The 54,007-nt window shown below is 45.9% G+C and overlaps 1 protein-coding gene and 1 non-coding gene across 3 annotated transcripts; one reads left to right on the plus strand and one right to left on the minus strand.

Moving 5' to 3' along the window:
- Positions 1–2,137: 2,137 nt before the first annotated feature.
- On the plus strand, positions 2,138–24,366 carry C1QTNF2 (C1q and TNF related 2). 2 transcript variants are annotated; one of them, XM_060006820.1, is made up of 4 exons: positions 2,138–2,194; positions 2,520–2,617; positions 19,518–19,770; positions 23,584–24,366. In XM_060006820.1, exons 3-4 carry the CDS (start codon positions 19,527–19,529, stop codon positions 24,195–24,197), a joined length of 858 nt encoding a protein of 285 aa, XP_059862803.1. In that variant the 5' UTR covers positions 2,138–2,194; positions 2,520–2,617; positions 19,518–19,526; the 3' UTR covers positions 24,198–24,366. The 2 variants fall into 2 exon arrangements, with proteins under 2 accessions (XP_059862803.1, XP_059862804.1); XM_060006821.1 differs by lacking the exon at positions 2,520–2,617 and having other exon boundaries at positions 2,166–2,194.
- A 5,629-nt stretch (positions 24,367–29,995) lies between these two features.
- On the minus strand, positions 29,996–30,102 carry LOC132423805 (U6 spliceosomal RNA). The gene has a single exon (XR_009519108.1). It is a non-coding gene; the product is annotated as a U6 spliceosomal RNA (small nuclear RNA).
- Between the last annotated feature and the right edge of the window lie 23,905 nt (positions 30,103–54,007).

The following is a 54,007-nucleotide window of genomic DNA, read 5'->3' on the forward strand; positions in this document are numbered from 1 at the left end:
ACATAAACAGGCTACTGGGGAGAAGTCCTGAGCCCCGTTCCAGCTTGAAGCAGCTCCTGAAATAGCCATTTCATGAGTACTTTGGATTTCCTGCTCTGTGATGCCATCACCACTGCAAGGATCCACAGGACAAGGCCCCAAGGGGGAGCTTCAGGGGACCTGGGTTCCAGGACTCCTCCAAACGCTGGAAAAACATCTGTTCCCATTCAGCAAGCCAGTAAACATTTATTTACTGGGTGCTGAGTGTGGCACCACTGCCTTTCCCTATACTGTTCATTAACCATCTTCTTGCCAATAAGGGCATGCCAGTGATTTCAACTTGTGTCGCAGTGGAGTCCCATGGGTAACACATGGAGATTCTTACTCTACCCTAGGAGAGGGGCTTTCCTGAGCCCTTTAGATTCTGAATGGCCTCCTGGCATCCTAAGCCGGGATCCCTCACCTTTTCCATTCCTGACACATCTGGAAACAGACCAAGGTACCCAGAGGGGGTGGTGGACAGAGGTCCCCTTTCCAGCCACCTGTGAATTGACACACTAAACCCCACTGCACGTGTCATCTTTCAGTCATGTTTAGAGCTCTCACCCTCTCCCTCAGGCTCAACTGGACATCACTTCCCCAGGCCTTCCCCTGGCCTCCCAGTTTCATATTCAGTGTCTTCCTCTTCTGCAACACTTATTTCACATGAAACCACTTGTATCATCCTCACTAGACTCTAAGTTCCACGAGGCCAGGCACCAAGCCTATTTGGTTTACCTCTAGATCCCCAGCACCTAGCCAGGGACTGACACGTAATAGATGCTTATTAAATGTTTGCTAAGCCCACTAACTTTCATCCTCAAATAATATTTATGTAATATTAATAATAATTCTCTACATAGTTTGATTGTTTACCAAACATCTCTATGAGTGAGTGTCCCAACTCTAGGGGGAAAGACAGTGCAGGTAATATAATTATTATTCTTCCTCCTTTTCAGAAATGAAATACCACCTATGAGATAACTAACTTGGCTAAGGTGGTGGAACCAGCTTGAGAATTCTAATGCATATCTGCATTAGACTATAAACCTTGGGTCATACACCATCTGTTCACCTGATGCTCTGGCAGCCAAGTGAAATACTGGTAGCTAGTGGAAGAGAGCAGTGGAAGGAATAGAGAGAAGCAAAACCCAGGCCTCTGATGACTTTTCTTTCCTCTAGTGTCTGCTTGCTACCTAAACATGGTCACTCTGCCCATCTGGGAGCTGGGGTCCTCGAGCAGGGGCATGTCTCTAAATGACCTGAGGTTGGGCAGACAGTTAGTGAGGCCAGCGAAGCCTCATCTTCTGGGGAGGAGGGAGATGAGGGCTGGGACACAGGGGTGCCTGTCCATTATTATGTATGTGCACACTCACATTATGGACCAAATCCACACCAAGGCACATATACATATAAACACATACAGAATGAGCCACCGCACAAACAGGTGCCACACAGCATTATGCACATACACACTGATATGAAGTTACTGCTGACTCATACACACATTTAAACGTGCACCCAACACATATATCCAGCAACTATTGTGTACACACTGAAACTGAAGTACACTTCTGTTGCACACCAAGCTGCAAGCTTGGATATGTGCGTATATATGTGCAGACACAGCCCTGATGTATGTTTGGGCACATGCACTTATGCATGCACACACACACACAAAACTAAACATGTACACACGATTCCTAATCACTCTCAAGTACACACATATTCAGTACACAGGAAGAGGTACTCTGTTATAAGCTGTCATGCCCACAGCACAACCCCTAGATCCACAGCGAGATGAATGCTCACGTACAAGCAACACACATTCCTCTTCAAACACATGCACACATACCCACGCACTTGCAAACGCCTGGGTAACAATCACTCTCGTGCACAGAAAATTTCAAATGCACTGACAAGTTCTACGCACAGAGCGATGCATCGACACACTCAAGTTGTTGCCGGAGCTAAAAGGTTTTTCCCAACCGATGCCCAAGAGAGCGCGCCTCGCTGCGGGCCGGCCCACGTGACCCGGCGGAGAGCTCTCCCGCCCATGACGGGATGGGAAAAGTATGCCCGGGGCGGGAGCCGGCTGGGCTGCAGCTACGGAAGGCGGGACGGCCCAGAGCTTCGTGGCTGCAGACCCGTCTGGACGTGGCCGGCGGCGCTGAGGGTAAGTGTCTGCGCGGTCTGCCCAGTCCGCACCCCCGCCACCCTCCGGCAGGGATGGAAAGTGCGGGCGGGGAGGGGGGATACGCGATGCTGGCGCGGGTAGGAGGAGATGGGAGGGAGGGTACTGCCAACACATCCTCTTTGCAGGCCGGGCAGCCTTATGAATTACAACATGAATTGACATTTATTGAGCGCTTACCATGTGCCAGGCTCTGTGCTCAGAGGTTTTATCGTTGATAGTAATAGCTCGACCATTTGTCCTGCACCTATTTTGTGCCAGGCCCTGCCAGCCCTCCACTTAAGCTCTTTCGTTTCCATGACAACAGGTTATCACCACCTGCAGAAGGGGCACCGGGCTCAGAGACGTTAATGACTTGCTCAGGTTGCACAGCTAGTAGTTGGTGGTAAAGGGATTTGAAGCCTGGTAAGTCCGAGCCCAATATCCGAGCTAACAATCATAGTTACTTATCAAGTGCATTATCTAATTGACTCTTGACAACATTTCTTTCATCAAATATATCATACAGACAGGCAAGCTGAGATTTGCACCCAGCTCTTCACAACTCTCTTCACTCTCCCTCCCCACTACTTGTCTCCAAGCCTTGTCTTATTTACTTTGTTCTTATTTCTCCATCCCCACTGCCACTGCCCCATTCCAGGGCTGTTCCTCTCAACTAAACTGTTGCACTGGCTCCCTGCAGCCTCCCAGCCCAGGCCTCTCGCCCAAAGCCTGAATCCTTTGTACAACCTCAGTGCAATTGTCCTCTACCCTTTGACTGCAAAACTCTCCTGCGTGGAACCCTTCAAGGGTCACCTCCTTAGACTGGCCATCTCCCAGAGACCCCACTGAACCAGCAGCAATAGCAACGACAGTGTCCTATATGTGCCAATCCAAGGCTGATGCTCAGTTAGTGTTCCAAGTCCTCTCTGCTCCTCCATTTCTGCCCTCCCATCTGCACAGCTTTTCTCTGATTCATTCCGTTATCTGGTAATCATATCCAGTATGCTCACTTTCAACTGCTGCTCGGCAAACCTTCCACACTTTTCAGAACCTCACTACTGCCCTTCATTCTAATACATCCAGAGCAGCACAGGCTTCCTTTCTTCCCAGATGTCTTACTTCTCCCCATCCCCTAGCAGGGACACAGCCTTGACTGTCTTCCAATCCTTAAGCCTTCAGGTTACCTTTTGTTTTAAATGATACAAAACTGACAATGCTTACCTTAAAAAATTCACACAGTACAAAAAGGTGGAAAGTGAAAAGTAAAAGGTCACACACTCCTTCCCAATTCTGGGAGGTAACCCCTTTAACAAGATGTGTGTCCTTTCAGGAATTTCCCCCACAAACATACATACACATCTCTATTTATCTGTGTCTATCTTGTTTAAACTCAAGGATAAATCATACTTGACATTCCCTGCTGCAACTTGCTTTTTCACTTAACAGTGTACACTGGCCATCTTTCCATATGTGCGTATACTTTGTTCCCGTGTACAGTGTGTCATTACACAAATGAATTGAGATTTCTTTCACAAGTCTGGGGCATCTCAAACCTACTCCACCTCCATCAAATATTCAGCAAATTCCCCCAAGAAGTTACTTCTTTCTCTGCAAATCCCTCCATTCTTCCCTATCTTGCTACTCCTCCTCTCATCTTCACCTGCAGATTGGACACAGACGACTGGACCTTCTTTCCTACAGTCCCAGTGTCTGGTGCTTTCTACTCCTGAATGTTCATCATGGGGCAACACAGACCTTTATATACTCACAGCTTCCCCCACTCCTTCCTCCAGGTCAGAGGACTGCCAAGCTGGCTTTACCTCCATGAGGCGAACTCCTGCATAAGTCAGATTTCTGTTAATCAAATTCTAATCTAGGTTTACTTTTGAAGGGAATTCTATGCCAAATCTTTTTTCAAGGAAATAATCTTCCTTTGGATTTGTGCATTGCTGTAACTGGCTTACTTCTATAACACACACACGCAGCTGCCCTGTTAGTTAAGGCTTTATGTGCATGGGTCCTGTGCCCAAGCAGAGGGGCCGTGATAGAGGGGCACGAGCCCTGGGCCCTGAATCAACAGGCTTGGGTTACATCCCAGCTTTGACCTGGAAAAAATGACTTCACTTTTCTGAGTTCTGTATTCTCTCCTGCCAAATAGGGATGATAGCATCAGCCTCTTAGAACTGTGGGGAGAATTAAAGGAGAAAACGAACATCAGAGCTTTGAACAAACACATGGAGAATACCCGCTTCCTCTAGATCATACGCCAACAAAGGCCATGCACGATACATAAGTGAACAGGATGCATGACATTTAGGAGTGGTGAAGACTTGACACTGAAGAATATAGGTCCTGTGTATTACTTTGCTAGGGCTGCCATAACAAAGTCACAAAGACTGGGTGGCTTCAACAACAAAAATGTATTTTCTCACAGCTGGAAGCTAGAAGTCCATGATTAAGGGGATGGCAGATTTGGTTTCTTCTGAGGGCTCTCTCCTTGGCTTTCAGATGGCCACCTTCTGACTGTGACCTCACATGGTTATCCCTTGGTCTGGGTGTCATGTCCTAATCTCCTCTTCTTATAAAGATACTAGTCATATTGGACTAGGGCCCATCCATATGACTTTGTCTGACCTTAATTACCTCTTTAAAGATCTCATATCTAAATGCAGTCCCACTCTGGGCTTCTGGGGGTTAGGACTTCAACATATGAATTCTGGGGAAACACAATTCAGCCCATAACACCTTGTCCAAGAGGTAGCCAATTGGTGCCCTGCCAGAATGCTGCAGATCCTCCTGATTCTCAAGAAAAGCTGGAAATCTTTTTTTTTTATTTGAAGTATAATTGAGTTATGATATTAGTTTCAAATGTACAACATAGAGATTCAATATTTTTACACACTACAAAATAATCACCACAATAAGTCTAGTTACCATCTGTCACCATATAAAGTTATTACAATATTATTGACTGTACTCCCTATGCTGTACATTACATTCCTGTGACTTATTTATTGTATAACTAGAAGTTTGTACCTCTCACTCTCCATCTGTTTCACCCATCTTCTCCTTTACCTCCCCTCTGGCAACCATCTGTTTGTCCTCTGTATCTCTGAGTCTGTTCTGTTTTATGTTTGTTCATTTGTTTTGTTTTTAAGATTCCACATGTAAGCGAAATCATATGGTATTTGTCTTTCTCTGTCTGACTTATTTCACTTGGCATAATACTCTCTAGGTCCATTCTAGGTCCATCCATGTTGTCACAAATGTCAAGATTTCATTCTTTTTTATGGCTGAGTGATATTCCATTATATATATCTTCTTTATCCATTCATCTATAGATGGACACTTAGGTTGCTTCCATATCTTGGCTATTGTAAATAGTGCTGCAATGAACATAAGGGTGCATGTACCTTTTCAAATTAGTGTTCTTGTTTTCTTCAGATGTGCATTTTCTCAGAAGTGCAATTTCTGGACCATATGGAATTTCTATTTTTAATTTTTTTAGGAACTTCCTTACTGTTTTCCATAGTGGCTGCACCAATTTACATTCCCGCCAACAGCGCACAAGGGTTCCCTTTTCTCCACATTTTGGCCAACACTTATTTGTTGTCTTTTTGATAACTGCCATTCTGACAAGTGTGAGATGATATCGTGGTTTTGATTTGCATTTCTTTGATGATTAGTGATGCTGAGCATCTTTTCACGTGTCTGTTGGCCATCTTTAGAAAAATGTCTATTCAGGTCTTCTGTCCAATTTTTATCAGGTTGTCTTTTTGCTGCTGAGTCGTATGAGTTCTTTGTATATTGTGCACATTAACTGTTTATCAGATATATTGTTTGCAAATATCTTCTCCCATTCAGTAGGTTGTCTTTTCATTTTGTGGATAGTTTCCTTTGCTGTGCAGAAACTTTTTAGTTTGATGTAGTCCCATTTGTTTATTTTTACTTTTGCCCTTGGCTGAGGAGGCATATTAAAAAAAAATATTGCTAAGACCAATATCAAAGAGCATACTGCCTATCTTTTCTTCTAGGAGTTTTATGATTCCAAGTCTTTAATCCATTTTGAGTTTATTTTTGTACATGGTATAAGAAAGTGGTCCAGTTTCCCAACATCATCTATTGAAGAGGCTGTCTTTGACCCATTGTATATTCTTGCCTCCTTTGTCATAGATTAATTGACCATACAACTGTGGGTTTATTGCTGGGCTGTCTATTCTGTTTCCATTGATCTAAGTGTATCTTTTTGTGCCAGAACCATACTGTTTTGATTACTGCAGCTTTGTAGTATTGTTTGAAATCAGGGAGTGTGATACCTTCAGCTTTGTCCCCCTTTTTCAAGATTGTTTTGGCTATTGTTTTGGGGTCTTTTGCGTTTACACACAAATTTTAGGATTATTTGTTCTAGTTCTGTGAAAAATGTCATTGGTATTTTGATAGAGATTGCAATGACTCTGTAGATTGCCTTGGGTAGTATGGTCATTTTAACAATATTAATTCTTTCATCCGTGAGCATGGTATATCTTTCCATCTGTTTTCTTTCATCAGTGCCTTACAGTTTTCCAAGTACAAGCCTTTTACGTCCTTGGTTAGATTTATTCTAGGTATTTTATTTTGAAATCTTGATTTTAACATAAAATCTCCCAAATTTTACATTGGCAACAATTTCAAACGTTAAAAAAAAAAAAAAGACAACAACAAAAAAAAACCAGAAGCATGGTGCAGTCTATGGTTTGCATAATGTCATTGATAAGCCAGCTGGTCACCCCTTGTCTAGATTATAACTTCCTCGGTGGCAGGACCATCTTCCATAGTTCTCAGCCAGAAGTCCTTGCACATTGCAATCTTAACAAAAATCTGATCACTGAATGACAAAATTCCAATTTTACATCCTTGTTTAAAGTAGGGCACACCCGTAGAAATCCTGCACCTTTGCATTCATGCCATGCTGTAAAATCACCTCAGCTTCAGTGCCTTCAGTGCCATTTATCCCAAAGCTCACAACTGTTCAACTCCTCACAAGCTCACTGTTCTCACCATTTTACAGATGAGGAAACAGCAGACCCAGGCCTGCTCATTATTCCTTCTCCCATTATATCTCTCACTGTTTCCATATAGTGCAATTATACCAGAATAACACTACTACTACTGAGTGCTTACTGTGGGCTGTTACTGAATGATCCTATTTAATATTCACAGTTACTCTATAATGGAAGTATGAGCAATCAAATTACTCATGGAGACATTCCTAAAGACCTCAAATAATTCAAACTGGTGTAATTCAATACAGCTGAAGGATGGCAGGTATTTCTGTTTACCCATGAGAATTTCTGTTTACCTATTAGAATAGCCTTGCAAGGTTCTTGACAAACGTTCACTCATAAAGTGAAACAATAGATTTTTTTATACCATGCTATTTCAAATTCAAATGATTCAAATAAGACGATACACATTGCTTTTCCCATTTCACAGACAAGAAAACTGAGAGATTAAATAACTTAACAGAGGTCAAACAGCTAGAAAATGACTCTTAACCATTACTTAACCACCAGCTCAGCTCTGTGCTCTCGAAGGCTAGCATTGTGTCAGATCTTTAGAGTTACCCTGAATGCCCATCACAGCCTGACTGGAAGTGACTCCATGGAAACCAGCAAGCCCAGGGAAGTCAAGGAAAACTTAGTGGGCTTCCCTGGTGGTGCGGTGGTTGAGAGTCCGTCTGCCGATACAGGGGACGCGGGTTCGTGCCCTGGTCCGGGAGGATCCCACATGCTGCGGTGTGGCTGGGCCCGTGCACCATGGCCACTGAGCCTGCACATCCGGAGCCTGTGCTCCGCAACGGGAGAGGCCACAACAATGAGAGGCCCGCGTACCACAAAAAAAAAAACCAAAACTTAGCTTTTTCTCCCCAGCCCTTCAGAGTTCAGACTTTGTTCCTCTCCCTCAGTTCCTGGATCTTCAAGCACAGTCCTTTCTACACCTTTCCAAGGAATCATCTAACCCCCAAATTTCCTTCCCCTGCCTTCTGTATGGTCCTGGATGCTCCTCAGGGGAGCCTGTATCAAAGAGAAAAGAGGAGCAAGGCTTGCTTTCTCTCCTGGTATAGGTAGGCCAGGTGGGACCCTCAGTATAACCAGATGGTGTGCCCTTTAAAAGCAGCAACCCCATCTTTTCATCTTCAGATCCCCAGTATCTGGCCTCCAAGGCAATAAGAATAAGTCACACCATTTATTAGGCAGTCTTTCCAAGCCATGGTACCAAGTACCTGCATACGTGATAGCCCATTTGGCCTCCTGTCACTTGATGAGATAAACATTCTCCCATTGATTCACCTATCTCTGTACTGTGGAGCCTGAACAAACCAGGTGGATCAGGGGTACAGGGCCAAGCCAGACACCCTCATCCTTCCCTCAGGACGGAACGGCAGGAGTGAAGGCCAAGCCTCCCTAGGAATCTCCTTTGGTAGCAACAGACAGAAATAAAACTCAAACTATCTTACCTGAAAATGGAGAATTTATTAGGAGCCTACAGGGGCCTCCACCTGAAATGCCACAGGACTCATGGAGGAGGTCAGGGTGATTTTCCGTTGGCTGAACTGCTGTTGGTGACAATTTTAAACAAGGTCTGAATTTTTGTATCATGTTTTGCTTTCAACATCCATCATCTTGTTTGCTTTTCAGAAGGACAAATAATAGCTAATGCTTTTATATCTCTTCCATAGGGCAGGCCTTACTCTAGGAAAATTAAATCCTCATAAAAACCTTCTAAGGTAGGTACTATTATTATCGTCCCCATTTTGGAGAGGATGAGGATGAGGGAGAGAAGATAAGTAACTTGTAGAAGGTCCCACAGCTAGTTGGTGGGATTTCAACTCCAGCAACTCTGCTTCCATCTAATACAATACCCACCGTGTGGCTATCAAGCACCTGAAACGTGGCCAGTGCTGCAAGTGTGAGATACACACTGGGCTTCGAAGACTTAGTGGCACTTAAAGAATGTAAAATGCCTCAACAATTTTTACATTGATTACATGTTGAAATGATGATATTTGAGATATACCGGGCGAAATAACATATGAAAATTAATTTCACCTGCTTCTTTTTACCTTTTTCACGTGGCAGTGAGACCGCTTAAAATGACACATGCGTCTCACATCCTCCTCCTATGGGGCACCGCTCTGGTCGGCCACTTGGAGGCCGGCCCTCAGGAGAAGCTGGATACAGGGCTCTGAACACCCTCGGGCCTCCTCGCCCGTCTTCACACCCCACACGTCAGCTGCCTGCTTCTCTCACTGCGGTCCTTGGTCTCCAGGGCGGAAAACAGCTGTGGGCAGGTCCAAAGCCTGACGGCTTTGGCTTCAGCCGCCCGGGAGCCTGACTCTGGCCCTCACTTCGAGGACTTAAGTCCCACGTGAAGCAGCCAGGGACCCAGAGGGTGGGCTCCACTCCCACCACATCACACGCCACGCGTGTTGGTGTGTAAGAGTTTGGGCGTATCTGTCAGAAAGTAGACCTTGGTGGCGGTAACGCAGGGCCCGCCACGCTGACTTCCGCGGTGCCGTTCGAGTTCCCGCTGAGACAAACCTCGCGAGATCCTGGCTCCTGCTCCGTCATTAAGTCTTGCTTTGGTATTGAACCTCTTTCTCTAGACTGAGCCAAAAACAGGGGCACGGGGGTGAGGGGAGGAGAAAACAGCAGATCAAATATTTTCTTAGGCCTCTTGGCAAGTGGGCCCCATGACTTTTTTTTTTTTTTCCAATAAAAGTTTATTATGAACACAGGAATTGGAATTTTATATAATTAACCTTCCATTTTTTTAACAACTTAAAAATATGAAAACCATTCTCAGCTCACAAGTGCTGTGTCGGATTGGGTCCCAAAGGCTGGTGTTTGCTGACTCCTGCTTTTGGGAAATCCTTTTGTGAGACCCAGAAGGACACTTCCTAAGAGAGGGGCACTGCACGTTTTTTATACTGCTTTATATATATATATATTTTTTTTTCAAACCATAGAAATCTATTTTCTCACAGTTCTGGAGTCTAGAAGTCCAAGATCGAGTTGTCAGCAGGGGTGGTTTCTTCAAAGACCTCTCTCCTTGGCTTGCAGATGACCACCTTCTTGCTCCGTCCGCATATGGACTTTCTTCTGTGTGCGTATATCTCTGGTTCTTTTTGTGTTCAAATCTCCTGCTCTTGTGTGGACACCTTTCTGTTGGATTATGGCCCACCCTAACGGCTTCCTTTTTTTTTTTTTTTTTTTTAACATCTTTATTGGAGTATAATTGCTTTACAATGGTATGTTAGTTTCAGCTTCACAACAAAATGAATCAGTTATATATATACATATATTCCCATATCTCTTCCCGCTTGCGTCTCCCTCCCTCCCACCCTCCCTATCCCACCCCTCCAGGCGGTCACAAAGCACCGAGCTGATCTCCCTGTGCTATGCGGCTGCTTCCCACTAGCTAACTACCTTACTTTTGGTAGTGTATATATGTCCATGCCTCTTTATCGCTTTGTCACCGTTTACCCTTCCCCCTCCCCATAGCCTCAAGTCCATTCTCTAGTAAGTCTGTGTCTTTATTCCTGTTTCACCCCTAGGTTTTTCATGACATTTTTTTTTAAATTCCATATATATGTGTTAGCATACGGTATTTGTCTCTCTCTTTCTGACTTACTTCACTCTGTATGACAGACTCTAGGTCTATCCACCTCATTACAAATAGCTCAATTTCGTCTCTTTTTATGGCTGAGTAATATTCCATTGTATATATGTGCCACATCTTCTTTATCCATTCATCTGATGATGGACACTTAGGTTGTTTCCATCTCTGGGCTATTGTAAATAGAGCTGCAATGAACATTTTGGTACATGACTCTTTTTGAATTATGGTTTTCTCAGGGTATATGCCCAGTAGTGGGATTGCTGGGTCATATGGTAGTTCTATTTGTAGCTTTTTAAGGAACCTCCATACTGTTCTCCACGGCCCCATGACTTTTAATCCTCTGTATGTAGACTCAGTGCTGGAGTGTTTCCAAATGGGCATCGGTCTCCAGATCCCAGGAAAGGGGGCTGGTTCCGTGAGCACTGCGGGAGGAGCGGCAGCCAGACCCTTTCTCCTCCCATCGGCCTCTGTCAGCTTCTCAGAGAAGCTGTTTCCAATTTGCTTCTTGGAATTCAGGGAGGGCATGGGGTGTTTTCATCATGGAAATTTCACTCCCATCAAAGCGAATTTTCAGTAAGCTTCATCTGCGAGCAAGCGTCACCCCAATCCCATCACCAGCCCTTTCCTTTTAACTGCAAACGCAGGGAGAATTGCCCGGCTGCATCAGGCTCAGGTGTCCTCCACCTGAAACACTCCAGGGGCTCCTAGTGGGAGGTCAGGACTGCACGCTGTTAGTTCCACTGCAGTTGGTGGCAGTTACGGTTTTAAACAAGGCTCTAACTTTTGTATCATGTTCTGCTTTCAACATTGGTTATCTAGTTTGATTCTCAGGAGAACTCTGTAAGGCAGATGGGGTGAGGGTTATGATCTCCATCTTACGGGTGAGAAAATGAGGCCTGGCTAGGAGGAAATGACTTTTTCCACGTGGCCAGTGAGTTATAAAACCAGGCCTGGGACCCACATGTTCTGAATCCAAGACCAGTGTTCTCCTTGGGTTTCCCTCAGTAGCCAAGTGTGGTTTTGTCATCCTTTTGCTCCCTTTGCTCTTTTGTTACACGAGTGACCATTTCATTCAAGGCCGTTGAACAGCTGTGAGTTGAGCCCTTACTGTGGGCAGGGCAGACCCCGTGCTAAGCTGTGGTCATAACAGAGAGCAAGACAGGCAGGGCCTCTGCATTCCTGGACCTTCCACTCCAGGGGGAAGACAGACAACAGAAAGTTAATGAGCCAAGGAACAAAAAATGTATAATCACAACTCGGGCCAAGTGCTTTGGAAGGAGGACCAGGGTGGTCTGAGCAAACAAGCAGGGGTGGGCCTCTCTGAGGAGGTATTAGCCCTGAGACTTGAAACATGGGGCAGGCAGCTATCTGACGGCTTCTGAGGGAGAGGATTACTGTGTCACACTCGGGGCTAGAAGCTTTGAATACATTATCTCATTATTCCTGGATGAACTCCGTGAGGTAGGTATACTATTATTCCATTGGATATAGTTGAGGAAACTAAGTGGCTGTGTTTCCCACAGCTCTTAGTCACTGAGTGAAACACCATCCCTACCTGTCAGTGTGTCCAACCTCATAACCAACAGGTCAAATTTATTTGAGCACAATTTATATCTTCCGGTCTCCAAGGGAGATTGTGCAGAACTCAGGCTCAGCCACGTTGCTCAAGGCCCAGACAAGTGTCCCTGGAGTTTCCACATTCCGGTAGAGGCACTGAGAGACCCATATCCGCACTGCTGGCCCTTCTCACATCACAGTCTGAATAGAGGGCCCTTGGGAGGGAACCAGGGGTTCATGTCCTGAGAGCTAAGGGCAAGAGCAAGGAGGAGGAAGGCTCCGCCTCTGACAGGGGACCTCAGGCTGGGGCCCTTTAAGCGTCTAGTGTTTTCCTAGAACACTTGTCTTTACGAATCATGAGCTACTTAACTCAGAGATGAGGAACCCAGGGACTGGGTAAATTAAAACCAGACTAAAGAACTTCATCCCAGCTTAGCACCTCATGATTCCATTTTGGGGGTTGAGCCAAGTAACATTATTTTCCCCTCAGCAGGAAGACTACCAGGCAGCCTTCCCTGGTCAACTTACACCAGCAAGGACAATTTAGGAACTAAGATAGTTTTTTTAAAGGTGAAGAAGGACTAATGCTTATTTTTTCTTATCAATTGAACAGACATTTATGGAGTACCTGCTGTATGTAAAATATTCTGCAAGCCCCCTCCCTGGAATGGGGGTAGGGGCCCTGTGCTCTAGGAGGTCAAAGGAAGGAGGGATTAGAATTGGATCGGGTTTGGGTTAGAAAAACTGGGGAAAGGAGAAAACTTCTTTGAATCCAGGGGTATCAGGGCCCTTTTGGATTTAGGCCACAGCCTTGTTTTCTCTTCACCGTGAATTTTCTTCAGGGCGGAGTCTGGGTCTCAAACACGCATTAACCAAGCAAATATTTCTTGAATACCCGCTATGAGCAAAGAAGTTGGAAGCCCTGGGGATATAGCTGGTGTCCCTGCTCCCATGGGGCTTCCATTTTAACGGGAGAGGCCCAGTAAATGGGCAAGCAGACAAATGCAGTGAATATGGGTGAGATATAAGGGCTGGAAAGACAGGACAAGGAGCTGGGCTCCAAAGGGAGAGCTGTCTGAGAGGAAGGCCTTGGAGGAAGTGACATTTAAGCTGAAACACAATAGATAAAGAGCCAGCATGCCAAGAGGGTGGGCCCCCGGGTTGCAGGCAAAAGGGTGAAATGGAGCTTCGCCTGAAATGGGGGGGAGTGCAGGAAGAGAGGGGAAGAACCAGGGTTAGGATGGAGGCAGGGGGCCATCCTTTAGGGCCACATCAAGGGTTTGCTATTTGCAGCCAGCAGCCACTGGAGTAAGACCGTCCAGGAAGTGATGTGGCTGAGTTATGTTTATAAAGGGTCTCTCTGGCTTGGGCTTGGAGAGTGCCAGTGGAGGCAGCAAGAGACAAGGCTGGAGGCTCTTGACGGCTCTAAGCAAGGAATGAGGTGATGGGGCTGAAGGGGAGGTGCTTTGTGCACCCTGGTCTTTTGGTTCAGCCGCTGGGGACACTCCGTTAATACTCCAAAGGGGCATCCCAATGGTGGGATGTCAGGGCTCAGAGGCTGCCCCCTATCACCTTGGCTAAACCACGTGTGGGCCTCTCAAAGGACAGGAGGTTTCCTCAAGCATCAATCTCAAGTACCCTGAAGGAGAAAAAGCATCACTTTTACATTCTCTTAACCATGTATTTTATATGATATAATAAAAGATGAGACATCAAAGAAATTTCTCTGTTGCTGTGTGTGGCTTTGGCCTATGCTTCAAGGTATCTTCTGTAATTTCAGATATTTAGGAAGAAAAATCCAAAAAACACTGACATAATGGAAAGCATTTGGGTGTTAAGGTCTGCCAAACCCAAGTTCAAATGTAACTTCTGCCATGAACAAGTTGCATAAACATGAGCAAATTAACCTCTCCGAGCTTCAGTTTACTCTTCTATAAGACAGGGAAAAAAAAAATAGCAGGGAAGGGAACAAGGCATAGTACATTACATATAGTCTTCAGAGCCCCTCAGACACACGTTCGAATGTTCTCCCCAGTACTCGAATAGTGTGATTTGGGGTAGAATCATTTCACTTCTCAGACCCTCTGTTTCTTTTTTTTTTTTAATATTTTTTTAATTTATTTTGGCTGCATTGGGTCTTAGTTGTGGCACGCGGGATCTTCGTTGAGGCATGCGAGATCTTTCGTTGCAGCATGCAGGCTTCTCTCTAGTCGTGGCACGCGGGCTCCAGGGTGTGTGGGCTCGTGGTTGAGGTTCGCGGGCTCAGTAGTTGTGGCGCGCAAGCTTAGCTGCCCCGCGGCATGTGGGAACCTAGTCCCCCGACCAGGGATCGAACCCACGTCCCCTGCATTGGAAGGCAGATTCTTTACCACTGGACCACCAGGGAAGTCCCCAAGCCTCTGTTTCTTCCTCTGAAAAATGGGACTATAAGTTTACTGCCTTCATAGGGTTTATTGTAAACTTCAAATAAAATAATTCCAATAAAGAGCTTTGCACAGTGCCTGGAAGTTTGTAGGTGTCCAGTTAAGTCAGTTTGCTTCTGCCTCAGTTTCCCTGTCAGTAACCAATGAGGTTGGCTTAAATGGCCCGTTGGGGCTCTCTTCAAGTTTGTCATTCTAAGTTTATTTTTAAGACCCAGCAAGAGTTCACCTGTCTGGATGCCTTGCAGCCTTGGCCCCCCTCCAAGCCCTCATCCCCAGGTTTTTCCACCACTGTGGTATGGAGAGTAGGCTGGGAGCAGGGCTATTTGGAGCTGGTTTTTTCAGAGGTGCCCCTCTGAAACAGAGACACTCTGCTCCCTCCCTCTTGGTTTGGAACCAGAACCTAGTCTCCCCGTCTTTATTTCCAAAACAGTTCCTGGCTCGAGCTGCTTCAGGAACCTCCAGGCTCCAGCTCTGAGAAATCCCTTCCTCCCTGCGTGTTCCAGAGCCTCCGCCCCGCCACTGGGGCCCACCCTGGGCCAGCATCACTAAGCGGGATCACTCAGTAAGCCCCCCTCTCAGCTCACTTCCTCCGCCCTCCCTCCCTCCCTTGTCCCAAAGATTCGCAGGTTGCAACTTTCCAAACTATTTCAAACCTGCTTTGAGAAGTCGGTTTCTCTTCTGGGGCCCCAGATGTGTCCCAGCTCACAAGTAACACTAAGACCAGTTTTGTAAGATTCTCATCAAGGAGACAAGGGAAGGAGATGGAGATTCCTGGGGCCTGGGGAGTGCCTAGGACAGTTTTCCAAAGTCCATCATGCATGTAACTTCCACCGAGTTTGCCTCCCACCTCCCACTATCACTTATGCAGCCCATGTGGAGCCCAGGTGGCACCAAAGGTGAGACTTCTTCCTGTCCCCCAGTGCAGGTGTAAGACTGGCTGGACCACCTGCCCCCCTTCTCAGCTCACCTCTTTCCAGGCTGAAGGAACGAGGGGAAGGAGAAGTAAAGGGACAGACAGCAGGGGGATTCTTGTTTCTTGGCAGGAACAGGGCTAAGCTCCTCGGCCCGTCTGGGCCTGGCAGACAGGGATGTCTCTTTTGTTGGGGGCCTTCTGCGGGCTCCTTGGCGGTTCCCAGGTTGAGCCCTCTGACTGTAACAGCCATGAAGCGGGCCACCACACTTTCTTTCGCCAGCAAGTCCAGGCCTCACCCTCAGCTTCTGGTTTTCGGGCATCCACCCTGCATGGTTATCACTGCTGGGCCCTTCGCTTTCTGTCCTGGTGCCTCCAGCTCAGGCCGGCTGGGGCTGTGGAATGCCTGGCACCTTCTGTCTACCAGAGAAGGCAGGCGAGAAGGCAGTCAGCCCAGTTTCTGTGCAACTGAGAGCTCTCTCTTCCCCCTTTCATGCAGCAACCAGCCACTTTCCCACCCACCAGCTTCCAGAGGCAGGCCTCAGATTCATTTCCATGCCTCCTCCCCTTCCCCACCACACGGGTTGTATTTTATTCAGTAAAATCCAAGAGTGCCCAGAGTTATGGAATGAGCTCTCAAACTATTCCTTTGTCATTTCTTCACTTTGGCCTGACCTCTCAATTGAGCATGCAGCCTCTCGTGTGTCCTGGTGCTCAGGTGAGAATTTTGATTTTAACACCCACCTTCCCTGACCCACTAAGTCTTTCTTTGCACCCTCTCCCAAGGACTAGATACCCAGACCTAACCTGTGCCCCTGTCAAGTCCCTTTCTTTACGTTGTGCCACAGGCCTTCCTTGCGTCCTAGCAGATGCTCTGTCCCAGGGTCCCTGGCGCTGTGGCCCTGTCTGGGGGTTTCCAAGGTTTCCATGCTTATTTGTGGAGCCTTGCTCAAGATTCTTTAATAATGGGTGTGCACTGCCACAGAAGACAGTGTTCTTTGTGCAAAAGTGATATTAGAAAGGGGTATAGAGGCATGAAAAATGTACTATCACCAAACTGAAACTTTTTTCTTCAATTCATCAGGATTACAGAAACTGAAAAGACAATAACTTTGTTACTGTATGATGTCATGTTATTTAAGGCAGTATCTGGTACTAGATCATCTCTACCTAGCCAGGGACACCTCTGTGACATTTATTCTCTGAGGTCCAGAGAAAGAAAGTAACTTATCCAAAGTCACCAGGTTGGTGAGCCTTGGAGCTGGAACTAGACCAGGCCCCCGAGTGGCAGTGCAGTGCAGTGCTGCGGTCTCCCCTCCTCTCCCTGGCAGGGGAGGCCTGGTCTTCTCTCCCCTTCATCTGTTCCCAGGGTTAAAGATTTGGAGGGGTCAGGAGGAAAGGTAGAATCGGCCTGTTTCCAGAGGTGGCACAGTGGTCTGGACAGGCTCCCAGGCCTCAGGCAAAGCAGCATGTGAAGGGAAGGGAGGTTGAGGGCCCAGGAGGGAACTGTGAGCTCCAAGGGTGAGATCTGAGCAGTGGTCCTCCCTTACTGCCAGTGCCACGGCTGCGGGGAGCCCCCTCATGCTTGAAGGCTGTGATGAGGCAGCTGAAGGCTGTGCGGGAACGGAGAAGCCAGCAAGACTTCATATCTAGTAAGAGAGGGCCAAGTGGACTCTGAAAGTCTCAGTCAGCATCAGAGGTGAAGGGGCTTAGAAATCATCTAGTCCAGTGGTCCTCAAAATGCGTCCGTGAACCGACAGCATCAGTGTCCCTCACATACCACATAATAATGCGAATCTTCCAGCCACAACACAGACCTACCAAATCACAAACTCTGGAGGTGGGACCCAGCAGTCTGGGTTTGGACAAGCCCTCCAGGTGGATCTGATGCATGTTCGAGTGTAGAAACCAACCCCTTATTTTTCAGGGGGGGAACTGAGGCCCAGAGAGGGAAAGGGGCTTGCCTAAAGTCACAAAGCCAGTTACCACTTCAGAGCTCACCCTAGAGGCAAGAAGTCATACCTGGAATGTTCTCTCTCCTGGTTTCATTCCAGGGAGAGAGGCTGTTGGTCACAAAGTGACTGAGCCAGTTTGTTGAGAGATCTTGAACAAGTGGCTTATTTCTGCTCTGGACCTTGGCTTCTGCATCTTCCCGGTGAGGGGCTGGAGGTAGATAATGTCTGGGCACATAACACTCTGGTCTCTGGTGTGATCATGCCCCAGCCTTAAGGACGCGGTGTGAAATTAAGACATATTGAGACTTGCAAATTGTCCCAAAAAAATTATATCCCACACGTCTTTTCCAGGAAGCTATTACACCAAATGTGCCACCAAAATGAGAGAGTGAAAAAATAAAATAAAATAAGAGAAAGACACGGGATTCGTAAAGCAGGAGATACAACGCAGGAGAGAGGCAAAGACAATTGCCATGATGGTTATAAAGGAAAATCCTGGGATGACAGCTTAGCATGTACAAAGGTTGGAAAAAGAGAATGGAGGGCTCCAGGACTTATGTCTTTAGGAAAATACATGGAAGAGGTAAATTATCTGATACATTCGATAATGTAGAAAATAGTGGCGTAGAGAACTAAGCAAATAAAATTATTAATATCTCCAGTAAGAAAAGTGTGTGTAAGAAAGGAAGTATAATTATAGTACAGTGCTTAGCTTAGCAGTAAACAAGACACAATAATTCAGAGTGAATTTTGATTCAGTCAAAGATTATATCTGAACTGCATGAGGGAGAGAAAACAGGGTCCTAGAGTGACGGAGGAGGGCTGAATCCTCATCTGTCACATACAGGAGTTCAAAAGGAAATGTCCAAAATTGTTAAAAAGAAACCATGTAAGCATATTGTCTTTTAATGTCAGTAAATGCCAGAAGAAATACCCAAAAGAGTTTGGAGTGAGCGAGGGTTGAGGGGTGGGTATGAAGATCACACACAATTTTTCATTATAAGCTTTATGGTATTATTTGACTTTATAACAATGTGAGTGTATCATTTTTATTATTTTTTAACTGGGAAAAAAGAAAAAGAAAAGCAGTGTAGCCTGAAGCAAAGCACACAAGCTCTGGATTTGCCCAGCCTCGTTCAAATCCCAGCCCTGCCAACTGCTAATTGCCTGACTTAGTCATGCTGTGAACTTCTCTGAGCCCCCATTTCCTCTCCGTATCTATTCGGTAAGGATGCCGTGAGATTAAGTAATGTGTGGAAAGCTCTTAGCCCAGGCCTAGTGCACAGGGAGCCCACCACAGAGGAGCTGTGCCCACGGCCCGCCAGTGCTGTTGAGGCTTGGGGCACCTTCGCTCAGAGCTGACACCTCACTTCTCACCCACCAATGTGCTGCCCCAAATCCTCTGGGAGAGGCAGCCTAGTTGCAAATCACCGCCTGCAGTTGGAAGTATTGATATTTCTGCCCTTGTAACTTTCCATTCATGCCACATATTTGAATGAAACCATGGAATTTTTCTCTCCATCCACAGCTCCTCCCCAGCAGCTGTCACTGGGCTGTCAGTTCTGCCACTCTGGAGCGTGACAGTGTGAGGACGTGTGCCTCCCCCGCAGGAGCCCTCCCATGGGTATTCTGAGTCCATGACTCAGCTCATCCAAATATGTCCTCAAGATGTGATGACACTGTCCAACTACTTGTATGTGATGTGGGAGATAGGAAGGATCAGAAATGCAACTGTGTCTCTCCCAGATGCCCTCTCCTCCTCTTGATGCCTTTCTGACTGACCCCCAGTTAGCTCACAGCTCTCTTGCCTCCCACAGGTGACCACCATGATCCCCTGGGTGCTCTTGGCCTGTGCCCTTCCATGTGCGGCCGACCCGCTGCTTGGTGCCTTCGCCCGCAGGGACTTCCAGAAGAGCTCCCCTCAACTCATCTGCAGCCTGCCTGGCCCCCAGGGCCCACCGGGCCCCCCAGGATCCCCAGGGACCTCAGGAATGGTCGGAAGGATGGGCTTTCCAGGCAAAGATGGCCGGGATGGCCAGGACGGGGACCGGGGGGACAGCGGAGAGGAAGGTAAGAAGCCCAGTGCCTGTCTCTCCTGTCCCCACCTGGGGTTGACAACATCTGACACGAAAGGGGTTTGCAAAGTTATGAAAACTAATGTGAATTCCATTTCATTGTAAACCAAATTAATGTGTTTTTAAAAAACAGAGCAGTATATTCTCTGGAAAGGAACAGTGAGCATCAGATCTGTTCCTGCCCCAGCTTCACCGTTGATTTGCTGAGTGACTTTAAGCAAGTCTCCTGAAATATTATTCAGAACTCTTTCGGGCGCAAGCGACAGAAACCCGATTTATAGCCCCAAATGGAATTTATTGGCTCATACAACTAGTAAGTCCAAGAGCTGAGCTTCAGGAATAGCTGGGTCTAGGAGCTCAAATATTGTTGTCAAGGCTTTGCTTCTCTCGGTGTGTTGGTTTTGTTCTCACAAATGTTGGAAGTTATGAAATGCCCACTGGTGGGCTCAAGCCTACCTCCTCATGGCTTGATCCACAGAGCAATTCTCAGGATGACTGAGTCTCCTTGATCACATGTGCATCCTGGACCAATCCCTTTGACTATGGAGGTGAAGTACCACCATTTGCTAGGACTGGGTCAAGTGCCCACCCCTTGGTGTGTGTGAGTGTGTGGTGACGGCAGTTGGCCACTGTGACTGACAGCCTCCCTAGGACCACATGAAGTAGTGAAGGGCAGGGTGCCAGGGGTGAAGGGGTGCCAGGCAGGTAGCAGACAAGTTGGATACTGTCTACAGCCCTTCTCATCCTTGACATTCCTTATATCCTGAACGCTTACCCCAGTAACCAAGCACTTTTCAGTGTCAGCAGCATCCCAAAGTGTACATTTCGAGCATTAGTGAAATCATAATTTTTATTTGTATGGCATTTTAACATTGACAAAGCACTTTTGAGTATGCCGCTCATTTGCTGGTATAGCAATACCATCCTATGGGTGAGGTATTCTTATTATCCCCATGTTACAGATGAGGACACAAAATCAGAATGATTAAGTTGAGAACAGCACGTCATAGCTGCAAGAACTTAAACTTTGTAACAAACCTGGATACCAATTTTGACAAATTACCTCGCCCGTCTCCAAACCTCAGTGTCCTCTTCTCTAAAATTGGGATTATAACAGGACCTACCTCACACGGGTGCAGTGAAGATGAAATAAAATAACATGTGAAGCACCTGTCTCAGAGTAGACATACAATAAATGGTAGTTGCCCCTTAATAGACTTGCTGAGCTCACACCACAGGCTGGTAGCAGACTCCAAATCCAGGCCCTTTCCTACCAGATCAAATTAATTCCTCCAAAAGCACCTCCTTTCCAGAAGAATAACTATAAAAATAATGATAATGGCTTTGACTTAAGGGGGGTCAGAGTATGTCTGACACTGGACAACATAGTTCCCATTTCCTGACCACAGTGATCAGTTGGGATCTGAGTGTGTGCTCCAAGCAGAGCCAGCCAGAGTTTGCATGACATTTTATGACATGATCCATCATCCTTATGAACCCTAAGAGAAACAGGATATCTCTGCTCTTGACTTTCCCCACCTTGATTAAGAACTCTGAGGATGTAGGTTTGGGGCTGTTTTGGCTGTCTCTTCTGCCATGTATTGAGTCTCTGCTGAGAATTAAGCCAACACACCAAGGAAGGCAGTGTTGAGAGATGCAGAGTCCTGACACACATAACCCAGATAAAGCTGGGTCATCCTGGGACCAGTCAGGATAATCTCCAGGCCAGGATAATCTCCAACCACCCTCCCCCTGACATACACATACAAACCCACCTCCAGAGAGGTCTTGACAAGTAAAAGTCAGCTTTTCCAGAAGTTTCTCAAAAAAGGAAATCAAAAAGGAAACACACACCATAACACGTCATAAAACTTCCTTATCTATTTGTCTTCCCAAAAAACTCCAATCCAAAATGACCCTGTCTTTATTCCTCCTCTTCTCATGGTCCTTTCTCCCACCTTTCATTTATTTTCATTTTTTCAAAGAACAGCTTTTTGACCTTTCTTAGTTTTATTTTTTCCCCCATTCCTTTTATTTATTTTTAATTACACGTATAATACACAAATACATTTTCATTGTAATATATTCAAACAGTATAAATAAAGCAAGATTTCTTCTTAATTCTTACCCCTCGTCATCCTCCTTTCATCCTCCAAAGGTAACCACTATTAATTGGTTAAATGTATAACCTCCCTGGCCTCTTTCATATATTTACATGTATGTATAATAATACCAAACACTTCCAGGCACTCAGCATAAGCAATCCGTTCCTGGAAACTAGATGTTCAGTGAGAAAATGCTATTTGGAAATCTATTTCCCTGTTTCTTAAAATAGGAAAAATTTAAATGCATTACACGTGAACACAAAACTCTAAAGCACAGAAAAATCCCTGTATGTGTACAAGTAAGGAGCCAAGTACCTTGTTAGGATGTGAAATATCTGCAACATTACCTGCTGATCACCCAGTTTGTAGGATGGTTAACGAACACTTGCTTTGTGTGCTGTGATGCTAAGACACTGCTTAGCACCTGGCAACCCCTCCAGCAGCAGGCTCCCTGACTGACATCTGGCATGCTTTCCAAAGCATCTACCCACAGCTCTGCCAGTCTGCCGGTTGTATCAACCATACCGCCATTGTGTTTGGATGTGACTCCAGTCGTTACCCAGATACAGTTTGTATAAAATGTTGTATTGAGTTTGGGGGACATAAATATAAATGTTTCCCACATAATCATCAGCCAAAAAATGTTGTATTGAGAGAAATGCACATTATTAGAGTATGGGTATTAAAAACCCAGAGGTGTTCTACAGACACATATTACTGTGAAAATGTAATACTGTGAAAACGTTCTGCAGGCTATACCAAGTGTATTTAGCAAGTGTTTACTATGTGCCAGGCACTTAAATGGGTGTAGAAATAGCGTTGTGGTTTCCTCTGAACAAAAAGAAGTTTCTGCCACCTGCTTGTTCCTCTTCACAATGTAGTTTAGAGAAGTTTTCAAACAGTGCATGCAAATCTGCCTCATTTTTTAAACTCCTGCAGAGAATAGCACATAATGGATGGACCATCATTTTTCTCATTATCTCCCTTTGGTTGGGCATTTAGTTGTTCCTAGTGTTTTGCTATTGTAAGCAATGCTGCTGTAAAAACCCTTGCCCTTGGGGCTTCCCTGGTGGCGCAGTGGTTCAGGGTCCGCCTGCCGATGCAGGGGACACGGGTTCGTGCTCTAGTCCGGGAAGATCCCACGTGCCGTGGAGTGGCTGCGCCCATGAGCCATGGCCGCTGGACCTGCGCGTCCGGAGCCTGTGCTCCGCAACAGGAGAGGCCACAGCAGTGAGAGGCCCGCGTACCGCAAAAAAAAGAAAAAAACCTTGCCCACGTGGGCAGGGATCTTGGGCACTGGGCAGGGAGTTCACTAAGGTCAATGGTTTGAAGTCAAGAGGCTTCTTGCAATTCTTGTCTCAACCCATTACCAGCACAGCCGGGGGAAGGATTGACCTGGCAGACAAATCAGACTCTTCCTTATAAGGCAGGACAAGGGGAGGGCGTGAATTGTTACAAGTTATTTTTGCCCTGATCCACATGATTCTGGAAGGTATGTGTCACATTCGCATTTTCCAGATAAGAAGGGAGAAGTGCCCCTGGTTGTACCATCAGGATTTGCACCCATTTCTATGTGACTCCACAGCCTTCATGTTCTTTCCCTTATCCAAAGGCTTGTGCTCTAAGGATGGAAAGCCCAGGCCAACGGCCTCCGCCTAGTTCTCTGAGGTCCCCTCCGTAACACCAGCTGCTCTGTCTTCCAGGTTCACCTGGCCGGACAGGTAACCGGGGAAAGCCAGGACCAAAGGGCAAAGCAGGGGCCATTGGGCGGGCCGGCCCTCGCGGCCCCAAGGGGGTCAGTGGTGCCCCAGGAAAGCATGGCACACCGGGCAAGAAGGGGCCCAAGGGCAAGAAGGGGGAGCCCGGACTCCCGGGCCCCTGCAGCTGCAGCAGTGGCCACGCCAAGTCGGCCTTCTCCGTGGCAGTGACCAAGAGCTACCCAAGGGAACGGCTGCCCATCAAGTTCGACAAGATCCTGATGAACGAGGGCGGCCACTACAACACGTCCAGTGGCAAGTTCGTCTGCGGCGTGCCAGGGATCTACTACTTCACCTACGATATCACGCTGGCCAACAAGCACCTGGCCATCGGCCTGGTGCACAATGGCCAGTACCGCATCCGGACCTTCGACGCCAACACGGGCAACCACGATGTGGCCTCAGGCTCCACCATCCTGGCTCTCAAGCAGGGTGACGAGGTCTGGCTGCAGATCTTCTACTCAGAGCAGAATGGGCTCTTCTATGACCCATACTGGACCGACAGCCTCTTCACGGGCTTCCTCATCTATGCCGACCAGGACAACCCCAATGAGTTGTAGACAGGCCAGTGCTGGGTCACCGAGGAGGGCACCAGCTTCTGAGCTTGGGCTTCCAGAGCAAGACCCCTAAACTGTCTGTTGGGAACTGGAAGTTGGGAGCTTCTAACCTCTGGCCGACCTCCTCTGCCCCTCTGTTCCTCCATCATTAAATCCAAGCTTTTTTATTCATCCTTCCATCTATCCATTTGCTAATTTTCTTAATATGTACTATGTGGTGGGCACTGTGCTACACTCCAGAAGGTACCTCATTGAACAAGACAGACTGTGGTTCTCTCCTCGTGGGGCTTACATTCTAATGGGAGAAAAAATTTACAAACAAACCAACAAATAGTATAATTATTGTGGCAAGATGGAGATGCACATGCCATGGTTGAGAGTAATAGAAAGAACAGGAGACAGGGAAAAGGGTGAAATTGTTTTTTTAGATATCATCTTTTTGCGTTTACTTACATAAAGTCTACAAATCTTAAATGGACAGCTCAATGAATTTTCACATATGTACACACCTTGTCACCTTCATGTAGATCAAGAACAGAATATCTCCAGCCCCCCCAGCTCCTCAAGGCTCTCTGAAGCCCCCTCCAAGTCAGTACCAAGAAGAAGTTAATTTTTAAGCTGGGCCCTAAAACAGGAGATATAGCAAGGCAAAGGGGGAGGGGTGTCCTGGCAGAAAGAGCGGCAGGTGTGGAGGAAAGAGCTTGGCACACCTGCGGAACTGGCTGAAGGCCAGAGGGATGGGTGAGTGAGAAAGGAGATAGGGACCTGAGGTGCGAGGCTGGAAGGTTACACGGAACCTCACAGGTCGTGGCAAAGAGTTCATTCAGCTCAAGAAAGCAGGCGTGAGCGTGACAGTCATACAGGGATGACCTTGAATCTGCTCCACGCGTGAGGCAAGTCAACGTCACACTTAAGCCCTTCATTATTAGTAACAAATCACCTGCGGGCCCGCTTCTCAATCAGTGAGGTACTTGGGTTACCCCAGCATGCCTGAGAACCACTGGGCAGACGTGAGTAGCGTACAGATGAATCTCTTCCCCCGCCCCAGGGTTTCCAGCGTGCAGGGATCTGAGCAGCTGGTGCTGAGAAGCCTCCCAGGTTGATTGCTGGAGAGAACTTTCTGATGGAACCGCAGGTCCCTGGCAGATTGGGTTGACCATCTCCTAGCTGGAAAAGTGGGGCTGGGGGGCAAAGGAAAGGAAAGGAGACGCTGCCTGAGGTGGTCCTGGAAGGGGTGAACCCCTCCGTAAATGAAATGGAGCTTACTTAAAATAATTCCATTCTCTTTAGGCCACAAAACATATCAGTTTGGGATGGGTCTGAGAAACCTAAGAAGGAGTTTGGGGCCCAAGCAGATTAGTGTGTGGTTGGGGTCCTGCCCAGCACCCCTGTAGGAAAGGGCCAGCTTCTGAGCTCGAGGCATTTTTGTCTATGAACAATTCTTTTGTCTTTTCCTTTCTTCTTCTTTATTTTACATTCTTAAAAAGAGCACCTTTAGCCGCTTCCTCTTCCTGCCCCCAGGGATTCAAGCATTTGAAGGCAGTTGACTCAACTCTGTGAAACCTCAGTAATAAATGCAGCCTGAGCAAGATGGGCAGGACCCTGAAGCTCTGTGGTTGCCACTTCTGGGCCTGACCTAAACCCATGTCCCCTTGGCAGCCTGCCAGGGAATCCTGGGGTGGGGGGATAATGGGGTGGGGGGAGCCTTAGCACTCTTTGTAGGGGATCGGGCAGGTGGAGGCAGAGGCCTTGCAGGACCAAGTTTTGGGGTCTCGTCTTCCTTGGATGTGGCCCAGGACTGCTGGAAGTGGGGAGGTGGGAGCGCTGGGTTGGTGGCAGGTGGGCAGAAGTAGGTGACACAGTTGAGGGGGGTCTCTGGTAGCCAGTTGATGGCAAGGAGGAGGGCTGGTGTGTCCCCTAACACTCCTGAGGGTGGCTGACGCCTTGGTGCCTTGAGTACTTGGAGTCCTCCAGCAGGTGATGCAGGATGTAGGCCCAGTTGAGGAAGGTGTTCCAACGAGGTGGCCTTCCCAGACATGCTGGGGCACCAGACCCTCCTCCTAGTCTAGCTACTTACTGTGGGCCCCTGCAAATAGGGCCTATCTTTAAGCCTTCATGCTTTTTTGTCTTTTGTTAAGTTTTATTTATTTATTTATTTTTATTTGTTTATTTTTGGCTGCACCACGTGGCTTGCAGGATCTTAGTTCCCTGTCCAGGGATTGAACCTGGGCCCTGGCAGTGAAAGCACTGAGTCCGGCCAGGGAATTCCCTAGGGCTTCATGCTTTAGGCATTGAGGAAGACCCAGAATTCAGCGCATCTTTGTGCAATAAAATTGCCCTTGGCCCCAGGGTCTTTTCTCATAAGGGACACTCTTCAAAAGTCAGCCGTTATCAAAGAGAAACAAAGCTGAACACTGGGGGCTTCCCTGAACACTGGGGGCTTCCCTGGTGGCGCAGTGGTTAAGAATCCGCCTGCCAACGCAGGGGACAAGTGTTCAAGCCCTGGCCAAGGAAGATCCTACATGCCGCGGAGCAACTAAGCCCGAGTGCCACAACTACTGAGCCTGCACTCTAGAGCCCGTGAGCCACAACTACTGAAGCCCGCACGCCTAGAGCCCGTACTCTGCAACAAGAGAAGCCACTGCAATGAGAAACCTGCACACCGCAACGAAGAGTAACCCCCGCTCGCTGCAACTAGAGAAAGCCCGTGCACAGCAAGGAAGACCCAAAGCAGCCAAAAATAAATTAAATAAATTTCAAAGAAAAGCTGAACACTAGTTAAAGTGGTAAGGACTGATTTTAATCAGTAATATACTATTGTAGTATATTACTGCATTGGAAGAGTCCAATGTGAATTGGGCTCACTTTGCTTTGTTCAGCGGTGACTGGGTGTTTTAAAGGGAGGATGAGGGAGTGGGGATGGGGCTGACTGGGGGCTCTGTAGACTCAGGGAAAAGGGGGAGGGGACTGGTCCAGGTGAAACCCTTATGGACTTGCTAACTGGCCTCTATCAAAATGGGGTTACTACGTTCCCACAGAGACTGGGAAACAGGGACGCTATCTTCAGATGTTGGCTGGAACAAACAGTACATGATTTTGGCTGCCTTGAGTGTTTTCAGGCAGCCACTTTAAGGGGGGCATGGGTCACAGGGCCTTGAGCTGTTGGAAACGATGTTAGTGTTTGTTCAAGTCCTTATAGGCCCAGGTTGACAGGCCTAGTAAAGAAGAGGGCTCAGAGGAGCCTGGCTAGGGTTTGGGCAAGGAGAGGTTCTTTGTCACCGTTCGCTTCTGGAGAAAGCCTGGGAAATATGCAGTTCTGATTATTTCAGTGCAAAAGCAGCAGACCACACTGCCCTAACAGGCTGGCCCAGCCCAGCCCTTGCCGGGCCTCAGGGCACCTCCGACAAGTGAGGGGGTCAGCACATCAGGTATCTGCGGGTTCTTCCAGGGCCGCCTTCTGGATTAAGACTATGGTCGAGAATAAATAAAGAAACAAACAAATAAATAAATAAATATTTTAAAAAGACTACGATCGGGGGAGGCAAATGGGGCACTCACCTCACGTGCAAAATTTAAAGGAGTTGCCCCCAAAATAATCAATATAAATAATATTTTAATTCAATGTCTTAATAAATCAAAATTAATACCAAAAAGTGTCTTGATGAACAGAATATCATAATTTTAAGTAAAGATGGGATCTGACGGTGCTGGCATTAGGGTGAGGTAAGGGAGGCCCGGCTGTGCAAGCTGCATCGGACCCCTGGGAAGCCAGGTCCTGGAGGCAGAAGCTTCTTCACTCCCTGCCTGTCATCTTCACTCATTCCACTAGGGGGCAAACGTCTACCACACAAACCTCCAGTCCTGAGGCTTAGAGGCTGGAAGATCTGCCCTGGTTTCTTCTCCAGGCTGTTTTCTAGATTCTGAGCCAAAGGAAAAAAGAGAGAGAGAGAAAGAGAGATTCTGATCCGTGATATTATTCGACCATGACCCTCAGCTGGAGAAAAGAAAAAGAATAAGAACACAAGAACCACACATCTTTCTAGCATTATCAGTTAAAGGGATTTCACACACATTCTAAATTACAGAGGCAGCTGGTAGAGTGCAGGAATACTGCAGTTGTCCAGGAAAACAAGAAATCTGGGTTCCAGTCCCAGCTCTGTCTTCTTCTGATTCCTTGTGCGGCTTTGGCCAAGACATTTCACGTCAGGTGGCCTCAGTTTCCCTATCTGTGAAATGAAGGATTGAATCAGATGGTCTCAGAATCCATTTTGGCACTAAACATTTATGCTTGTGTCTCCAAAGCAGAGCTAAGAGCCTGAAATTCCTGAAACATAAATTAAAACAGCTGGATGAATCAGGCCAGCATGTTCTGAAGCATTGAACGTTCACATCTGGCCCTCTGCTTCCACCGAAGACAATCAGTGGTTGCTGTTATTAGGTTTCCTGAGCTGGAAGATAATAACATTATTATCTAACTGAACATTAGTCACATGCTGGGTGTTATGTGTATTGTCTCTTCTCAGCTTCTCCACACCGCTGTGAGCCGCTACTACGATCAACATCCCCTCTTTACAGATGGGGAAAGTTGAGTCCTAGAGAGCTTGGGTCAATGCCAAAGGTCAATGCAATGGGACTGGAACTAAGCGGGTGCATCTAGAGGCTGCACTTTCAGCTACATTGGCCATGAGCAGGCCCCTCTGTGGGCAGTAGGCCCTCCCCACCACCCTGTGTGCCCCCTGTGGAGGGGAGCCAGAGAAATGTGGGCAAGTGCTCTGACTTGGAAGCACTCCTATGTGGTGGGGTTTGGGTCCCAAGTATTTCCCTCCCACAAAGCAGGATCCTGTCTAGTCAATTACAGATTTCATCTCAACTCAGCAGACATCTCTGAAGGCCTCACTGTGGTCAGGGATGACGCCTGTGGTCCCCAGGACAGGTGGGGAGTCAGTAGCTCGCAGGGTAGAGAAGGGTGTGGACACAGCTGCACCTCCTCCAGCCCTTTAGTTCCCTTGATGGGACCTGGGAGTCTGGCCCTTTACAAGCTCCGCAGCCAACTGTGAAGTACAGCCAGCTTTGCCAATCCCCGGGCCAGGCTGAGGGGAAAACTAGAATGGAAAAGACTCAGCTTCTACTCTTTGATGGGGCTGGAGCCTATGTGTGTTTCTTTTTCTTCATTTTCCCCTTTCCTGGTGTCCCTTCCACAGCTGTCCTCAGGCCCAGGTGGGCGCTGGCTGTGGAGCTCTGCGGGTAAGATGGAAGTTACCCTCACAGGCCTAGCCCCTCATGCAGCGGCTGAGGCCAGGACGAGGGTAGGTGCTTACTTATTGGCTCCTAATAACCTCTGCAAAATTCCAGGCCTCTCCCTGCTCTGGAGACAAAAGCCTAAACAGAATTTCTCAGAAAGGGCCCAAAGATGGCTCTGGGCAAGTTGCTTTTTAATTTTTATTTATTTTTCCTCTGAGGCATTTTATCTGCACGTATGTATTACATCCCTAGAAAAAGAATCCAAGGATTCTCCCTCCTGTGTGTTTTCATCTTGCTTCTTCATGGTCCATGATGCCAGCTGAGGTTGACAGTACAATGATACCAAACGGATGGGATGGGAGCAGGTTATTCTGCCATTTTTCTAGATCTTTGAGTTGCACATCAAACCTGCGGCTGATCACTCCACACTTATTTAGCCTGCCTGTGAGGTTCACAACACTTTTCCCAGCCCTGTGATCATCGATGATTTCAAATTCACCAACGTAAACATGCTTCATCATCACAGTTAGAAACCTGACGACGGCTTTGGAGCTCTGCCTAAAAATATGGAACGCTTCACGAATTTGCATGTCATCCTTGTGCAGGGGCCATGCTGATCTTCTCTGTATCGTTCCAATTTTAGTATATGTGCTGCCGAAGTGAGCACAAGTCGCTTTTTTTGAAAAGATATTCTTCATCTACTTTATCATTTTGCCTCAGATTGACCCTGATTAAAAACAAGAAGGAAGGGACTTCCCTTGGCGGTCCAGTGGTTAAGACTCAGTGCTCTCATTGCCGTGGGCCTGGATTCATTCCCTGGTCGAGGAACTAAGATCCTGCAAGCCTCATGACGTGGCCAAGAAAAAAAAAAAAAACAAGAAGGAAGAGTTTAGCTTCATCTCTGGTATTTATTTTCACTGATGCCCTTGTAAACTCACAACCTCAATTCATCCCCACCCCAAGCAATTTTTCAAGCTGAGGCTGACAATAACCTAAAATGGCCTCCTGGTGTGAAAAGTCCATGTTCCACGTGGGGCTTTCTCATCCCATAAAGCGCATTTAATGTATGAGCTTAATTACATGGAGATCAAGGGCCTCAGAGGTGAAAGGCTAAGGAGGGCATTAAATCCTGAAACACTTCTCAGCTGCCCCACCACTTGGCAGAACTCTGTGGGCAAATCACTCTTGAAAAGCACCCCATCGGCTACTTTGAATCCCACTCCAAGCGTGGTACAACCAGAACCTGTCTAAGGAGGACCTGGACGTCTGGAAGAGCCACCTTCTATAAGGAGGGAGAGGAGAGAAGAGTGGGGGTCCCGAAGCTGCCGGCCCACCCCTGCAGGGCAGTCCTCTAGTCCAGGGCACCGACTGCTGCAAGGAGCCGCATTTGAACAGGTGGACTTTATCAAGAGGCCAATTTGGGCCATTTATTCCATAGATATTTATCAAACCTCAACTCAGTGAGTTAGGCATCGGGGATGCTGGGGTGAGCAAAATGCAGATATGGTCTCTGTCTTCTTGGAGCTTAGAGTCTAACACAGGTGACGAGCATTGGACAAATGCCCAGAGAAATAAATGTAAAATGTCAGCTGTGAGATGGTGCCATGAGAATGACAAGGCGAGGATTTGTCCTGGTCAGAGTGTAAAGAACTTTACTGGTAGAGTGATATGACCAAGCTGAGATCTGCAGGGTAAGTTAGCAGGAAGAAGAGTGGGGAAGGCATTCCAGGGGCGCAGTGATGGGAGTTTCATATGTAAAGGTCCGGTGGTGGGACCAGCAGGGCAGGTCCGGGAAATCAAAGGAGTCCCCTCCCCCAGGTCATGGTGTGAAGGGAGCAAAGACTGCAAAATAAGAACGTGAGGGCTTCCCTGGTGGCGCAGTGGTTGAGCGTCTGCCTGCCGATGCAGGGGACGCGGGTTCGCGCCCTGGTCCAGGAAAATCCCACATGCCGCGGAGCGGCTGGGCCCGTGAGCCATGGCCGCTGAGCCTGCGCGTCCGTAGCCTGTGTTCCGCAACGGGAGAGGCCACAACAGTGAGAGGCCCGCGTACCGCAAAAAAAAAAAAAAAGAACGTGAGGGGGGGGCTTCCCTGGTGGCACAGTGGTTAAGAATCCGCCTGCCAATGCAGGGGACACGGGTTTGAGCCCTGGTCCGGGAAGATCCCACATGCCGTGGAGCAACTAAGCCCGCGTGCCACAACTACTGAGCCTGCGCTTTAGAGCCCGCGAGGGGGAACCCCGTGCCACAACTACTGAAGCCCGTGCGCCTAGAGCCCGTGCTCCGCAACAAGAGAAGCCACCACAATGAGAAGCCTGCACACAACAACAAAGAGTAGCCCTGGCTCCCAGCAACTAGAGAAAACCCGCGTGCAGCAGCAAAGACCCAATGCAGCCAAAAATTAAATAAATGAATAAATAAATAAATAAAAAAGAAGGTGAGGGGGCAGAGCCTTGAAGGCTGCTAAGTCAAATTCAAAACTTCTGTTGACTCTGAGAATAAAGGAAAACCACAGAATGATTGTAAGTGGGTGGGTGATGCAAGGAAATTTGGGTTTTGAGAAGATGATTCTTGCAGCCATAAGAACATTTCAACTTAACCTAAAGAGGAGCTTTCTAATGGCATGCTTGACCTTGGGAACGTAATAACAATAAACACATTTATTGGGCTCTTACTAGGAATGAACCCTTTGTGCCATGTGTTTATCATGGATTAATACCTTTGGCCTTGAGGACAACGCATAAGGTAGGTGTATTACTACGATGCACTTTTTACAGAGGAGGGAATAGAGGCTCAGGGAGGCTCAGAATGTTGGTTGAGGTCACTTGGTGAAGTCGGAGAGCTGGAGTTCAAATCCAATTCTGTCTGAACTCAGAGGCCCCAGAGAGCTGCAAGGAACCACAGCCCTGGTCCTCAGCCTGGGTTGCACAGTGGAATCTCCTGCGTGGGCTGTAAATATTCAAATCCTCCCCCCTTAGAGATTCTGATGTAAGTAGCCCAGAGTGCAGCCTGGACTTTGGGAATTTTGTAAACAGGTGAGTCTGTTATGAGTTCCTGTGCCTCTCAGATAGGCTGTGATATTAGGACTCACCAGTCCTGCTGCCAGAAGCCTCCCCCTGCCCTACCCCTGCCCCCAGGGGACTGGGTTTCTGGAACTGGCAGATGGAGGCTGAGGGGCCTTGGTAACATCGCGTTGGCTCTAATGGCTGGGCAGGGAGAGGCAAGCCCTCAAGGCTACATCTCTGAGCCCTGCCAGCCCCCCTCACCTCTGGCTCAGACCCAGCCTGCAAACAAGTTGACAGGAGGAAGAGAAAAGGTCAGGTGATCTCGGTGGGCACAGCCAGAGCTGCTGTTGGCTGTCGGCCCGTTACCAGAGACCAATCCACACATTCGAGAGCACCCGGAGCATTTGCAAGTAGTGGGAACATCCCTTACCTGCCCCCTTGGGGCTCCTTGGCTTCTTGGGGGTTCGGCTGCTTGGAGCAGGTTACGGATGTTTGACCTCCTCCCCTTTCCCTCTCCAGCCAGGCTGGTCTGCTGCCACTTAAACCTGCCAAGTTTATTCCCCCTTCTAGGCCTTTGTACTTGGCGGTCCCTGGGCTTAGAATGCCTTCCTCCAGCCAGTCACTCGGCAACTCTAAGCCTGGAACTCAGGTGGGGTGCAGACGGAGCTCTGAACAGACTCTGAGCTGAGAGGCTCAGAGGCAGGCGATATCCAAGGCTCCTGCGCCTCTCAGACACCTCCTGCCTGGCACGTGGGGGGAGTCTCTATCTGCCCCCAGGGAGAGCAGCCCTGCCTGAACCACCATCACTCCTGCAGTCCAAAGACTCAGGTCACAAATGCTTACCTGACCCTCTCTGAGCCCGATGGCTGCACAACCACAGGAAATTAGAAAGAGATGGGGCAGCAGAGAGTGAAAAACAATACCTCATGTCTGGGGGTTGTTTTCTGCCTTTTCCAGAGCCTTCTGGAGCTATTATCTCACTTATAGACTCAGAATCTGACAGTCTCATGGTGACCGCATGTGCCCCGCCCCCATAATACACATAAGAAACTTTAAGGTGGGGGGGCTGTTGCAGAGATTTTATAGCTGGTACAAAGTCATGCAACCTAAACTACAACCCCAGACCATTTTGATGCACCTTTGATTTTCCAGATAACTCTGCAAGACTGGCAGAACAGTACCATCAGAACATCCATCATTGGACAGATGAGGAAATAGAGGTGCAGAGATGAATAATCTGCCCAAGGTCACACTGGAACTCACTGGCAAGCAGAGACCAGAAATCTATGCCCTTGGCCCTTGCCAGCATGACACCACAAAGCCCTGCTCCTGAGAGGCACAGAGAGAAGGCAGGTGGGGTCTCAATAATGCCAGTCGACGTGAGTGGAAAAGTTGCTTTTAAGACTGTGAGTTCAGACTTCCCTGGCAGCACAGTGGTTGAGAATCCACCTTCCAGTGCAGGGGACACGGGTTCGATCCCTGGTCCGGGAAGATCCCACATGCCAAGGAGCAACTAAGCCCATGTGCCACAACTACTGAGCCCATGTGCCACAACTACTGAAGCCCATGTGCCTAGAGCCCCAGCTCTGCAACAAGAGAAGCCACCACAATGAGAAGCCCGTAAACCGCAGCAGAGTAGCCCCTGCTCGCCACAATTAGAGAAAGACCGCGTGCAGCAACAAAGAGCCAACGCGGCCAGAAACAATAAATAAATAAAATAAAATAATAAAATAAATAAATTTATTAAAAGAAAAAAAAAAAGACTGTGAGTTCTCAACTCCTCAGAGCTAGAGTTTGCTGGACAAGCTCAATCCCAGCCCAGCTTTTTTCTTTGACCTCTAGGAGTCTTGGTTTTCTCATTTATTAAATGAGGATAGTAATAATCTCCTTACTTCGTAGGTAATTTCGAGGATTAAATGAGATAAAAAGCCCCCAAAATGCATGACCTGTACTTGACAGGCAACAAAGAGTAGTTGCTATTTTTACTTTAATAACTATTATTAGAATTTCCATTATAATAATAACCATTCTGGAAAACAAACCATTAAAACAGCTTCCTCCATGGATGGGGCTTCCCGGGCTCCCAGCTGGTGAAATCAATCCAGAGAGAATCTCTCCCTTAGTCTTTCCTTTTTTTTTTTGCCTCGAAATACATTGGTGTACTGGAGCCAATGTACTGGCTTCTGAGGGCCTATTGTTCCATTTTCAGGAACTTTGTGGGCTGGTTGTTAAACACAGCCATTATTAAAAAATAAATTATATAGGCTGTTTGGAGTCAATTCTTCATGAGTCTCTCTCATTTCAGCTGGTCCCGTGAGTGGAAGCACTTGAATATCTTTGTTCAGGACTATCTTTTCAAACTTGTTTGTATAGTGTTTCCTTCAAGATAAAAAGGGCAGTTTTCTTATTGTCCAGAGTAATAAAGATAATGTCTGCCTTTGAACATTATAAAAGATGATAACTTAGCATTCGGATCCCTAAACGCAGAATTTCTCTCCTATATACAACCCACTGCATGGATAAGTGCCATTTTGCATCACCCTTTGGGAATTGGGGCTCAGGGAACTAGTACAAGGTAATGCTGACACTCTAGTTACTGCAGTTGCTGTAAGTAATAAAGTCCTTTGTCTCTAATCCAGGAGTCTCATGTCTTCTGCCAGCATCCATGAAACTGACAATGTAGCTTGAAAGTAGGGTAAACTCTTAGAACCTCCAAAGTTCTTGAAATAAATTTAAAATTAAATAAGTTATATTTAAAACAAAGTTGATAAATACTCAAAACGCATCATTTCCTTCCACATTTTATTATTATCTATACTTCTGAGGTCATATGCATCTCCTGTAAGTGTGGGCATATTACATAATGGTGTGCTTCTGTGAATCTCTTCCCAACTCTGTGCTCAGGGGCATCATATCAGTTGCTTGCAATCAGCTATAAAGGTTGTATTTATACCGTGGAAATTACCCCTCCCTCACCAAGAACTGGTTGTGAAACATTTACCATCACATCACCAAGTAAATCCCACAAATCCCTCCCCAGAAGTTCTCAGACCTTGATGTTTCTAAAGATTTGTTAAAATGCAGGCTCCAAATTGGACATCCATAGGTTTAAAAAAAACCTCAATCTAATCTCACACTTCATTTTTTATTTTTTTTATTTTTAAATTTATTTATTTACTTATTTGGTTGCACTGGGTCTTAGTTCTGGCAGACGGGCTCCTTAGCTGTAGCTTGAGGGCTCCTTAGTTGAGGCATGCAGGTTCTTTAGTTGTGGCATGCGTGTGGGATCTAGTTCCCTGCCCAGGGAATGAACCCAGGCCCCCTGCACTGGGAGCACAGTCTTAACCACTGCGCCACCAGGGAAATCCCTAATCTCGCACTTTATACAAAAACTAACTCAAAATTGATCATAGATTTAAACTCAAACTATAAAACTTTTAGAAAAAACATAGAAGAACATCTTTAGGATCTGACTAGGGAAAGAGTTCTTAGACTTGACACAAAACCATGACCTCAAAAGGAAAAATGTTTAAGTTGGACTTCATCAAAACTAAAAACTGTTAGTCTGTTAAGAGGATGAGAAGACAACCTACAGAGTGGGAGAAAATATTTGCAAACCACATATCTGACAAAGACTATATCTAGAATATATTTTTAGAACTTTTTAAAACTCAATATTAAAAAAGCAAGCAATCCAATCAGACCGTAGGCAAAAGACCTAAAGAGACGTTTTCCTGAAGAAGACATACAGATGGCAAATAAGCAGGGAAAAAAGATGTTCAAGATCATTAACTATCAGAGAAATACAAATTAAATGCATGGCATCACTGCACACATAACAAAATGGCTAAAATAAAAAAGGGTGACAATACCAAATGCTGGCAAGGACGTGGAGAAAGTGGATCACTCTTACATTGTTGGTGGAGATGTAAAATGGTGCAGCAACTCTGGAAAATGGTTTGGCAGTTTCTTTTAAAAAGAAAACATACAACTACCACTCAGTGCAACTCAGCAATTGCACTCCTAGACATTTAGCCCAGAGAAAGGAAGGCTTAAGATCTCGTGAAAACCCGTACACAATGGTTTATAACAGTTTTATTCATAGCAGCCCCAAACTGGAAATAGCCAAGATGTTCTTCAATGGGTAAATGGTTAAACAAAGGACAGTACATCCACACTATGAAATACTACTCAGCAGTTAAAAGGGGCAAACCACTGGTACAAGCAAAAACTAAAGTGAAGAACTATAGAAAATAGTCATCCCTTTGGCCCAATAGTTCTGAAACCACACAACTCAGATTGGGACTTGAACCCAGCTAAAACCCAGACTGTGGCTTGAACCCACTGTCTTTTAATTGAGATCACACACCTGGTCTCAGTACTTAATGAAGCTCAGGTTCTTTACATCTAGTCACAGAAAGAATTCAGGGAGACACAAAGCGATAGGTAAGAAGTGGATTTATTTAGAGAGATACACATTCCATAGACAGAATGCAGTCTGTCTCAAAAGGCAAGAATGGTCCTGGGAGAAACGCATGCCACAGACAGAGTGTGGGCCATTGCAGAAGGTGGGAAGCCCCCGAAATATGGTCTGGGTAATTTCATAGGCTGACAAGTGCGAGGATTATTCCAACTATTTTGGAGAAGGGGCGGAGATTTCCAGAAATTGGGCCACTGCCCACTTTTTGACCTTTTTTGGTTAGCTTTGGAACTGTCATGGTGCCTGTGAGTATGTCATTTAGCATGCTAATGTATTCCAAGAAGCATATAATGAGGCTCAAGGTCTACTGGAAGTCCAATCTTCCGCCATCTTGATTCCAGTTGGTTCTAACCAGGTTATATTGTAGCCTCAAGGGCTATGTCATTCTTTCAGAGGTTGTGCCCTGCCCCCTTCCCTCCTGTTTCAGTTCCAACTTAAAGAAGGGATATGCTAAATACATAAAGACTAGATCTTACTGAGTACCTATATGTGCTAGCTCTGCTCTGGACAGTGGCGATAAAGCAGCAAACAAAATAGAGAAAGATTCCTGCCTTCATGGAACTTATACTCTAATAGAGAGAGGCAATAAACCAGGTAAAAAGGTAAAATAGTATGTTGCATGGTCTCAACTACTATGGAGAGAAAATAAAGTAGGAGAGAGCGTAGGGGGCTTGTTAGGGGTGGGTTACGACTTCAGCAAGGTGTTCAAAAAAGGTGTCACTGGGGCTTCCCTGGTGGCGCAGTGGTTGAGAGTTCGCCTGCCGATGCAGGGGACACGGGTTCATGCCCCGGTCCGGGAGGATCCCACATGCCGCGGAGCGGCTGGGCCCGTGAGCCATGGCCGCTGAGCCTCCGTGTCCGGAGCCTGTGCTCCGCAACGGGAGAGGCCACAACAGTGAGAGGCCCGCGTACCGAATAAAAAAAAAAAAGGTGTCACTGCAAAGGTGGCACTTGAGTAAAGACCCTCAGATAGTGAGATGCGACTGTCTGAGGGTGCTGAGGGGGAGGGGGAGTATTTCAGGCGGAGGGAACAATAAACGCAAAGGCCTGAGATAGCCGCTCGCAGGGTGCGTGCGTACAGCCAAGGGGCCCCCGTGGCTAGAGAAACAATGGCGGGGTGATCAGGGATGGCATTAAGGGCCATTGACCCGACGTGGGCTTAACATGCAGATGGAGAGCCCCTGGAGTGTTTTGAACAATGGTTTTACATAAATGATGTGCATGTAAACAGGAAATAAATGCAGGCTGCAGGTCCCCCTGCAGAGGTGTTGAACGGGTGAGCCAAATCTGACAGTGTTCTGAAATCGGATTCATAGTGATTAACAAAATAAAGGGAGGGGGGCAGGAAACAGCATCAGAGAAATCCAAGTCCTTGAACCTAGTTAGAACAAATTATAGATAAGAAGTAACCCTGCAGAGCAGGGGAGGGATGTTTTCCCTCTTCTTTTTCTGTCTTGCTCTGCCAGGTCTTTGCGCAGATAAGGTGACATGGAAATCTTAGCAGAATTCTGGGCTGGGAAGGGGGACATCGGAGGGCTGCAGCTGCCCCTCCTCCGCACCCCCCTCCACCCCAGGTCCAGACGCTCCCCTAAATGCTTTACTCACAGCATCTCATTTCCGCTGACTTAATCCTCACAGCAGCCTTATGAGCTGGGGCCTCTCTGCTTCATTACATTTTAAATCAACACCCAGAAAAAGAATTGCCTTCCGCGTTATTCTTTATCCACTTAAAGACAAACACTACCCCTTCACATGGGTTAATTTTGAGACACATTCTCAATACTAGAAATGTCAAAACGTGAACGATAGAATTGAGGCATTTTGGAGTTACCACATCCATTTCAGATAATGAAACTGAGGCTCCCGCAGTTAGAAGTGTAAAACCAGAGACTTGAACATCCAACCCTTGGTTCCAACCCCAGGTCCCTCGTTTAGTAGCGGGCAACCCCATCCACCTAGGTGCTTAGCACAGAAATGTCCTCTACCACAGTGCCGACACAGAGGGTTCGTCTTAATCCTAAATTAGCAGGACCTTGGCAGACGGAGCCTCCTATCACAGTACCCATCTGCTGAGTTTTTGCTCCATGGCCCAGCTCCTGAATTCTGCTGATATGTTTTAATCTTTAAAATATATGTGACTTTGACATTCTACTCATTAACATCTCTATTTGTGTGAACACAGAAATAGTATGTTTTTCTTAGCCAAATCTTTGAATAATATTTAAGTTTGACGGGAAATGGGCCATGGCCTTGGGTACCCAGAACACATTGATGAAGTTGATGCATTTGATTGTGTGCTTCCAATTAGTCAACCACAGCTTTCCTCTCGGCAGATATGGGTAACAGATGAAAAGGTACTATCTGTGTCAGCATTAATGTATCACTGAAAGCAAGTCAGTGACAATTCGTAAGATGAAGCGTACCCCTAAGAGAAAACCACCATATCATCAGGCTGAAATCTTCGGAGGGGTAACAAATCTTTATGTATTTAAATCGAAGGATATGTTTGGATGTTGCCCATTATAAATTCTTAGAGTTAGAAAGCAATTATGACTTTTCACTCTGGTGGTAGTGAAGTCCAAAATATACTTTTTATTTATTTATACTCAAGACACATACATATTTGTTAAGTATCATCTTTATCTTGAATTTTATCGCTCTATCTTAAAAGCCATCTCTTGTTTATGGGGATTGAGAGTTAATCACAAGTGCTGGGATAGAGTGTGGTACCGCTATTAATTTTGCCAGGTCTTTTTAGGTTTAAGAGTTCTTTTAGTGTACTTACGATGAATGCTTCTGATAGTAAGAGCTCATGCTTCTTGAGACTTAACAATGTGCCAAGCCCTGTAGTAAGTGCTTTATATGCATTGCCTGACTTAATTCCTTCTTATCCAGCTTAGATTTCATGGTCCAATATTATAATCACTTCCTCATACAAATGGCCATAATGTCCTCCCTCTTCTCTCTCCATCATTCTTCCCTAGCAAAACCTTAATCTGGCCAAACCCAACCCTCTTCCGTCTCCATCCACTCATCCGCAACTGAATGTTAAATAGAACAAACCACTCTGTCAATTGATCTCACTTTAAATTCATGTCCACAGTCTCAAATGGCACAAAATGTAGCCTGGTCATCCTATCAGCTCCCCTCCCAAACCCCCAGCATTCTCAATGAAAAGTTCCTTGGGTGGGAACCAACATGGTTGGTCAAGGAGCCAAGTGATGGAGGGGAAGAGTAGTAGGAGGTGACATCAGGGAGATGCAGGTTCCCAGATCATAAGGGCCTTTGTAGGGCATTCTAAGGACTTGGCTTTTGTGTTGAGTGAGGTGGGAAACCATTGGAAGGTTTTGAACAAAGGAGTAACAAAGTCTGACTTAGATTCTAACAGCATCACTCTGGCTAGTATTTTGAGAAGAGTTTAAAGGGCAAGGACAAAATCAGGGAGACAGGAGATGATTGTCATAACCCAAGAAAGAGATGCTGGTGGCTTGGACCCAGGTGGTTGCAAGGAAGGAGGTTATAAGTGATCTGACTTTTTGATCTATCTTTGAAGGTACAGCCAACAGGGTCTGCCAATGATCTGGATGTGATAGAAAGCGTAGGCTCAATAGGGGCACCAAGGTTTTTGCCTGAGTGATTTTAAGGCTGAAATTGTCCTTTACTGAGATGGGAAATACTGTGGGAGGAGCAGGTTCATGGGTGGGAGTGGGAGGTGAATAAAAGAAGAGTTTGTTTTTGGACACGTTAGTTGGAGATGTCTACTAGACAACTCTATTAGTTTCCTAGGGCTGCTGTAACAGATTACCACATACCTGGTGGCTTAAAACAACAGAAATTGATTCTCTCACGGTTTTGGAAGCCAGACGTCTGAGCTCTAAGTGTCAGCAGGGCCATGTTTCCTCTGAAGGCTCTAGGGAAGAATCTATTCTTTGCATCTTTTAGCTTCTGGGGGCTGATGGCAATTCCTTGACCTGTGGCTGCATTGCTCCAACCTCTGCCTCTTTGGTCTCTTTCGCTCTCTCCTACAGAGGTAGGAGAGAATCAAGGGACCGTGGGGCTGGAAGCCAAGTGTCTTAGTCCATTTGGGCTGCTATAACAAAGTGTCATACATGGTCCAGCAGTTAGGACTCTGCTCTTCCACTGCAGGGGGCGTGAGTTCATCTCTGGTCTGGGAGCTAAGATCCCTCATGTCACGTGGGCAAAAAAAAAAAGTGCCATAGAACGGGTATCTTATAAACAAAAGAAATTTATACTTCATAGTTCTGGAGGCAGGAAACTTTAGGATCAAGATGCTGGCAGATTTGGTGTCTGGTAAGAGCCCACTTCCTGGTTCATAGATAACCGTCTTCTTGCTGTGTCCTCACATGGTGGAGGGGCAACGATGCTCTCTGGGGTCTCTTCTTTATGGACACTAATCCCATTCATGAGCCTCACCTCCAAATCCCATACTATCAGGGATCAGGTTTCAACATATGAATTTGGGGGTGGGAGACACAACTTCAGTCTGTAGCACCAAGTGAAGATACTGTTACAGAAAGGAAGAAACGATCAATCATATCAGATGATGCAGTAGGAAAAATTAAATTAGGATCGAGTGTTGACCATTGCTTTAGTGAGATGGAGCTCAGAGGAGATTTGGAAAGAGAAGTTTGGGAGGAGAAATAGAGGAAAAACATGGTTGGGGATCATTCGAGAGACAATACGCAGCTGTCACCTTAATGAGCTTGGCTATTAGCTCTAGTAGCTTTCTTCTGGATTCTTTGGCATTTCCTATATATAGGAACAAATTTGAAAACAGTGGTGATGGTTGCACAACAGGGTGAAAGTAATTAATGCCACTGAATTACACACTTTAAAATGGTTGAAAGGATGGTTGAAAGGGCACATTTTACGTTATGTATTTTATCACAAAATTTTCTTAGAAAATAAAAAGAGACACCAGGTGAATAATTGGAGACAGTGAGTAGAGACCACTGTTTTGAGAAGCTCAGTTGTAAAGCAGAGAGAGGTAGCTAAGCGTGGGATTTAAAGTACTTTTTTTTTTTAGCTGGGAGAAGTTATAGCATGTTTGTATACTGATGGGAATGATCCAATAGAGACATTTCATCTGTAATAACAGGAGGGGGGGCAGCAGGAAGGTGAGGAAATATGCTGGGGCAGCTTGTGGAAGTTCCCTTCTGACAGCTTCTGTTTTCTCCGTGAGGTAGAAGGAAGGTCATCAGTCAAGAGTGAGGATGGGGACAAAGTGTTGGAGGCTGAGAAAAGGTATGAAGTGGTGGCTTATGAAAGAGAGAGGGGAATGGACTTGGGACTGATGGATCCCCAGACCAGCACAGTAGCATCACCTGGGCATTGTTGGGAATGCAAACGATCGGGCCCACCCCTTCTTATCAGGGATTCAGAAACCCAGGGAGTGGGGCCAGCCATCTGCTTAACAAGCCCTCCAGGTGCATCCACTGCCTGGTCTGATCTGAGAAGGTCCAGTCTACTTCAATATGATATAATGGCTGGGTATTAGCATCCGTAGGAGGTTAGTGCCCCCGAGAGGCTGGTGTAGTGGTTCTGAATGTAGATTCTGGAGCCAAGCTGCCTGGGTTCTGTTCTAATTCTTCCACTTAATTTTGTGATCTTGACCTTGCTGTTCCTCCATGCTCTCATCTTGAAAATGGGGATGATGATGATAGTACCTTATAGGATTGTTATGAGGAAAAAATGACTTATTACATGTAAAGCACTTAAAATTTGTTGTACACCTGAAACTAACACAACATTGTAAATCAATTATACCCCAATAAAATTTTTTTTTTTTAAAGTATGTTTGGGCTTCCGTGGTGGCGCAGTGGTTGAGAGTCCGCCTGCCGATGCAGGGGACACAGGTTCGTGCCCCGGTCCGGGAGGATCCCACATGCCGCAGAGCGGCTGGGCCCGTTAGCCATGGCCGCTGAGCCTGCGCATCCAGAGCCTGTGCTCTGCAATGGGAGAGGCCACAACAGTGAGAGGCCCGCGTACCGCAGGAAAAAAAAAAGTATGTTTTTAGGATTTTATTTATAATGCACAGATAAAACACAATGTGTTACCAATAACTCTCAGTCGTATTTTAAAATATCCAACAATAAAAGACTGGTTAAATAAATGATTTAGCAACATGAGAGAATATTATGCAGCCACTGAAAATATTACCTTTTTTTGTTTTTTTTTTTTTACCTCACTGTGTGGCTTGCAGGATCTCAGTTCCCTGACCAGGGATTGAACCCGGGCCACTGCAGCGAAAGCCCAGAATCCTAACCACTAGGCCACCAGAGAACTCCCTGAAAATATTTTTGAAAGATATTTTTGAGCTATCTCCTGAAAAATGCTCATGAGATAATTTGGGGCTTAGAAGCAGCAGAATACAAAGCTGCATTCAGGTGATTACAACTCCATGATTATATAGTCATTAGGGCTCACAGTGCCCTCTGCATACCACGCATGATATGATTTGGTCTTCATATAACTCTATAAAGGAGCTACCCCTGATTATCCCCATTCTACAAATGGGGTTCAGTAAGTTGCCTGAGATCATCGACTAGAAGGAAGCAAGGTCAAGACTGCAGTCTGGGCGGTCTCTCTCAGAGCCCTGATTTAAGCACTGAGCTGGCGGGAGGTAGAGAGGCCAGGGTCGGGGGAGGGCAAGACATCAAAAATGTCCTGGGTCATGGGATTAAGGTCTCAGGAAATGAGAACTACCACCTTCAGGTGCTCAGACCTAAAACCTTGGGGTCATCTTGATTCCCCTCTTTCACACTCCACATCTGTTCCATCAACAGATCCTGTCGGCTCTGACTTCCAAATATGCTCAGTCTGGCCCCTTCTCACCTCCTCCACCGCCTCCACCTGGAGCCTCCGACCTGGTCTCTCTCTTTTTTTTTTTTTTACATCTTTATTGGAGTATAATTGCTTTACAATGGTATGTTAGTTTCTGCTTTATAACAAAGTGAATCAGTTATACATATGCATATGTTCCCATATTTCTTCCCTCTTGCATCTCCCTCCCTCCCACCCTCCGTATCCCACCCCTCTAGGTGGTCACAAACCACCGAGCTGATCTCCCTGTGCTATGCGGCTGCTTCCCACTAGCTATCTATTTTACGTTCGGTAGTGTGTATATGTCCATGCCACTCTCTCACTTTGTCCCAGCTTACCCTTCCCCCTCCCCACATCCTCAAGTCCATTCTCTAGTAGGTCTGTGTCTTTATTCCTGTCTTTCCCCTAGGTTCTTCTTGACATTTTTTTTTCTTAAATTCCATATAAAGCATACAGTATTTGTCTTTCTCTTTCTGACTTACTTCACTCTGTATGACAGACTCTAGGTCTGTCCACCTCATTACAAATAGCTCAATTTCGTTTCTTTTTATGGCTGAGTAATATTCCATTGTATATATGTGCCACATCTTCTTTATCCATTCATCCGATGATGGACACTTAGGTTGTTTCCATCTCCTGGCTATTGTAAATAGAGCTGCAATGAACATTTTGGTACATGACTCTTTTTGAATTATGGTTTTCTCAGGGTATATGCCCCCCACCTTCCATGTGCCCAGCCCCAGATACCATCACATTGATATCACACAGTTGCCTAATGGTGGTAGGAGAGTGGGGTTGTTCAGGATCTTCAACATATTTTAATCAAGTTTTAATAGTGTTACAAGGAGAATGATACCCGTGTAATCCAAACATGTCAAAATAGAAGATTACCCAGCGCCCTCCCCTAACCCCCAGCCTCAGGCCCCCCAAGCTGAGCAGCTGCTGCCCTAATTCTTGGCTCTTCAAGCCTGGGTCTCTGCACACCTGCAAGCTGTGGAAGCCCCTCATAGAAGGTGACCTCTTGGCATCCCGTGGCCTGAGGAAATCAGCAGCCGGCTGCTGGCGGTGAGGACCTCCTCAGCTTGAGGGTCCTACCGGCAGGCCCCAGCAGGCTTGTCTGGTTGCTTTTTACTGTCCAGTCTCAGTTTCCTTCCTGTTCATTGTCTGTCAGGGGAGGGGCGTCTGGCAGGCTCAGGGGCTTTTAAGTTAATGGCTGCTTTTATTTCCTCCTGGAGTCTGGGGAGCTCTTAGGCTCTTGTTCCATTGTTCCCCACAGACTCCTAGTCAGGCTGGAATGCTCCTTATCACACACCTAGTCCAGCGTTCACAAAATGGGTCTGATGCTGGGGGTGGCCATAAGCATTAAAAAAAAAAAAAGAAAGAAAAGGAAAGGAAAAAAAGCCAGTATCTTAAAAATCAGGAGATATCTTGGTTCCCTCTTTCTCTGAGAAATCTAACAAACTGGGAATAATGGACCCAAACTCTGGAGCTGGAACAATCAGAGCAGAACAGCGGGTGCCTCACTTGGGATGCGCCATGAGCTGTCTGGTTCACCGCAATCCTCACCACTCCCTGTTGTCCCCCGGCGCCTCGGCTGCATGGCCCTTGAACATGCTATTAGGAGGTGCTGTTGTCTTCCTCACAGAGAAGAGTACTTCTCTATCCCTGTGTCTCCTTCAGAGTGGGGAGTGGGGGTAGGGAAGTTACACAGGAGGGCTGTGAGAGCTTTCTTCCACCCAGCAAGATTCTCTCACGTTGTCTTCCTGACCCCTTGGTCCCCCTGGGTTTGTTTCCCACCCTGGGGATCTAATCCCATCCCCTCCTTTGACAGAGGAGAAACTGAGCCCTGTGGAAGGAGAGCTGCTTGCCAACTCCCCACAGTGAGTTTACACAGCACTTGTTTTACGCTCTAAAGAGCAATGTCCTGGGACTTCCCGGGTGGTCCAGCGGTTAAGACTCCACCCTTCCACTGCAGGGGGCCCGGGTTTGATCCCTGGTCGGGGAACTAGATCCTGTGTGACGCAATGAAGAACCGGCACATGGCAACTAAGACCTGGCACAGCCAAATAAATTAATTAATATTAAAAAAAAAAAAAAGCAATGTCCTAGAAAGGTTCTGGCATGTTTTGAGTGACACATATTAGAGAGTAGTTTGTACTTCCATGTACCTTTCTCCTTTTCATAGTCACAACAGTCTTTTAAGGAAACAGTAGTTCCTCCTTTTTACTACCAGAGAGCATAAGTGTCCAGGGTCTTACAACTTTCTGAGTCTCATTTGAAAACTGGGATAATGCCTTACCAAGCTGAAGTCTGAGCCAGCTGATTCCTTCAGACTCCATTACCTCTGCGGCCCATATGTCCCTCATTTATCTATTAATGCAGGAAAACTGTATGGACCACCTCCTTTACATAAGGCACTGTCCTTGTCTTCAAGGAGCCTAAATTGTAATGGTGGGGAGAAGGGGAAATTTTTGCCCCAAGGATTGCCCATGGAGGGGGATAGGTGAGTTCAGATTAAGAATCATAAGGTATAGAATATCTTTGGGAGGAAACATAAAGGGGTGTCTTAGTCTATTCAGGCTACTATAACAAAATACCACAGACTGGGTCATTTATAAACAAGAGGAATTTATTTCTCAGAAGTTCTGGAGGCTGGGAACACAAAGAACAAGGTGCCAGCATGGTCACATTCTAGTGACCTCCTGGTTCATAGCCAGCACCTTCCCGCTGTGTCCTCAACATGGCGGAAGGGGCCAGGGGTCCCTCCAGGGTCTCTTTTATAAGGCACCACCCTCATGACCTAATCGTCTCCCAAAGCCTCCACCTCCTAATAGCATCACCTTGGGGTGTTAGGATTTCAACATATGAATTTAGGAGATGGTGGGGACACAAACATTCAGACCATGGCAATGGGCTTCCTCTGGGGTAGAGTTCAGAGGGACCAGAGGTGGGAGCTGGGCTAGCTCCATTTGCAGGGCCCAGTGCTCAATGAAAACATGGCGCTCCTTGTTCAAAAAGCAGGGAAAAGTGCTGTTAAAGTTATTAAAATATAAAGTTTTTTTCCTTTCTTCTGCCATCTCTCAACTTGTCATTGTTTTATTTGCTATTTAAGGTTCTAAGTAAAGAAAAACTGGGAATTCCCTGGCAGCCCAGTGATTAGGACTCTGTGCTTTCACTGCCAAAGCCCAAGGCGTGGGTTCAGTTCCCGGCCGGGGAACTGAGATCCCACAAACCACATGGCATGACCAAAAATTTAAAAAAAGAAAAGAAAAGAAAAACTTAAATATTACTGTGAGTTTTATCATTCATCTTTATATTGTGCATTGCCACTTTTCAATGCAAAAGTATTTAACTCATATGCAGGATCCCTGAAATCACACAATTCATATTTCACAGTTTTTATGTTCATATGTATTTAGTTTATATAATAGCAGTGGAAATGCTGCACACAACTAATGCAACTTTTAATTTCACTCCTTTTTGCTTTTGTTTTGGCTTTTTTGTTTCTGTTTTCTAATAAAAATTGTATACATTTAAGGTGTACAACATGTGTTTTGACATACATATACATAGAGAAATGATTACTACAGTTGAGCTAATTAACATATCCATCACCCCATCATTGTACATAGTTACCTGTTTTTTGTTTTTGTTGTTGTTGTGTTTTTTTTTTTTTGGCCCCCCCACTTGTGGAATCCTAGTTCCCTGGCCAGGGATGGAACCCGTGTCCCCTGCCTTGGAAGCATGGAGTCTTATCCACTGGGCCACCAGGGAAGTCCCTAAAATGCAGTTTTACTATCTACAGACACTATGCTGTGCATTAGATCCCCAGAACCTACCCATCTTAGAGGACTGCAACTTTGTACCCTTTGACCAACAACTCCCCGTTTTCCCCAGCTCCCCACCCCTGATAACCACTGTTCTACTATCTGCTTCTATGAATTCGAGTCTTTTAGCTTCCACGTGTAAGTGATACCATGCAGTACTTGTCTTTTTGTGTTCGGCTTATTTCACTTAGCTTAATGCCTTGCAGGTTCATCCATGTTGTTATGCATGACAGGATTCCCTTCTTTTTTAAGGCTGAATAATATTCCATTTTGTATATATACTACAATTTCTTTATTCATTCATCCATCAATGGGCACTTAGCCATGTCTTGGTTATTGTGAATACTGTTGCAATGAACTTCTTGAGATGTGCACATCTTATCAATACTCTCTACCTCTGGCTCACTCATGAGTCGGGAAGAGAGGAAAGGAAAAGGAATGACAGGTTGCCCCACCTTTTCCTTTCCTTCTGTGTCATGATACATGGTAGCTTAATACAAGGAAGCAACACCAGTAAGAAAGGCTGTGATAGGCTTCCTGGGTCATTCATATTTCTCAGAATGTTATTGCCTTCTGTTATGGGTTAAATTGTGTCCTCCCCCCCAAATATGTTGAAGTCCTAATATTTTATTTGGACACAGGGTCATTCCAGATATAGTTAGTTAAGATGAGATCCTACTGGAGTGGGGTGAGCCCTTAATCCTAGATGGCTGACTACTGTCCTTATAAGAATGTTGTGAAGATAGGGGCAGACAGTGGAGTGATGCAGCCGCAAGCAACGGATTGACGGCCACCACCAGAAGCTCAAAGAGGCAAGGAAGGGTTCTACCCAGAGTCTCAGAGGGAGCATAGCCCCACTGACACCTTGATTTCAGGGTTCTAGCCTCCAGAATTGTGAGAGAATAAATTTCTGTTGTTTTAAACCACCCAGTTTGTGGTATTTTGTTTACAGCAGCCTTTAGGAAACGGTCACACCTTCTTTTTGCATTCAGAGCAAGTCTAGTGCAGTGCAAGTATAGGCTCTCAGGGTTGTCAGTTCCTCCTGCCCTCCAGGTATAGAGGTAACACGCTTACCTTCTACTTCTTTGGATTTCACTAAACTCCCAGGCCTAGGAGGTCCACTAGAATTCCATGCTCATGGGGCAGCAAGGAACGGCAGACACCTATGTCACAGATGTCATCTGCTCCTACGCATGCTCCTCTGTCCTCCTGGACTTTGTTTACAAAACACAGGTTCAAAGACAAAACTCTTAAGAATTTCAAGGTGGTGACAGTAGAACATTAAAGTCAAGCACAAGGCCCTCCTGAGCTTGAGCCTGTACAACTCAACCCAGGAACTGGCCCAGCGAGAGGGAAATTTTTTTTTTTCTTATTCCTTTTGTGCCTTTTTGATCTCATACTATTTTTTAAAATGTATTTATTTATTTATTTTTGGCTGCATTGGATCTTCACTGCTGCATGCAGGCTTTCTCTAGTTGCAGCGAGTGGGAGCTGCTCTTTGTTGTGGTGTGCGGGCTTTCATTGTGGTGGCTTCACTTGTTGGGGCACTTGGGCTCTAGGGTACACAGGCTTCAGTATTTTTGGCATGTGGGCTCCGTAGTTGTGGCTCACAGGCTCTCGAGCGCAGGCTCAGTAGTTGTGGCGCATGGGCTTAGTTGCTGCAAGGCATGTGGGATCTTCCCGGACCAGGGCTCGAACCCGTGTCCCCTGCATTGGCAGGCAGATTCTTAAATTAACCACCACGCCACCAGGGAAGTCCCCTCATACTATTTTTTTAATTGAAAAAAGTAGTATGGACCAGCTTTATAAATATCCTAGGTTCTGAGTTTTGTTTGCAAAATGCTGCTTTTTAAAAGTCTTCCTGCTGGGGTCTCAGACCTAATCTGTAGAAATATATCTCAAGAATTTCTAATCAAGGATCATAAAGGATTTGGCCAATGTCCTTTAGACTATGTAGAGCACAGAGCTAGAAAGAGGTTAACGGGGTTGACTTGGTTTTTGGTTAAAGACCAAAGTGGTAAACAAGGCTTATGTCTCAAAGTTTATAGCCCAGATGTCTTCCTTCTGTCCCTATAAACTGAGCCAGGCTTCATGCCTTTGGTCCTAAATGGAGCAATGCAAACCATTAAGACCCTAAGGAAATACTACTCAAAGTCTTTGCCTCAGCTTAGGACCTGTAAAGCTGAGTGCCTGAAGAATTTATGTCACTGACCATCCTGCCACCCAGGATATTCACTGCAGTGTGGTTATGGCAGCAAAAGACTGGAAACAACCTAAGTATCCAGCAAAAGAAGACTGGTTACATACATCATGATGGATCCATACTATGGGACTATGGGATAACTGTGCAGCTCTGCAGGCACTGCCATGAAACAACCAAGAGGGAAGAAGAAGGTGCAGAAGGATGCATTCCGTATGCTGCCATTTGTGTAAAGGGGGGAAAGGCATGGGTGTTCATGTTGGTAAGTGTGTGGATCACTTCTGGAAGGAAACACAAGGTGCTGCTTATCCTTGGGGAGGAGAACAAGGCCTAGGACTAGGATGAGAACACGTTCATTTCACCATAAATATATTTTTAATGTGAGAGCTTATAGCCTATGGAAAAAAAAAAAAGACAAAGGAAAGTTAAAGTGAGCAGTTTATAATATTAGATTGATTTGTCCTCTGTGGAAGATTGGAAAGTCAGAGAAAAAAATTTTTTTTCTCATTTTATACCTGGTAAAGTTTGAGGTAGGATGGCCTTGCTCTAAATCTTTGGTTCCGAACCTGTGAGCTTCAGAGATTGGAAGTGGGAGGGTGGTAATCAGCTCACAGTAAGCACTTGATACAGTTTTACTTTTTGAGTGAATGAATGAATAAATGAATGGATACTTCTTAGCTTAGTTGGGAATGGAGTGGGTGGGAGAAGTAACTCCAGTTGTGTTGTTCCCCTGCTGTGCACCAGAGGAAGCTTCCTCTGCTGAGGGCACCAACATCATTGCTACCTGCGGACAGGACTCACTACCAAAACCATCAGTGCAACACGTTTTTATCTTTCAGAGACACTGGGAAAACGATAGACTCCTGAGAATGATACAAAAAGGACTGCAGAATACAAATGATGTTTAGTATCTTCTTAAAATACCCTGGTAGAAAAGCCCCAAGATTCTGTCTCCCTCTCACCTATCGGAACTCCAGATATCTGAGAGCTGAAGTTTAGGAAAAGAAGACTCCAAATCAGTGAATAATAAAGGTCTGTCCTCTTTTGGTGTAGCCTGAGAAAGAAATAATACTGCTATGAAGAAACAAAACCAAACCAAAAACAAAACAACACTGTGAATTGTTATTCAATGGAAGGCCACTCCAGTAAATATATCGGTGATTACTTAAAAATAACGTTCACTCTTCTTTCCTTTTTGCGAAAGTAATGCATGTTTCTTATAGAAATTTAGAAAATTCAGATATACTAGAATAAAAAGTTAATTAGAATTACCCATAATCCTACCACTCTGATTACACAGTTAATATTTTTACGGACTTCTTTTTTGTTTCTTTTGTGTTTGTGTGTGAATGTAATATACAATTGGGATCATAATCTAATCTCCTTTTTCACTTAATGTCTTGTGAACATTTTCTTAAGTCATTATTCATTCTCTTAAAAAATGGTAAGAGCCAAATTATTATTTAACCAGTCCCTGTTCTAATAGTTCACTATGATAAAAGAGCATTTGTTGATGAAACCCCTTGTAAAAAAATCTTTCGGGGCTTCCCTGGTGGCGCAGGGGTTGCGAGTCCGCTTGCCGATACAGGAGACACGGGTTCGTGCCCCGGTCCACGAGGACCCCACATGCCGCGGAGTGGCTGGGCCCGTGAGCAGATGAGTACAATGATACTTTTTTTTTTTTTTTTTTTTTTTTTTGCGGTACGCGAGCCTCTCACTGTTGTGTCCTCTCCCCTTGCGGAGCACAGGCTCCGGACGCGCAGGCTCAGCGGCCATGGCTCACGGGCCCAGCCGCTCCGCGGCATGTGGGATCCTCCCGGACCGGGGCACGAACCCGTGTCTCCTGCATCGGCAGGCGGACTCGCAACCCCTGCGCCCCAGGGGAGCCCACAATGATACATTTTTAAGGTTTTTGAGTGATATTGTCTTTCAGAAGATGGTATTAATTTATATTCCCACCAACACTATATATTTGTCAATCCTGTGTATTGTGTTCTTAAAAATTCTTGACAAAGATATACCTTGTTTCTAAAACATGTTTAATGTCTTTACTAGTATGAGCATTTAAAAAATGATAATTGTCCATTTGAATTTCTTCTTTCTTTTTAAAAATATTTATTTATTATTTTTGGCTGCATTGGGTCTTAGTTGAGGCACATGGGATCTTCGTTGTGGCATGTGGGCTTCTCTCTAGTTGTGGTGCAGGGGCTGCAGAGCACGTGGGCTCTGTAGTTTGCGACACACCGGCTCTCTAGTTGAGGTGCTTGGGCTCAGTAGTTGCGGCACACAGGCTTAATTGCCCTGTGGCACGTGAGATCTTAGTTCCCCGACCAGGGATCGAACCTGCGTCCCCTGCATTAGAAGGTGGATTCCTTACCACTGGACCACCAGGGAAGTCCCTGAATTTCTTCTATCATGCATGCCTGTTCATCCTTTTCTGCATTTCAGGTATTAGCGTTTTATAACATGTATTGATTTACAATAGGTCTATATAGTAAGATCAACCTTTACCATGTTTGTTAAAAACATTTTCTCCAATTTGTCATTTTCCCTTTTGGTGATATTTGATGTCTAAGTCTCGCACATTTATTAAAATATATATACTCATCCTGGCCTTTTGTTTCTTCCTATGCCTTAAGCTCTAGGCCTTCTCCTCTGAAATAACCTGCGTTTTCTTTTAGTTCTCTTGTGATTTTTTTTTGGGGGGGGTGTTGATATTTCTTTGTAGTTCTTTGGGTTTGAAAAAGTTAAATTGTATGTTGGGACCCACCAAATGGAGGCTGCCCCAGTGGCCTGGCCTACATCACAAATCTAAACCTAAATCAGCCTGCACTTATGGGAAACACCTCGCTGTCTAGGAAACCTAACTACACCAATCACAGTCCTCCAGCTCAGTTAAAGCTGGCTCACCTTACCCTAGAAAACAGGACCTCCTAGCCAATCATGCCCTGTTTCCTCGTTGCCTCTTCTAATGCTCTATAAAACTCGCTTTTGCCCCAAATCCCTTGGGAAGAATGTTCACCGCTTGTGAGGCACTACACTCTCCCAATTCATGAATTGTTTTCCCTTAAATAAAGAACATCAAACTCATTACTAAATTGTCTTAGTTTTGTCATTTGACAAGTTCTTATATTTATTTTGATGATGCTTTAAATAAATCCCTAGTTTTACTTTTTTCCCCCAAGGTAGCTAATTTCCCCTGCCCAATTTATTGAAGAATTTATCCTTTTCCCCTCAAAAGTGAAAGGCCACATTTCTCACACAGTTAATTTTTAAGTATGTAGGATGTTTCTAAACTTTCAATTATTCCACTGATACTTATCCATCCATTCTTTTTTTTTTTAATCCATCCATTCTTGTGTCAACACCACTGTTTGAATTATAGCTTTGCAATATGTTTTAAGATTTGGCAATATATAGATCTATACCCCATTTTTAAAATATAAAAATCTTAGCGTTTGCCATAGATATTCCTCCATTTGAGTGTTACAAAAAGTGTCATCCCTCCCCCACCCCCATCTACCCACAATCGTTAGAATTTTATTGAGTTAATTTGAGTAAAGTTGATATTTTCACCTATTTCTATTTCTTCAAGCCTTTCTTATTATGTTTAACCTTTATAATTTCTTTATTAAGAGCCTGCACTTATTGTTTATTCTTAGTTTTCACTTTCACAGTAGTTTTTTTTTTTAAACTAGATCCTTACTCTATCTACAATTTCCCCTTTCTTCTTTTGCCTTTAATATTTATTTATTTATTTTTGGCTGTGTTGGGTCTTTGTTTCTGTGCGAGAGCTTTCTCTAGTTGCGGCAAGCGGGGGGCCACTCTTCATCGCGGTGCGCGGGCCTCTCACTATCGCGGCCTCTCTTGTTGCGGAGCACAGGCTCCAGACGCGCAGGCTCAGCAGTTGTGGCTCACGGGCCTAGTTGCTCCGCGGCATGTGGGATCCTCCCAGATCAAGGCTCGAACCCGTGCCCCCTGCATCAGCAGGCAGATTCTCAACCACTGCGCCACCAGGGAAGCCCCTCACAGTAGTTTTTTAAATTTATTTTTTATATTAAAACTTCTCTTTAAGCACCTATTGAAGCTTATTAAAGCTGATTTAAAAATTTTTTTTCCAGGTGGGTACTTGGGTACCAGTCAGAAACCAAAGGCTCTTTAGTGGCAGCTATTTGTTGTTTGTTTTATACTTGGCATGGCGATTATCCCTTTATATGAAG

Source organism: Delphinus delphis, chromosome 3 (assembly GCF_949987515.2).
Source record: "Delphinus delphis chromosome 3, mDelDel1.2, whole genome shotgun sequence".
Lineage (NCBI taxonomy): Eukaryota > Metazoa > Chordata > Mammalia > Artiodactyla > Delphinidae > Delphinus > Delphinus delphis.

Bases quoted from the DNA above. Each gene is read 5' to 3' on its own strand.
- C1QTNF2 (XM_060006820.1), top strand. From the start codon at position 19,527: ATGATCCCCTGGGTGCTCTTGGCCTGTGCCCTTCCATGTGCGGCCGAC. The intron at 19,771-23,583 runs GTAAGAAGCCCA...TCTGTCTTCCAG, and splicing joins GGGGGACAGCGGAGAGGAAG to GTTCACCTGGCCGGACAGGT.